Source organism: Eriocheir sinensis, chromosome 64 (genome assembly GCF_024679095.1).
Source record: "Eriocheir sinensis breed Jianghai 21 chromosome 64, ASM2467909v1, whole genome shotgun sequence".
NCBI lineage: Eukaryota > Metazoa > Arthropoda > Malacostraca > Decapoda > Varunidae > Eriocheir > Eriocheir sinensis.
This window is the reverse complement of record NC_066572.1, coordinates 8,825,132-8,897,220: the sequence shown is the minus strand read 5'-3', so window position 1 is coordinate 8,897,220 and position 72,089 is coordinate 8,825,132. Positions and strand designations below refer to the sequence as shown.

The 72,089-nt window shown below is 45.3% G+C and overlaps 1 protein-coding gene across 3 annotated transcripts; it reads right to left on the bottom strand.

The window, feature by feature from the left end:
• Window positions 1-26,669: 26,669 nt before the first annotated feature.
• On the bottom strand, window positions 26,670-29,002 carry LOC126987383 (zinc finger protein 239-like). 3 transcript variants are annotated; one of them, XM_050844367.1, is made up of 2 exons: window positions 28,131-28,948; window positions 26,670-27,464 (listed from the first exon to the last, which is right to left on the bottom strand). In XM_050844367.1, exons 1-2 carry the CDS (start codon window positions 28,350-28,352, stop codon window positions 26,670-26,672), a joined length of 1,017 nt encoding a protein of 338 aa, XP_050700324.1. In that variant the 5' UTR covers window positions 28,353-28,948. The 3 variants fall into 3 exon arrangements, 2 of the variants coding, with proteins under 2 accessions (XP_050700324.1, XP_050700325.1); XM_050844368.1 differs by having other exon boundaries at window positions 26,670-27,380; window positions 28,131-28,946; XR_007740850.1 differs by lacking the exon at window positions 26,670-27,464 and adding an exon at window positions 27,544-27,716 and having other exon boundaries at window positions 28,131-29,002.
• Window positions 29,003-72,089: the final 43,087 nt, after the last annotated feature.

Sequence of the window (72,089 nt, the reverse complement as noted above, 5' to 3'; positions counted from 1 at the left end):
GACTCCTACCTTACAGCACGCGTTCACAATTACAGCCGCAGATCTGCCTCCAGTGTGCATGGTGCGCCAGGTGCGGTACTCAAGCCTCCATGACGTGGCGGCCATTTGCACCAGCTGACTCGCTGCTCTACATGTATAGCACGCACGTGCCTATTTTTTTTTTTTTTTTTATTCGTGGTTTTCAATGCCCTGCCTTAATTTATTAGGTTATTATTATTTTCCGTATATTTTGCTTAATATTCAGGGTAGACATATTTAGGGACAGCCACTGAAAAGCTGAAAAAAAAATTGCCAGGCCACCTTTTGTTGGGAACCTGGTGGGGTACGTCTTCATACATGACACCCCCCCCGGGCCCCCCCCCGCCCCCCTCCTTTAGCTACCCCACTGATTATCCATTAAACGAGCCGGGATGGCACCCCCTTCAAGCTGTCACCCGGGGCGGACCGCCCCCCCCCTTAGTACGCCACTGTGTGTGTGTGTGTGTGTGTGTGTGTGTGTGTAGAGGGAGAGATGTATCTCACCATGATGCTGTGATTTGTCTGTTTCATAGTATAGAGGGAGAGATGTATGTCACCATGATGCTGTGATTTGTCTGTTTCATAGTATAGAGGGAGAGATGTATCTCACCATGATGCTGTGATTTGTCTGTTTCATAGTATAGAGGGAGAGATGTATGTCACCATGATGCTGTGATTTGTCTGTTTCATAGTATAGAGGGAGAGATGTATCACACCATGATGCTGTGATTTGTCTGTTGTATAGTATAGAGGGAGAGATGTATCACACCATGATGCTGTGATTTGTCTGTTTCATAGTATAGAGGGAGAGATGTATCACACCATGATGCTGTGATTTGTCTGTTGTATAGTATAGAGGGAGAGATGTATGTCACCATGATGCTGTGATTTGTCTGTTGTATAGTATAGAGGAGATGTATCACACCATGATGCTGTGATTTGTCTGTTGTATAGTATAGAGGAGAGATGTATCTCACCATGATGCTGTGATTTGTCTGTTGTATAGTATAGAGGAGAGATGTATCACACCATGATGCTGTGATTTGTCTGTTGTATAGTATAGAGAGAGATGTATCACACCATGATGCTGTGATTTGTCTGTTGTATAGTATAGAGGAGATGTATCTCACCATGATGCTGTGATTTGCCTGTTGTATAGTATAGAGGAGAGATGTATCTCACCATGATGCTGTGATTTGTCTGTTGTATAGTATAGAGAGAGATGTATCACACCATGATGCTGTGATTTGTCTGTTGTATAGTATAGAGGAGATGTATCTCACCATGATGCTGTGATTTGTCTGTTGTATAGTATAGAGGGAGAGATGTATCTCACCATGATGCTGTGATTTGTCTGTTGTATAGTATAGAGGAGATGTATCTCACCATGATGCTGTGATTTGCTTTTGATTTCTTATGGAAAGAATATATTTTGCATCATATAATGATTATCGTCTTATTTATAGCACTTATATGACACATTCTAGCAGTAAATTAGCTCACACTTTGCCAATCTTAAATCTTGCCAGTGTAAGACATATCAAGGTCAAACAGCACCATGTCAAGCAAAGTTGAAAGGTTGAGTGCTTGATATGAAGCAACAAAATTACATTTTGTATTTGAGTTGCATTTTTCATGTCGATCCTTAGGTCTGACAATCTTTGGGTTCACGGATGTTATAATTTGCATTCATTTATTTTTCATGGATGCTTGCAATATGTGTCCAGTCATATAACCACCATTATTGAATGTGGTCAAAGTTACTATGCAACATAGATCATTTTTTGGCCTCATTATTTAATAAGATACTATTGTATTATCAAAGATCTAAAATGATCCAAAGAAAATGGATGACAAATTATAGCATCTGTTAGAACCCTAACACTTGAAAATCCAGAATACTGGCATAATATGATTTGATAATCCCATTTCAGTGTTGTGTTTGCAGTTATTTGTTGTCTGGATTTCATTGTGATTTTAACTGTTCTCAATACAACCCGCTTTGGGCTGTGATTTTCCTTTTGCCTTCTTGAAGCTTCATGTCATTGACTGTGTATGTCATTAGAAAACAACGTTATGGAGGAACAGCGTCTGTTACTTCATAAGGTCTTCTTCTGATGACATACACAGTCAATGAGATGAAGCTTTGAGAAGGCAAAAAGAAAATCACAGCTGCAAAGCGTGGTAATGGAAACAGTTGGTCCATGTTGGCCTGCAACCGGCTCAGAATTGGGCCGGCATTGGTATTAATAGAAGGCTGCATAGGCCCAGTATTGGCTGCAGTATGGTTACGGAATGCCAATATAGATCTGTTTCTGGCCCGCAGCGTAACCGATTCAGGCCCGGGGTGCAAACATATATCGGCAAGTAAATGGCCCGCTGTTGGGCCCATTACTACGTGATGGCTTACCGATTCAAAACCAATTTGGTTTATGATGACTTGCCAGCACTGGCAAGATGCAGGCCCGGCATAACCATGTTTGCTGGGTCCTTCCTGTCCCAAGTGTAGCCCGTCCACACCCTGGCCCTCCCTTCCTTCCTGTCCCAAGTGTAGCCGTCCACACCCTGGCCCTCCCTCCTTCCTGTCCCAAGTGTAGCCTGTCCACACCTGGCCCTCCCTCCTTCCTGTCCCAAGTGTAGCCGTCCACACCCTGGCCCTCCTCCTTCCTGTCCCAAGTACAGCCTGTCCACACCCTGGCCCTCCCTCCTTCCTGTCCCAAGTACAGCCCGTCCACACCTGGCCCTCCTCCTTCCTGTCCCATGTACAGCCCGTCCACACCCTGGCCCTACCCTCCTTCCTGTCCCAAGTACAGCCCGTCCACACCCTGGCCCTCCCCTCCTTCCTGTCCCAAGTACAGCCCGTCCACACCCTGGCCCTCCCCTCCTTCCTGTCCCAAGTACAGCCCGTCCACACCCTGGCCCTCCCCTCCTTCCTGTCCCAAGTACAGCCCGTCCACACCCTGGCCCTCCCCTCCTTCCTGTCCCAAGTGTAGCCCGTCCACACCCTGGCCCTCCCCTCCTTCCTGTCCCAAGTGAAGCCCGTCCACACCCTGGCCCTCCCCTCCTTCCTGTCCCAAGTGTAGCCCGTCCACACCCTGGCCCTCCACTCCTTCCTGTCCCAAGTGAAGGCCGTCCACACCCTGGTGCTCCGCTCCTTCCTGTCCCAAGTGTAGCCCGTCCACACCCTGGCCCTCCCCTCCTTCCTGTCCCAAGTGGAGCCCGTCCACACCCTGGCCCTCCCCTCCTTCCTGTCCCAAGTACAGCCCGTCCACACCCTGGCCCTCCGCTCCTTCCTGTCCCAATTTCAGCCCGTCCAAACCCTGGCCCTCCCGTCCTTCCTGTACCAAGTGTAGCCCGTCCACACCCTGGCCCTCCACTACTTCCTGTCCCAAGTGTAGGCCGTCCACACCCTGGCCCTCCCCTCCTTCCTGTCCCAAGTACAGCCCGTCCACACCCTGGCCCTCCACTCCTTCCTGTCCCAAGTGTAGCCCGTCCACACCCTGGCCCTCCGCTCCTTCCTGTCCCAAGTGAAGCCCATCCACACCTGGCCCTCCCTCCTTCCTGTCCCAAGTACAGCCTGTCCACACCTTGGCCCTCCCCTCCTTCCTGTCCCAAGTACAGCCCGTCCACACCCTGGCCCTCCGCTCCTTCCTGTCCTAATTACAGCCCATCCACACCCTGGCCCTCCGCTCCTTCCTGTCCCAAGTGGGTAAAATTCTAGTGTTTGCCCATACTCCCCCCATAAAAGCCTGGGGACCTGGTGGGAAATCGGGGTTTAGGGTGGGGGACACGAAATCTGTCGCATTCTGTGTATTTTTTAGTGGGGGATAAAACCCTAGATCTAGGGAAATTCCTAAATTTAGGAATTTTTCCTCCCACCACTAAAATAAGCGTATGCGACGAATTTAGTGTTTCTCATACGAAAACCATGCACTCAGTGGATCCCCAAGCTTGCTTTGGGAGAGAAGCGTCGTGAACCCACCAAACGATGCTCACCTCACCATCTGGCGTGGCACCGGCGGCCATCTGTGCTCACATAAACCGCCTCCACCACACTCATGCCCTCTCTCTAGTAGGTTGTCACCTCATCGCAAGGTTTCTGTCCTCCAAGTAGAGTCCGTGGCACCAAACACAGTGTATCTTCATTGTTTATCACTGACACAAGTAAAACCACCGGCTAGCCGGGATCCATCCAACACCGCGCCTTTAACACTACTGCGGCTTGTGCAGGAAGTGCAGGCTCTCGAACCTCTTGCCCGAGCTGTTCGAACACGTGAATCCTTACTGATCGGATTTTGAATCTGCTTCACGGGCTCGTATTCCCAGTATACAAGGTGATTGTGGATATTGACTCCGCGCCTCCAGAATACGATAATACGCCTCCATATATCATAGTAAAAAAAAAAGTACTTAAAAGTAAAGAAGCCGAATTAATCCCCTTCCCCCAACGATCTTCGGGGACCTGCGTGAACTCGGGGTATTTTTGTGGGGGATCATATTTAAACTACTCCAATCGAACTTTACGACCTGCTAACAAGGGGGCTTCGCCCCCCTCGACCCCCCTGCTAACCAAGGGGGGGCTGCGCCCCCCCCTGGACCCCCGCCTCTTAAAGGTGCGTGTTCTGAAAAAAAAATAACCACGCGTGGTGGACCTGGTCTCACATGCATGGGCTAATGGCTAACAAAGCGTACCATCGCTAACTAAGCGTACCATCGGTAATAGTGTTAGGTAAAGGTGCGTGTTCTAAAAAAAAATAACCACGCGTGGTGGACCTGGTCTCACATGCGTGGGCTAATGGCTAACTAAGCGTCCCATCGCTAACTAAGCGTACCATCGGTAATAGTATTAGGTAAAGGTGCGTGTTCTAAAAAAAAATAACCACGCGTGGTGGACCTGGTCTCACATGCGTGGGCTAATGGCTAACTAAGCGTCCCATCGCTAACCTAGCGTACCTTCGGAAATAGTATTAGGTAAAGGTGCGTGTTCCCAAAAAAAATAATAAAAAAATAACCACGCGTGGTGGACCTGGTCTCACCTAGCGTATCATTGCTAACCGGATCGTTGGCAACGCTGCTCATATTGCAATGACGTCGCCATGTAAACACGTATCATTGCTAACCGGATTGTTGGCAACGCTGCTCATGTTGCAATGACGTCGCCATGTAAACACATCGTCCGTATGTATAATATGCCCTTAAGTACAATATGGAGGTGCGGAGTGATTTTCAATAATTACCTTGCGTAGTTTCTGTACGTTGTAAAAAAAACCCAGAATGTATGAAATTTCCCTACATCTTAGTAATTGTAAGGAATTTCCCTACATCTTAGTAATTGTAAGGAATTTCCCTACATCTTAGTAATTGTAAGGAATTTCCCTACATCTAGGGTATTTTTCAACCCCTCATAACTCAAAAACTATGCATTTGCAATGCATTTCATGTTTACCACAGCATTCCCCGAAGTCTCAATGGCCCCCTAGCCAATTTTGGTTGCGAGGGGTGAGTATGGGCAAACACTAGAATAATACCCCCAAGTGTAGCCCGTCCACACCCTGGCCCTCCCCTCCTTCCTGTCTCAATTACAGCCCGTCCACACCCTGGCCCTCCCCTCCTTCCTGTCCCAGGTACAGCCCGTCCACACCCTGGCCCTCCCCTCCTTCCTGTCCCAAGTGTAGCCCGTCCACACCCTGGCCCTCCCCTCCTTCCTGTCCCAAGTGTAGCCCGTCCACACCCTGGCCCTCCCTCCTTCCTGTCCCAAGTGTACCCGTCCACACCCCTGGCCCTCCCTCCTTCCTGTCCCAGGTACAGCCTGTCCACACCCTGGCCCTCCCTCCTTCCTGTCCCAAGTACAGCCCGTCCACACCCTGGCCCTCCCCTCCTTCCTGTCCCAAGTGTAGCCCGTCCACACCCTGGCCCTCCCCTCCTTCCTGTCCCAAGTGTAGCCCGTCCACACCCTGGCCCTCCCCTCCTTCCTGTCCCAAGTGTAGCCGGTCCACACCCTGGCCCTCCCCTCCTTCCTGTCCCAAGTACAGCCCGTCCACACCCTGGCCCTCCCCTCCTTCCTGTCCCAAGTTCAGCCCGTCCACACCCTCGCCCTCCCCTCCTTCCTGTCCCAAGTCGAGCCCGTCCACACCTGGCCCTCCTCCTTCCTGTCCCAAGTGTAGCCTGTCCACATCCTGGCCTCCCTCCTTCCTGTCCCAAGTACAGCCTGTCCACACCTGGCCCTCCTCCTTCCTGTCCCAAGTACAGCCTGTCCACATCCTGGCACTCCCTCCTTCCTGTCCCAAGTACAGCCCGTCCACACCCTGGCCCTCCCCTCCTTCCTGTCCCAAGTGTAGCCCGTCCACACCCTGGCCCTCCCCGCCTTCCTGTCCCAAGTGTAGCCCGTCCACACCCTGGCCCTCCACCACCCGCACACTCACCCGGGGGGGCTGCACGCCGAGGGCTCCTCCTCCTCCACGAGAAACACTGCCAGGGCACTTCAGGGCACGCGGCGGACCTCGACCTTGATCTTGATGTCACAGGGGACTTGTTTGCTTCCTCCTCCTCTTCTTCTCCTTCCTTTATAGCTTCTTGGCTCCTTCTTGATTGTTTCACTTTTCTGTCTCCCTATATTCAGACTTTCCTATTTTATCCTTTCCGATTGACCTATTTTCCCATTTCTTTATTTTATTTCCCTGTTTTCTTCTTTTCCCTTCTCCTCTTGTTTATCTGCAACAATAAACTATCAATCAATCAAATCTCCTCTTTGCACATCTTCTTAGGTCCTTCTTGATTCTTTATTTTTTCTGTGTACCTAGATTCAGATTTTCCTGTTTTCCTCTTCTGATTTAGTACATATTTTTTCCCATTTTTCTTTTATTTCCGTATTTTCTTCTTCTTTTGTGATGATCTGCTTCTTTTTTCTCTTCTTCACACTATATTCAGGCTTTCCTATTTTCCGATTTGCCTATTTTCCCTATTTTTTCTTCTTTTCTTTCTAATTGGAGACTTTTTATGCCCTAAGTTGCTGTCTTTTTATGCATTTTATTTATGGTCTTTTATTTCTTGTATTTTCTTTTCCTTACGCTTAGTTTTATCCTTGGAGGAATAATACATGGAGTGGCCCTCAGCGGGTCGCTCTCTTGGAGGAAGATTCTTCCTCCTCTTGAGCAGGCATTGCCTAACTTTGTAATAACTACCGATGAAGTCCTTAAAGCTCTCCAGTCCCTTAAAACAAATACAAGCCCCGGACCTGACAACGTATATCCTATACTGCTTAACCCTAGAATGGAAACCGTTTGCCGTTTGGCACAAAAATTAAGGGGTTTTTGAAACTCGCGCTCACTGTGGTTAACCTTGGCCGAATTTTTCAACTCATTCACGGGCATGTATTAGTGCGTCGGGTGCCCTGTTGAGGAGAGGGTATCACAGTCCTCTGCTCCTTCTCACTTCTCTGGTATGAGTGCCCCGTGTGCCATTCGGCACAGCGTTTCCAGTAACGTTATTTTTGTTGTCAAATGAAGTTTTGGAAGTGGCCATTTTGACCCAGGTGTGACGACATGTAGGAATTTTTTTGGGGGGTGAGTATACATTAGCCTTTGTACTTCACAAAAACGCTATATACAGAAGTTTTTTTTTTATTCGGTGATGCGTGATAACGTCCATGTTACGAGACAGATCGTTCAGTGAGTATGACTTGGCAGCATTTCTTTGGTGTGAGGACGTGCTTTCATCACGTTGCCAGCAGGAGAATCGCCATTTTCCTTTGTCATTCGGTACATGGTTTCCTGGCGCCGTATGTTCAACCGGTCGTATCTCACCATTTGGTCCTAATTCCTCCATTGTGGTCGCAAGTGCTGCTCCGTACGTGCGATGTTCAAACAAAGACTACATATAAAAGAAAGACAGGAAAGCTGAACGAAACTCTGTGAGCAGCTGGCGTCGGCTCGCTAGATGGCCTTGGTGTAATACGACAGCATCTCCTCCGAGGCAAACCCACTCCTAGATCTCGGGCGCTTTCCAATACACTCCTTGGCAGCTCGAAGAGTCACATTTGAAGGTATCCCACAGTTCTACAGGGTTCTCAAGGGAGCCGAGCACATTGTACTGATTTGAGACTGTCACTGCATAGTCTTGAGCACATGCCAAGTCTTTCAGCCTTCTTGACCTGACATGAAGCTTGTGTGTTGCAACAACAAGCCTGTGGTCAGTTGCAAAGAACTCAGTACTCCGGTAAACCCTGCAGTTCTGAAGGATCCTCCAACGAGTACTTACGAGGATGTGGTCAATCTCCTTAGCTACACCTACGGCATCGCTGTACCAAATCCAGCGGTGCAGCTCTGGGCCCGTATCCTCGAGAGCTATTAACTTTTACTCTTAAAGTTACTATCAAAGTTAATAGTGTTGTGCTGGAAGCTTCCCCCGGCGACCATAAGCCTCTAGAAGGCTCCCGGAGGAACGAGCAAAGGGGCGGGGAGCAAGGCGAGCCGTCCGCGCCCCACGGGGCGCGGCCAGGCGCCAGGCGGGAAGTGTTGCCAACTCGCATATATTTTTGCTACATGTTCTTGTATGATCTGAAATATACTGTAATATTCTAGACTGTACTGTTCTGGATATATATAGGAGAAGAGGGCGAGAGAGGGCCAGTCCCAGTCATAGTAAGCTAGTGGAAAGTGAAGAGTCCGAGTGAAGTGTACTACTAAAGAAGAATATTAAACTACAGAAGCTGTGCAAAGTGTTTACATATCTCCCTCCCACGGAGTCTCCTGACGGCGACACGGAACCCAAGTAACACGTCCGGCATAACACTGGTGTCAGGAGTGTAGGCATTTCTTTTTCGCCATGGAGACTCGTTCCCAAGCTGCCCAGAGGGACGACATGTTGACTGAACTTTTGGAAGCCTTGAGACTACAGGGGGAGAAACAAGAAAGAGCACTCCAAGAACTCAAAGAACAACAAGAAAGAGCACAGCAACAACAAGAAGGAACACTCCAAGAACTCAAAGAACAACAAGAAAGAGCACAGCAACAACAAGAAGGAACACTCCAAGAACTCAAAGAACAACAAGAAAGAGCACACCAAGAACTCAAAGAACAACAAGAAAGAGCACAGCAACAACAAGAAAGAGCACAGCAACAACAAGAAGGAACACTCCAAGAACTCAAAGAACAGCTAGAAGATCGCTTCACAGGATTACAGCTACAGCTTAAAGCAGTACAAGATGGAAGTGAGTCAGTGCGAAGAGAAATGACTGATGTAACCACGAACTTGGGACAACGCCTGATAGAAGTGGAGAAAGAACACACAAATCTTCAACAAGAGATGGAGGTGGTACGGGAGACGACACACAAAGAAATATTAGAAGTGCAGGGAAAGGTGAACCGTACTGAACAGGCAGTTTGTGACGTAAGTGACAGAGTGAAGGCCCTTGAAGACTGCTTGGCTGGAAACGGACAGCCAGTGCCTGCAGGGGCTAGTTGTACCCAAGATACTTCTCCTACGCAAGTCCGGGGTAGTTTGAGCCCTGTTTCGCCTGAGTTTATCCCCGCAAGAAGTTCCGCCAGCCCCATGGGTCTGCTGGGTTCGCCTGTTAGAAAGAAGCCTCAGGAGTTTGATGGCAAGGTCTCCTGGGAGGCTTACCGCGCTCAGTTTGAGCTGTTGGCAGCTCGGAACGGATGGGATGACCAAGAGTGCGCGGTACAGCTGGCCACTAGCCTGAAAAGGGCGGTGCTGGAGGTCCTTGCTCAGCTCGACAATGCGACAAAGGGCAGCTACAGCGGGCTGGCACAGGCGCTGGAGCAACGATATGGGACCAAGCACCAGAACGAGCTCTTCAGGGTTAGGTTCAGAACCCGCAACAGGAGGCGCGGCGAGTCTCTTCAGGAACTCGCTCAGGACCTTGAGAGCATGGCGCACAAGGCATACCCAGGTGCCACCCCTGACCTGCTGACGGTTTTGCTGCGTGATCAATTCATCGATGCCCTGGACAGCCCTCAGCTGAAGATACAAGTGAACCAAGCTAAGCCAACATCAATGCAGGAAGCTCTGGCACGTGCCATGGAGTTTGAGTCCTTTGTTAGGTCTAGCTTGTCAAGCTTCAGGGATGACTCGACTTCTGGCTTTAGGGCACGAAAGGGCGCTGTCAGCGACACAGACAGGTTCCAAGGAACGTGCTGGTACTTCGATTAGGTTGGGCACAAGGAGAACGAATGCTATAAGAGGAAGAAGGAATATGAAGGTGCCGCTAAGAAGAAGCCCAGGGAAGGACCCAAGTGCTGGACCTGTGGAGAAAAGGGGCACTGGAAGAATGAGTGTCGGAAAAATGTGCCCCCAACGAGGGACCACCACTGGGAAACTAAGAAGGACTGGTTCACGGGGCAACGACCAGTCTGTCCTGTACATGCCCCGAAGATATCAGTGTGCAGGAGAACCACCATGACAAGCTGCCAAGTGGAGGGCAAGGTTGACGGAGTGTTGTGGCCTGTGGTCGTCGACACAGGCTCGGAACGCACATTGGTGCGGCCTGACGTGGTGAGTCATCGTCGGCTTCCTAAGACGCCGCATCGACTGTGCGGAGTCACAGGACACTACGCAGAGCTCAGAGGCCCAGTGGACGTGAAGTTTGAGCTCGGAGGAAAGGAAGAGTTCCTCTCTGTGTACGTGGCCGACATGGATGACCCCTGCATCCTAGGTATGGATTATCTTGTCTCCCACAGGTGCGAGCTGGACTTCCGCGCTAAGCAGCTGACTGTAAGAGGAAGGAGGGTGCCACTGACGACTGTGAACAAGGAAGACCTGCCAGTGACGGTCAAGCGCACCACCATTATTCCTCCGAGGTCGGAGATGCTGTTACCCTGTCAAATTACGGGTGCCCCCCCGGCTAGCCTGTGTGTGGTAGAGAGTGGAAGTCGATGCCCGGTAGAAAACGGGGTGATTGTAGGCAGTACTTTGGTAGACCCTGCTGCAGCGGAAGTGCCTGTCGTCGTGGCCAATGTCTCCTTCAGCCCAAAGAAAATAAAACAAGGGACCATGGTGGGGTTGAGCCAAGAGATCGACCAGAAACCAAGAACCTGTGTCTGCAGGAGAACCCTGACGAAGCCCCAGGAGGAGCTGCCTGACTACCTGTGCGACCTGTTTGACAGGAGCTCCAAGTGTCTAGAGGAACCCCAAGTGGAACAGCTCAGGGAGCTTCTCGTGAGAAATGCAGATGTGTTTTCCACGGGAGACCAGGACTTGGAGTGTACGGACCTGGTAGAGCACCACATCGACACAGGTAGCCACCGCCCAGTGAAGCAAGCTCCTCGAAGGATGGCACCAGCCCGTCGCAAGGAGATGGATGAGGTAATGGATGATCTCCGGCAACAAGGGTTAATCGAGCGGTCCAGCAGCCCGTGGGCGTCTGCTGTATTGCTCGTCAGGAAAAAGGACGGTTCCCTCAGGTGCTGCGTGGACTACCGAGCCCTCAACGATCTCACCATCAAGGATTCATACCCACTCCCACGGATCGACGACACGCTCGACGCCTTGGTGGGCTCCAAGTGGTTTTCAACACTGGATATGAAGTCTGGGTATCACCAAGTCAAAATGGCGGAACAGGACAAAGAGAAAACAGCCTTCTCCTACGGTCAAGGCCTGTGGCAGTTTAAGGTCATGCCCTTTGGCCTGTGCAACGCGCCGGCCACGTTTGAGCGGCTGATGGAGAGGGTGCTGGAGGGACTTCACTGGAAGACGGCACTCATCTACCTCGACGACGTGATTGTCTTTGGCCAGACCTTCGAGCAGGAGATGGAAAGGCTATCAGAGGTTTTCGCCCGGTTTAGAGTTGCACACCTTAAGCTCAGCCCGAAGAAATGCTGTCTGTTCCAAAAGGAGGTCCAATACTTGGGACACATCGTGAGCGAGTCTGGAGTACGCACTGATCCTGAGAAGGTGGCTGCGGTAAGGGACTGGCCGACACCCACCAACGTGAAGGAGCTGCGGAGCTTCCTCGGGTTGTGCTCATACTACCGCAGGTTTGTGAAAGGCTTCGCTACGATTGCTGCACCACTGCACCTCCTGACGAAGAAGGGGCGCAAGTTTGAGTGGACAGCGGAAACTCAGGTTGCCTTTGAGAAGCTCAAGGAGGCCCTCATCAGCTCGCCCTTACTCACCTACCCAGACCCCTCTAAGCCTTTTATACTGGATTGTGATGCCAGTGATGAGGGGATTGGTGGAGTGCTATCTCAGGCATGTGCCGACATGGAACGGGTTGTGGCCTACTTCAGCAAGAAGCTCACCCCAGCCGAGAAAAACTATTGCGTGACCCGGAAAGAACTCCTGGCAGTAGTCAAGAGCCTTGACTTTTTCCATGCTTACCTGTACGGTGCAACTTTCACCATCCGCACGGATCACGCTGCAGTGCGGTGGCTGAAGTCACTGAAAAACCCTGAGGGCCAGCTTGCTCGCTGGATAGGTAAACTAGAGCAGCATCACTACACTATTGTGCACCGACCTGGACTAACACACGGTAACGCGGACAGCTTGAGCCGGCGCCCATGCCTACCGGAGTGTCAACATTGCCTCCAGAGGGAAAGCGTCCAGAATATGTGCCGCCGCACTACAGTGGAACAGACAGCGGAGGTGCCATGGGAAGACTTGGGAAAACTGCAGCGGGAGGACCGAGATCTGAGACCAATTATGGAGTGGCTGAGTCAGTCGTCAACGCGACGTGGGTGGGAAGTAATCTCGAGAGAAAGCCCTACCACCAAGAATTACTGGACTCAGTGGGACACTCTTCGGATAGACGACGGGGTGTTGCAGCGACGCTGGGTCTCTCATGATGGTCTTGACCACTACTGGTCCACGGTGTTACCTGTGAATTCCCGGTAAGGCGTCTTGAAAGAAATGCACGACAGCATCACCAGCGGACACCTAGGGGTAAAGAAGACACTGAGTCGCCTGCGCCAAAGGTTCTACTGGGTTGGCATGAGGAAGGACGTGGAAGAATGGTGTCACGCGTGTGAGGTGTGCTGTGCAAAGAAGGGCCCCAAGAAGCGTCACCGTGCCCCACTGCAACTATACCAGGTTGGAGCCCCCATGGAACGGGTGGCAGTGGATAGCAGGACCCTTGCCTCTGACGACGAACGGAAATAGGTACATCTGTGTCACAATGGATTACTTCACCAAGTGGCCGGAAGCCTACGCCATCCCTGACCAGGAAGCCACTACCATCGCCAAGGTTTTGGTGGAGGAGTTCTTCTGTCGCTTCGGTGTGCCTAACGAGCTCCATTCCGACCAGGGAAGGAATTTTGAGTCAACAGTCCTTGCTGAGTGCTGCAAGCTTCTGGGTATCAAGAAGACCCGGACCACCCTCTGCACCCACAGTCAGATGGAATGGTGGAGAGGTTTAATTGGACGCTGGGCCAGGAGTTGGCCAAGCAGTGCAACAATGATCAGTTTTCATGGGATCAGAAGCTGCCTGCGCTTCTCATGGCCTACAGGTCTGCCGCCCACGAGACTACGGGGTATTCACCGGCAAAGCTGATGTTTGGACGTGAGCTGCGATTGCCGGTGGACCTACTGACAGGAAGGCCTCCTGGGGAAAGCCTTCCAAGGGACGCCTCCAGTTTTGCCCGTCAACTAGAGGAACGGCTGGAAGAGGTGCACCATCAAGTCCGAGGTGCCTTGAAGTTCTCCGGGGAGGCCATGAAGCGCGGTTACAATATGAGGGCAAGCCACGTTGACTTCAAGGAAGGAGACCGAGTCTGGCTTTACAACCCGCAGAGGAAGAAAGGACAGTCTCCGAAGTTACAGAGCCCCTGGGAAGGCCCTTACACTGTGCTAGAACGCCTCTCCGACGTGACTTACCGAATCCGGAGAACGGAAAGACCAAGCCGAAAGTTGTCCACGTCAACCGCCTATGGAGGTACCACGGTCCGGGAAACTACACCTGGAACAACTACAGACACCCAGCAGCCGACGAAAACGCAAGGGACGTCCAGGACCGAGAGGAGGTCGACGACGACGTAGGCCTCCTGGCCCTTTCAGCCGAGGGAGATAACCTCCCGGCTTCGGCAGATGTTCCAGGGACACCCCAAGAAGCGGACGACGACGAGGCGCACCAGGAGACAGACGCGCAGGAGGCAACGAACAGAAGACAGAGACAACGCAGGCGTCCACAGCGATACGACGATTATTATGTTTTTGATTAATTCTCTTATGTTTGTACATAGTTAAGTGTGTGATCGGGACGATCACAATTAAGAGGGGGGGATAGTGTTGTGCTGGAAGCTTCCCCCGGCGACCATAGGCCTCTAGAAGGCTCCCGGAGAAACGAGCAAAGGGGCGGGGAGCAAGGCGAGCCGTCCGCGCCCCACGGGGCGCGGCCAGGCGCCAGGCGGGAAGTGTTGCCAACTCGCATATATTTTTGCTACATGTTCTTGTATGATCTGAAATATACTGTAATATTCTAGACTGTACTGTTCTGGAGATATATAGGAGAAGAGGGCGAGAGAGGGCCAGTCCCAGTCATAGTAAGCTAGTGGAAAGTGAAGAGTCCGAGTGAAGTGTACTACTAAAGAAGAATATTAAACTACAGAAGCTGTGCAAAGTGTTTACATATCTCCCTCCCACGGAGTCTCCTGACGGCGACACGGAACCCAAGTAACACTTATCGCATGAATTTGTCAGACGATCAGGATCGTTTCCGCCTGCAAATTTCCGCCTTTGTTTACATTTCCAAGACCAAGACCTAGACTTTCAAGATCAAGGTGCTGAGTAGATGTGTGTGAGAGCGGTCCGAGGTTTTTGAAGATTTTTCCGGCTACGTGCTCTGTTTTTGGTAAGAACCATATTTAATAGTTACTGAAGAGATGGGTGTGGACGACTGTGGTGTGTGTGGCAAGGAAGTGACCGACAGTGGTGTATGTTGCGAGAGGTGTGAGGTGTGGTCTCACCAGCCATGTGTAAACATGAAGACCTCGCGGCTTCTGGAACACACCCTGATCGTGTTCCTTTGCACGGTGTGCCTGGACACCAGCAGGAAAGAATGGCGGAGTGAAAAGCACGACAAGACGGTTCAGACGGAACCCAGCGTGGAGGAAAAGGCTGTTCAGACAACGGTCGTGCAAGCCGCCCCAGCGAGTGAGGCTGCCCCCAAGATCGGCGTGGCGGTCCAGACGGAAGCAAGCGTGGAGGGAAAAGCTGACCAGACAACGGTCGTGCAAGCCGCCCCAGCGAGTGAGCCTGCCCCCAAGATCGGCGTGGAGGACAGGGCAGTCCAGGCTGCCCTGTCTCCCAGGGCCGGACTTGAGCGGCGGGACCTAGAGGACAGGAGTATCCAGACCGAAGAAGCCCGGAGGAAGAAGACAGTGAAGATGGAAGTGAAGAAGACTCCAATCCGCATTATAGGCGACAGCATGGTTAAGAATGTCCACATGCATGTGAAGTGCAAGTTGGAAGGAAGTGGCATCACCAGCATGAGTGGTGCACAGATACCGAACATCAGAAAGAAAGTACAGGAAGAAGCTGCTGGAATGAAGGATGGCCTCCTGATCATACAGGGCGGTGGGAATGGCCTGCAGTATGTGGGTCAGGAGGACACCATCAAGGAAGTCATAGACTCTGTGAAGGCAGCAGAAGGACGAGGCATGAAAGTGGCAGTAGTGGGCATCATGAGAAGACCGAAGGCAGGACCCGACTATGAGAAGATGCGACGGACGACTAACAGGAAGATCCAGGAAGAGGTGATGAAGCTGAAGATGGAGTGGTTGCAGGAGAAGAAAGGCGACGTCAGCTTCATCGACCTGGACAAGGCACTGGAGAAGGACGCGGTGTTTGCTGTGGACGGTGTCCACCTCAACGAAGAGGGGACGAGACGGATGGGACAGCGGATGTGTGAGTGGGTGAAAATGAAGTCCCTCTGTCCGGTAGAGGCTGTTTGAATGGGCCCGAGTGCCCTAGTGCGGAGAAGTGAAAACACCAACCAGGCGAGTGAATGCATGAAAATTGGATGTTTGAATGTGAGAGGCTGGGGGGTGGGGAAGTATGAGGACATGTGCAAGGAGCTGGATGAATGGAAGTATGATGTGGTAGGTCTGACTGAAACACACCTTAGAGGTAGGGTACAGTCTGAGGAGAGTGAGTATGTGATGTTAGGAAAGGGCCGCGAGAAACAGACGATGATGGGAGGAGGCGTAGCCTTTCTCCACCGAAAGCACTTGAAGATGGAAGAGTTGGATGTAGGAAACAGTGCTGGCAGTGAGGATGTTTTGGCTGTGAGAGTGGAATGCAAGGATAGGAAGGGCAGACCAGAGAGAGTAGTAATGGTTGTTGTGTACATGACTGTGGAGGGTGAAAGGGCAGTTAGGGAGAACAGGGTGAAGTACAACACCATTAGAAAAATTGTAAGGGAGCATGCAGGAGAGAGAGTGATTATTTTAGGTGACATGAACGCACACACGGGTATGCTAGGTGAACGCATGAACAGGAATGGGGAAATGTTAGCCGAGTTTGCAAGTGATATGGATCTGGAGAACCTGAATGAAACTATGGCAGAGGGACGGGTGACCTGGAGTGCGAGAGACCAGGAGTCAGCGATTGACTATATGTTGGTAAATGGAAGAATGCGTGAATGTGTGTCTCACATGTGGATAGATGAAGAGGGAATGATCGATGTTGTGTCTGACCATAATATGTTGACAGTAGAGTGCATGTTGAAGGGTAAGAATGAAATGACAAAAGAGGTCAGAAAAAAGAAGTGGAGGTTAAGAGATGTAGGATGGGAGAATTTCCAGGTAGATCTGAGTGAAAGAAACTGGGAGTTTGATGGTGTGCAGGATGTGGATGCACTGAATGAGAGGCTTGTAGAGAATGTAAGAAAAGCTGCAGTCCGCAGCATTGGGTATGTCAAAATGAATGGTAGAAAGCGTGTGAGCAAACCGTGGTGGAATGCAAGTGTTAGAGAAGCAAGGAAGGAGCGGAAGAGGATGAATAGACTGTGTCGGCGGCTGAAGAGAAAGAGACATGATAGCGAGGAAGCTGAGGGTGCGTATCAGAATGCATGGGAAGGATATGTTAGGCAGCAGCGACTGACGAAACGAACGATTATGAGTGCGAAGGTTGACTGCGAAAGAGGTGTGATTCAGAGCCTGAGAGAGAAGGGGCTTGAGGGTGGCCGTGAATGGTATAGATTCCTAAGAGGTGAGAGGATGAGTGACAGTGGAAATGTAGAAAGACTGAAGGTGGATGGTGTAACAATTACAGATGAAGAGAAAATGAGGGAGGCAGTCAAGGAGTTTTGGGAGAAAATAGGAGGAGTGGGTGAAGAAATGAACGTGAGAGAAGCGGGTGTGACCATGGAGAGGAAAGATGCAACTGAGATGAATGAAAGGATCAGTAGGGAGGAAGTTGAGAGGTGTATTAAGAGACAGAAGGATGGAAAAGCAGCAGGACCAGATGATATCCCGTACGAGCTTTATAAGAATGGTGGTGAGAGTGTTATTGACAGAATGACTGACTTATTTAACCAGGTGTGGGAGGAAGAGAGAGTGCCGAGCAAGTGGAATGAATGTAAGGTGACTTTGATACATAAGGGTGGACACAAGAGTAGACAGGAGCTTAAGAATTACAGACCAATCTCCCTTGTAAACACAGTAGGGAAAGTTTTTTGTGCAGTGCTGAATGAAAGGTTGTGTAAATGGATTGAGAGGAATAGGGTATTAGGTGAGGAACAGAATGGTTTCCGGGTTGACAGGAGAGCTGAAGATAATATGTTTGTGGTGAATGAACTGATTGAAAGGAAAAAGAGAGCAGGAGAAAAGTTGTACTTAGGTTTTCTAGACATAGAGAAAGCTTACGACAGGGTTAATAGGAGTATGTTGTGTAGGGTGCTGGAGCAGATTGGATTGAGTGATAAGTTTGTGAACATAATTAGGAGTATGTATGCAGGCACAAGAGCTAAATACAGGTTAGGGAGCCTAGAGACAGACTGGGTGAAGAGCGAGAGAGGAGTGAGGCAGGGTTGCATTCTGTCACCAACATTATTTAGCCTGTATACAGAGGAGCTGGCAGTTAGGATGAGAAGAATGAATGCGGGAGTGAAAGTTGGAGAGGACAAGTTGTGTGTGTTGTTGTATGCGGACGATGTTGTGATTTTGAGTGACTCTGCGGGAGACTTACAAAGAATGTTAGATGTGGTAGGGGGCTATGGAAGAGATTTTGGTGTTAGATTTAGTAGTGAGAAGAGCAAGATTATGATAGTCAATAGGTCAGAGGATGAGAGAGAAACAACTTGGAGACTGGAAGGGAATGAGTTGGAACAGACCGAAGAATACAAGTACCTAGGGGTGTGGATGGAGGTAAATGGATGCGGCAGGGCCAAGAATGTAAAGATAAGTTTGACAAACCAGTGGGTAGGCCGTTTAGGGAGTGCAGCGAGGATGAGAGCGAGCAAGTATGATGTCATCCGTGAGGTTTGGAAGAGTGTGGCTGTCCCGAGCATTATGTATGGAATGGATGTGATGACATGGAATGAGAGTGAGATACAAAAATTGGAGGTGGGGCAAAATAGGGTAGCAAGAATGGCACTGAATGCACCAAGGTTTGCAGCAGTAGAGGCTCTTAGGGGTGACATGGGATGGAGCACGTTTAGGGAAAGACTAATAAAGGCAACCTTGAGATATAAAGTGAGACTGGAACAAATGGAGGATGCAAGATTAGCAAGAAAAGTATACTTGTGGAATATAAGAGATGGCAAATGGGCGAATAAATGTGGGCGAATGATAGACAGGAATGTTATGCTAAGTAGGTGGGTGTACCGACCCTTTGAGGATAGGCAAAATGTGTTTGAATGGAGAGTAACAAACAGAAATGGAGAGGGGTTTGAGTGGGATGTAAGAAAGTGGAAGAATGTGATAGATATGGCAGTTAAAGATGAGGGATTGAGCAAGTGGAAGAATGAGATGGAAAGAAAGGAAACTCGACTGGTATAGGGAGAAAGAGGCCCCAAAGTGTGAGGTGTGGTATGAGGGAAGCCTGGGAGGTGATCTTCTTTTCCGTGCTAGAGCGCAGTGTCTGGATGTGAATGCAAGGAACTATAGATGGTCTGAGTCCCGCAGCAAAGTGTGCCAGATGTGTGACAGGGGTGTGGACGAGACTGTGCAGCATGTAGTGCTGGAATGCAAGAAGTATGACAGGGAGAGAACGAAGATGATGCATGTGTTTTTGAGCGAGATGGGACGTGATGTAAACGGGAGGACTGGAAGGGAGTGGATGGTGCTGCTGCTGGGGCTCAGTGGAGAGACGAGTGGACGAGTGATTGAGGCAGTGAAAGAGTTCTTGGAGGGCATGTGGCGTGAAAGATATAGGGAATGATATCTTGCCCCGAGAACATAGACTTTCCGCATGTTTTTTTTTGTTTTCTTTTCACAGGAGCTGCCGATACAAAGGCCTGGCTGGGGAGAAATCCCGAGCCACCTGTGACATCAAGATCAAGATCAAGTGGCTTCAACCTGTCTCAAACGCTCTCCTGCAGTGACAGCCTTCCTCATCCTGGTGTCATTTCTGGCAATAAGAGGTGTCACTAACTCCAGAAGTCTGTGGTATTGGCTTTTGTCCAACCTGATCCAATTCTTCAGAGTCTCATGATCCTCTAAACTCAGCTCTTTTAACAGCCTGTGGTACACACTTTCTCTTTCCCGACGAGCCAACCATGAGCGCATCCATGCACGCTTTTTGGCTTGTTTAGCTCGTCTAAGTCTCACAATACACAGTATTAGGTTCAGAGCAGCGTATCTTTGCCGCAGCGTGGACTCCATGTTTGTTTACATTCCTTGGTCTGTGCCGACGGAAAGTTTCAGACGAAACACAGTTTGTGTGTGACAGGCTGCAGCCAAGATATCGACGTTTTTCAGAAAAACGACGGAAAAAGTTGACGGAAAAAGTGCTAGTGTGACACCGCCTTAAGAACGCCTCCGTGCAAAACGTAAACATCCGACATGAATTAAGTATATATTTCAAAAGAAAAATAAAGAAAAGATGTATAAATGTACAACAGAAACATAATAAATGGCAAACACAAGAAAATACTGAGTTTTGTGGCGGATAGAAGCAGCCTCAAAGGCTGTTTTTACTCCGTCACTCGTCAATACCCTTATCTCCCCGCCTGCGTCACGACTTGCTCTGCTGAAATTACCGCACCATAACCACGTCATCTGCCCCAATGATCTACGGGCCGGAGAACCAGCGCAGAAAAGGAGTAAGTTTAATTGGTCGCCAGATGAAACGGTCTTCTTACATCAAATTCAAGAAAAAATACGTATAATCAGAGGGTGTTATGGGAAGAGTATCACCCTGAGGATAAGAAGAGCGTGGACTGAAGTGGCAGAAGCTGTAACAAGGTTAGTAATCACATATTCATGGTTCAATTAGCTTACAAACTAACCTAACCTAATCAATTGGGTATTTTTTGCATAATAACACAACCACTGACCTCCCAAACAGAACATACCTTTTCATTCTGTATCTAAATAGTTTCATTATGACCATTTCTGCCACAACCCCCTCTCCTCAACAACCTAACATAACTAAACCTAACCATGCCAAACCTGCCCTGTCCTACCGAACACATCCTAACTTAACATGCCAAGTTTGTTGGGGGGGAAGAGGGGGTTGGTATAGATAGTTAAGGCATATTTGCCCTGTTTTCAGTCTTTATTTATTTTATTTTTTTATTATTTTTTTATTGGGGGATGCTAGGCATGCCAGACTATGGACACTTTTACAAGTACTTTATGTCAAGACTATATGGGAATGGGTAGGTTTTGTGAGAATGGTAAAGTAAGATTAAAATAGTATATTTATAGCATTGGTCAAACAGATTATGGTGATATAATGTTAGATTGGAATGTACTCAAGATAATGAAATTAAGGTTAATGCTTTTATTTTGTTTTTATTACATATTCACATATTCATGATTCAAGTAACTTGTAAATTAACCTAACCTCGTCAAATGGGTATTTTTGTATACAAACACAACCACAGAGGTTCCAAACAGAACATACTTTTCCTACTGCTCCATGTGAATAGCATCATCATGACCATTTCTGCTGCAACCCCCACCCCCTCAACAATCTAACATAACTAAACCAACTCCTGCTAAACCTGTCCTACCTAACACGTCCTAACCTAACATGGTAGGTCCCCAAGTTTGTTAGGGTGGAAAGGGGGTTAGTATAAGAGAGTCAAGTCATATTTACCTGTTATTTTATTTATTCCTTATTTAGATTTTTTTTTGGGGGGGTGGGTGGGTTGGGCATGCCAGGCTCTCAACACTTTTACAAGTATTTTATGTTAAGACTATATCGGAATAGGTAGATTTGATGAGAATGGTAAAGTAAGATTAAAATATTATTTTGATAGCATTGGTCAAACAGTTTCTGGTGATATAATGTTAGGTTAGAAGTACTCAAAAGAATGGAATTAAGATTAATGCTTTGAATTTTTTTGTATAGCTGTATTGTGTAATATCATCCTACTTAGAGAAAAGCATTTTAGAAAAGTAGGTAATGAAAAGTAGTATTTATGGCCATGTTCATAACAACTAAAAAGTTAATGTCTTATGATGCATGTAAATAAAATATTGGTACTGATTTAGCTTTCCATCACAGCATGTATTAAATGTTATTGGAGAAGTTATGGGAAATAAAAAGCATGCCATAGTGAAACAATTAAGAAACTTGCTTCACATTTATACCCTGACAGTGCCTTCCCTGGGAGTGGACCCCGTATGCAGGATGACTGTGAGAGGCGTTGGTACAACGTACAACAAAAATCAAAGCCTTGCATTGCCAAGTGCAAGAATGAGCAGCGGCAGACTGGTAATTTTTTTTAGTTGTTGTCTTTAAATGTAAAACTTATATTAGTTAGTTTTTTATGTGCTCACAGAATGCAGCTATACTGGCCACAATGCCTTTATTTTAGCTTAAAGTTAATAAGTTCATAGCAGTGAACTGCATATTTGATATAGAAATTTTTTTAATGTTCATCTGTCAATGACTATCAATCTATCTAAATACCTTGGTTGTCTTCCCCCAGTGAAGGGTTTTAGCCAAGACAGGCACACACTTACTCACACACTCACACTCATGTACACCACTCTCTCAGCTGCACAGCCCCTGAGGGAGTAAAAAAGGCCCTCACTGTATGGGGGATTAGCTGCACAGTTCAGACAGGGAACTTCCACACCAAGGCCTCACAGCATACACTGGTTTACCCCTGCCCCTTCATAACAATGACATTTCCCCCAGCACCTGAGTGCCCCACACGTGTGGCACCACAGATACGCAGGCGCCTGCCTATATAACTATGACATTAACTGTGGTAGATAAACTGGTGTATGACATCATAGGCTGCTCGTCTCATGTATTTGAAGGGGTACCAGAGCCATTCAGCATTGACATGATGTGCTAGGGATAGGACAGCAGCAACAGTCAAGCAGCAGTGAAATATTGACTGGCCTGTATGTTTTTGGCAAAAACTTTTATATTCTTATTAAAACAATTTATTAATTACCCTAAAATTCATATTCTTTGTAGATACACACTTTATCAGTATTGCTAGAGACCATCCCAGCACATTGTTCATTACTTGTGGAAAAGATACCATTAGCTGCTCCAGCAACAGCCACTGCTTCAATATCTGCTGGCCCTATGACACCAGCCACTGCTTCATCATCTGCTGGCCCAATGACACCAGCCACTGCTTCATCATCTGCTGGCCCAATGACACCAGCCACTGCTTCATCATCTGCTGGCCCTATGACACCTGCCACTGCTTCATCATCTGCTGGCCCTATGACACCAGCCACTGCTTCATCATCTGCTGGCCCTATGACACCTGCCACTGCTTCATCATCTGCTGGCCCAATGACACCAGCCACTGCTTCATCATCTGCTGGCCCTATGACACCTGCCACTGCTTCATCATCTGCTGGCCCTATGACACCAGCCACTGCTTCATCATCTGCTGGCCCTATGACACCAGCCACTGCTTCATCATCTGCTGGCCCAATGACACCTGCCACTGCTTCATCATCTGCTGGCCCAATGACACCAGCCACTGCTTCATCATCTGCTGGCCCAATGACACCAGCCACTGCTTCATCATCTGCTGGCCCAATGACACCAGCCACTGCTTCATCATCTGCTGGCCCAATGACACCAGCCACTGCTTCATCATCTGCTGGCCCAATGACACCTGCCACTGCTTCATCATCTGCTGGCCCAATAACACCTGCCACTGCTTCATCATCTGCTGGCCCAATGACACCAGCCACTGCTTCATCATCTGCTGGCCCAATAACACCTGCCACTGCTTCATCATCTGCTGGCCCAATAACACCTGCCACTGCTTCATCATCTGCTGGCCCAATGACACCTGCCACTGCTTCATCATCTGCTGGCCCAATAACACCTGCCACTGCTTCATCATCTGCTGGCCCAATGACACCTGCCACTGCTTCATCATCTGCTGGCCCAATAACACCAGCCACTGCTTCATCATCTGCTGGCCCTATGACACCAGCCACTGCTTCATCATCTGCTGGCCCTATGACACCAGCCACTGCTTCATCATCTGCTGGCCCTATGACACCTGCCACTGCTTCATCATCTGCTGGCCCTATGACACCAGCCACTGCTTCATCATCTGCTGGCCCTATGACACCAGCCACTGCTTCATCATCTGCTGTCCATATTACACCAGCCACTGCTTCATCATCTGCTGGCCCTATGACACCAGCCACTGCTTCATCATCTGCTGGCCCTATGACACCTGCCACTGCTTCATCATCTGCTGGCCCAATAACACCAGCCACTGCTTCATCATCTGCTGGCCCAATAACACCTGCCACTGCTTCATCATCTGCTGGCCCAATAACACCAGCCACTGCTTCATCATCTGCTGGCCCAATAACACCAGCCACTGCTTCATCATCTGCTGGCCCTATGACACCTGCCACTGCAAGGGATGACAATGAAGCTGCTCCATCACAGTCACCACCTACTTCATCAAAGTTAAGAGATGCCTTTCATAGGGCAGCAGTATAATTTTTTGATTCTGGGGCTGAATTTTACTGCCTCAAGGCTATGATTTTGTCACTTTTTTTTTTATTACTGATAAGGTTAGGGTGGAAGGGGTGAAAAATAATCTCTGCTGTTTTTCAACAGAAATGGTTAGCAAATTCATTCAAAGCACAAAATTTACCAGAAAAAAAATTGTGTGCTATTGTGAGTGGGTTCACTTGAGATTGGGCTCCAATACGCCTCCGTGGTCTAGTGGTCAGCATGCCTGGCTTCTACGCGGGCCCGGGTTTGAATCCCGGCCTGGGCAGTCGGAGTGCAGCTCACCCAGCTGATCATCCTCCCTCTCGGGCTGGTCGATAAATGACTACCTGGGGAAACTGTGGTAACCCGGATGTCACACTGGCCCTGTGTCCCGGGGTAATGGGCTCCCTCCCACCACAGGCTCAAGGGCCAATGTTACGGAGATGAGCATTAGCTTATAACACCTTTAGGCACCGATCATATTTGCATTTTATGTAGTCTGTGATGCAGGCAGGATATTCATTAGCACCTAATTAGACTCATGCTGCTCTCCAGTGCTCTCTGATGAACTCACAATCAAAGATGTAGTATACCTATATGGTAGCATTGAGTAATCTTAGGTCACTTGGTAAAGTGTTCACCTAAGTCCGACCCAAGCTGACAACATAAACCTAAGCGTGTTTGCAAGCTGAGTGTTTAGAATATTGGCATAATAATAAAAGATGCTGAAAACTGGATTCCACTACTTTATTGAATATATGAATAATTATATACTGAATTTGTAATGGAGCTAAGATAAAAAAAGCTATGTTTTCAGCGGTCATACCATGATCTCATGAAAATAATTAGGTTGACATATATAATTAATTACTACGTATTTTGGTATGATGACCATTGCACGTTAATACCATAGCTTTGCGAGCATTGAGTAATCTTAGGTCACTTGGTAAAGTGTTCACATAAGTCCGACCCAAGCTGACAACATAAACCTAAGCATGTTTGCAAGCTGAGTGCTTAGAATATTGGCATAATAATAAAAGATGCTGAAAACTAGATTCCACTAATAGAGTAATTATATACTGAATTTGTAATGGAGCCAAGATAAAAAGCTATGTTTTTCAGTGGTCATACCATGATCTCATGAAAATAAATAGGTTGACATATATAATTAATTACTACGTATTTTGTTATGATGACTATTGCACATTAATACCATAGCTTTGAATCCAATGATGAATCTCTTCAAGCAAGACACAAATAACAACAGATTGGTCATCAATTCACTCAGTAAACACAATACTCCAGAAAAGTATACACTGAATTCACAATAAAGTTGTTTTTCCACTTGGAACTTTGTAAACAGAAACCAAGTAACCTCGTTTTACTTCACTCATAAGTCATGATGCTCGCGATGTGGTCACCTCGACCTTTCGTTCCTCCTCCCTCACACTGGCAGACGTCTCTAACAAGCTTTCTTACCACCATTATCTCAATATGAATAACCGGCAGCAATAATTATAAATCATATTCTAAATGACATTTTAATGCAATTTTAATGTCATCTTTTTCATTTGCATGTGTGTACCTTTCTGCTACAAATAAAAGTTTTTTTCCCATGTTCTGTTTTCCTTAACTCGAATATTTCACATTTTAATCAATAACAAAGGCATCAAACACTAATTGTATGTTCAAGCTATGTTTATTTTTTTTTCTGTTGACATAAACTACATCGTTTTCCTTTGGTGCCATTATTTTCACATGGGTACAGTCTATCACTCCCACAACACCGGCAAGTTGGTAGAATTCTGCTTGCTTTACACGGATCTCCACCCTATCAAGGGAGACTGGATAAACCTCCGACTACCTACAGGGGCACTGAGGGCGGCCAGAGTTTCCACAATCACCCTGCTTACACTACTCTGGCTTACCCCAAACTCATCACTTGAACACTGCAGCATTTTTCCTGTAGCCAAGTATCTTTAAGTCAAAATCACTTTCAACCCCGGGGTGAGGGAATGCTCCCTTTGAACTGGATCTTGTAGCTCTCTTCTCACCAAATCAGTCACATACTCCATTCCTGCACGGTCTAATATGTATGTCTTGACAAGTTCACCATCGTTATACAGTTCCAAAGCGCCCTATCAAACTCTAAATTGCGGAGGCGGGCTGGACGAGGAAGCCCTGTGGCCATGTTGATATGGGTCTGGGTCTGGGATTCAATATTAACTTTACTATTAAGTGTTTAGAAGTCCTCGCCAGCACTCTCAAGTTAATACCAAAGTTAAGAGTAGGTATTAGGCTAATAGTTGTTGAGGATACACTTTGAGAGTGAAGTTAATACCAAAGTCGAAAGTTAATACCAAGTTTAGTATTAATAGTTGTCGAGGATACGGGCCCAGACCTTTCACAGGACCCACCAACCACATGAAGCCTGGGGTGGAAAGTGAATAACAGATCATGCCGTCACAGTCACCATTTGTTCCAACAGATGAATATTTTCTGTTCTCTGTGCTACACACAGCCCTGTAACACCACCACAACAAACACTTGCACTCACACACACAGCAGAACTGAATCAGCACAGCACCTCAGGAGAAGTGGACCTTCATGTGCCTGACAATCTCACCCTTAGTCATGAAACGTTTCCCACAAACATCGCACTTGAACCCTTTATGACCAGAGTGTCTGAAGACGTGCCTGTTCAATATACTCTTCAGTTTGAACCTTTTCCCACAAACTTCACACTCATGACTTCTTGCATCAGTGTGTGTAACAAGGTGTAATTTGAGGGTACCCTTCTGACTGAAACATTTCCCACAAACTTCACACTCATGATTTCTTTCACCAGTGTGTGTAAGAGTGTGTACTTTGAGGTTACTCTTGTGACTGAAACATTTCCCACAAACTTCACACTCATGATTTCTTTCACCAGTGTGTGTAAGAGTGTGTAATTTGAGGGTACCCTTCTGACTGAAACATTTCCCACAAACTTCACACTCATGATTTTTTTCACCAGTGTGTGTAAGAGTGTGTTTCTTGAGGGTACCCTTCTCAGTGAAACATTTTCCACAGATTTCACACTCATGATTTCTTTCACCAGTGTGTGTAAGAGTGTGTAATTTGAGGTTACCCTTCTGACTGAAACATTTCCCACATACTTCACACTCATGATTTCTTTCACCAGTGTGTGTAAGAGTGTGTAATTTGAGGGTACCCTTCAGGCTGAAACATTTCCCACAAACTTCACACTCATGATTTCTTGCACCAGTGTGTGTAAGGGTGTGTGTGTTGAGGTGACCCTTCTGACTGAAACATTTCCCACAAACTTCACACTCATAATTTCTTGCACTGGTGTGTGTAAGGGTGTGTGTGTTGAGGGTACCCTTCTGACTGAAACATTTCCCACAAACTTCACACTCATGGTTTCTTGCACATGTGTGTGTAAGTGTGTGTTAGTTGAGGTTACCCTTCTGACTGAAACATTTCCCACATACTTCACACTCATGATTTCTTTCACCAGTGTGTGTAAGGGTGTGTTTCTTGAGGTTACTCTTCTGACTGAAACATTTCCCACAAACTTCACACTCATGATTTCTTGCACCAGTGTGTGTAAGGGTGTGTGTGTTGAGGTGACCCTTATGATTGAAACATTTCCCACAAACTTCACACTCATGATTTCTTTCACCAGTGTGTGTAAGAGTGTGTAATTTGAGGTTACCCTTCTGACTGAAACATTTTCCACAAACTTCACACTCATGATTTCTTTCACCAGTGTGTGTAAGTGTGTGTAGTTTGAGGGTACCTTCAGGCTGAAACATTTCCCAAACTTCACACTCATGATTTCTTTCACCAGTGTGTGTAAGAGTGTGTAATTTGAGGGTACCCTTCTGACTGAAACATTTCCCACAAACTTCACACTCATGATTTCTTTCACCAGTGTGTGTAAGAGTGTGTAATTTGAGGGTACCCTTCTGACTGAAACATTTCCCACAAACTTCACACTCATGATTTCTTGCACTGGTGTGTGTAAGGGTGTGTGTTGAGGTGACCTTCTGATTGAAACATTTCCCACAAACTTCACACTCATGGTTTCTTGCACCAGTGTGTGTAAGGGTGTGATGTTTGGGGTTACTCCTATTACTAAACCTTTTGCCACACTCCCGACTTTCATGAGGTCTTACACCAGAGTGTGTGGGTGTATTTGTTGAGGTCATCCTTCCCTGCATGTCTTTTCTCACACTCTTGGCTTTGGTCAGTAAACTTGCTCTCATTCTCAGATCTTCTCACACTTCTGAAATTCAAACTTCCCCCTTTGTGGATGAAGAGGCCAGCAGTTGTTGTTGTTGTTGGTGGTTGTGTTGGTGGTGTTTTTTATCACTCCTGAACCTCACACCAGTAGCAGTCTGCTCCTGCTGATCCCAGCCACTCCAGCTGCTGTCCCGCCTTGCAGCCTCCACTGCAACACTACTCTGGATGTGAGGAGTTGGCTGGCCTTGAGGAACCTCAGAGATGCTGGAGAAGGCGGCGAGGTTGCTTCAAAGCCACACTCAGTGACCAATTGAGCAGGCAAGGCGAGGGATGCACCAAGGAGTCCTGAAGTCAGCGGCAGCAGGGACGGAACAAGTACTGACCACAGCAACTGTCTCGATGCCTCACTTCAACACTAACACCAGTGGTGGACATTGGGACACAAAGTCATGTGCTGAAAAAAAAAAAAAAAAAGAACATAAGAACATAAGAACGTAAGGAGTCTGCAAGAGGCCGGTTGGCCTATACAAGGCAGCTCCTGTACACTCAACCCCACCTTACCTCACCATCCATGGCTTTATCTAACCTCTTCTTGAATGTATCTATGGTATTGGCACCCACAACATGGCTCCCAAGCCTGTTCCATTCATCCACCACTCTATTGGTGAGCCAATTCTTGCCTATGTCTTTGTTGAATCTGAATTTGTCTAACTTAAAACCATTGCCACGCGTCCTACCTGGCTCTTTCACTCTCCAAATTTTATTGACATCCCCTTTATTAAATCCCTTCATCCATTTATAAACTTCGATCAAGTCTCCTCGCAACCTTCGCCTTTCTAGAGAGTGTACATTTAACTGCTTCAGCCTGTCTTCATAAGGCAAGTTTCTCACCCCCTGAATCATCTTTGTCATCCTCCTCTGTACAGATTCTAGCATCTTGATATCCATTCTATAATAGGGAGACCAGAACTGAACTGCATAATCGAGATGAGGTCTAACTAGTGCTAAGTAAAGTTTGAGGATGACTTCAGCGCTCCTATTGCTCACGCTCCTTGAGATGAAACCTAGTACTCTGTTTGCCCGATTTTTAGCCTGAATGCATTGAGCCCTAGGACGGGGAAACTGAAGTTGGTGGGAGGGATCAGGGCGGTGGTGGGTGCACCGAAGGCAAGCCACAGGCCACCGGGTCAGGCAAATAGTGCGTGTACTGATAATAAACTAATGCAATAATATATTCATTGATAAATGTGTCTTTTGAACTAGCCTAAATAAATCTGAAGCGATATTCGTAACAATACTAAGACAGAACTACACGTAAATGGACAATATCCAGCGACCAAAGCTGCAAGCTTGATAGTTTTAAGGCCTGTTAACACATTAATCGCGTTTGGCAACTCAGCGCTCTTGCCTGCTCCGCGGAACTTTCACGGCGCCCACCACGCCAGTGTCCGTTGGACTTTTGCAGAGAGAGGAGTTATGTATCATTATGAGAGGATAGCCTGTAGTATAGTGTAAAAATCCACGGTACAAATATATACCAAATCACAGACCACTAATATTTTTTCCCTCTACTGCGTATTGGTGCACCAATGTACCAGGCATAGGTTGGCGCATATATGTACCAGTTCGCGAAGCACTGACGATATAGTCTTGTTCTGCTATTTGGTGTAGTTTTTATGATTATTATACGAGTTTGTGTCGATACAATATCTTACATTCTGATGAGTTGTACATAAAAAAACTATTAATAATCTTTTTTCCCTCCTTTTCAACAGAAATGAACCCGACCGTCTTTTAAGGAGGGCGATCGGATACCTCATCTGGTGATTCAGATGATTCAGGTTTTTTGTCAGTTCAGATGACCCAGATGATGAGCTCTCCGAGGAAAGTGACGAGTTAGAAACAGATGAAGAGCAGGATGGGGAACATTATTTTCTTCTGTTATGAGCAAAATTTTAATTTATCAGGAATTTTTTTTTTTTTACGTTATTTGCGGAGTGGTATTTCCCTCTACAGTTCAGTAAAATACACTATAATAAATCAACCATTGGGATAATCTAATATTCCAAGTACTAGTAAGTAGTGATCTGGAGCATTATTTTTTTGTTATGAAAGCAAGATTTTAATTTATTAGGATTTTTTTTTTTTACGTTGTTTGATATGAGGGGCATTTGCCTCTACAGTTGATTACTGTTACATAATGAAATGCTTATATTTGGAAGCAAAATGTCACCAAGCTTTAAATGTATTTTGGATGCCTTTACATAGCTATATATTTATTACCTTATCATTTTCAACTTATTACCTGGTACCATTGCAACACATCTGCAGTCATAATAAATACAAATTTACAAATTGTTTATATACTCATGTTTGTAAAGTTTATAGAAAGGGCTATTCGGGCCACAGATGTACCAATATACAACAAGTGAAACATCTGCTCAGCACACTGGCGGCCCAGTAAGTGAACAAGGTATAAACAATCATATGTGAACATTTCATGACAATCAAATGAATACAAATGGCAAGACACATGAAATGGAAAAAAAAAGCTTAAGGAGCCAACATCTTGAAACTTTGTTTGTTACACTTCAAAAAATTTCAAAAAATCGACAAAACGTCTGACAGTCATGTGTAAGGTATCAATATAATCTACAACTAAACGGCAATTTTCTCATTTTGAACATTTTTAAAAAAAAAAAAAAAACGGGAAAAAGTGGAGAAAATTATTAGTGAAAATGAATTTCAATTTTTTTAAGCCAGAACAAATAATGAAAAAAATTACAAAATGATAAATGTAGATCTATACACAAAGTTTCTATGGTATGTTTTTTTCAACTAAAGTCTGTGAAACAAAAATAAGATTTTATGCTTTGTTTGAGTCTCCTCTACACATTCACCCAAATTTCACAAAATTAAGTACTCTGATGTACGTTCCGGCACTTCTCGGCCTTCCATAGCCGAAGCCTACGGGTTAATAAGGCAGTGAGGCCGCTGATTGGGTGAGCCTCGGCGATGACGTCATTGGACTCCCAGCGAATCACAAGCGTGTTTTCAGAGCTCAGCCAATCGTGGCTTCATCTGTGGCTTTAAAATGACCCGTTCTCCTGTCCTTTCTTTTTCCAAGGTACGTATTTTGAGATAACAAGGAGTAAAGGAGGAAAAAGTGAGCTCTCAGGGCAGCATGACCCAATTATAATGGCACCACTATAAACAGTTGCCTGCGCCATGACAGGCTCAGGGCCGACCATTAGGCTCAGATGGATAGTTTACCGGCGCCATAAGCCACATAAAAAATATAAAAATCTCCACGGATCGGAACAAATAAGCGCTTTTCAGTGTTTTCAATACCTTGAGTTTCGCGACCCTCGAGTTTAGCGCTACACCTTCGGAACAAAGCGAGCACGAAACTGGAGAGGTACTGTAGTCATAACATAAATACTGGCCTAAGGCAAACCTTCTCTTTCATCGTACTTTTATTTATCCTGAAATGTACACATTTCCATTTTTGTGGGTAATAAATAGCCATAGGAAGAGTGGTGGCTCCTGGCCCAAGCCCGACGTGGTGTCCCAAGTGTTTATACCCTGGCTCCCTCCCCTCCTTCCTCTCATCCCAATTACAGCCCGGCTCCACACCCTGGCCTCCCGCCTCCTTCCTCCCTGTCCCAAGTGTACCCTGCTACCACACCCCTGGCCCTCCCTCCTTCCTGTCCTACCACAGCCCGTCCACACCCTGGCCCCTCCTCCTTCCCTTGTCCCAATTACAGCCCTGTCCACACCCCTGGCCCTCCGCCCTTCCTCCTCTGTCCCAAGTGACTGTCCACACCCCTGGCCTCCTCCTTCCTGTCTCAATTACAGCCTGTCCACACCTGGCCTCTGCTCCTCTTTTTTGCAACATGGGCTTATTGGCCAGTATCGGCTACTGTCGGGTTGTGTTTAGTAGCGGTTGAGTGATCGTTGCAGTAAACCGCTTGTTAGCGTGTGTCGGCCTTCCACATCAGTAAATGCATCTAACCAATTAATACTAAACCAAATTGGCCCGATACAGTTTGGCTCTGTATATTTGCCTCTTCAACTGGCGAGCTAATGTATACACTGCATTTAGCAAACATACAAAAATGGATTATCCGTTCGATCGATAACAGGCAGCGATCGTTCAAGATCAAGATAAAGTTCAACTATTCACTCTTAAATATTGTTTACGTTTGGTAAACGGCTCATCCAAGAAGCCATTCCGTCATCGGAACAATTTGCATCACTCTACACACAAGTGGTGAGTTATCTTTGATAGATCTTTGAAAGATGAAGCCTCAAAGTGGACATTAGCCCAAAAGCTAAGAGAAAATGTTGTCAGTATCCAGCATATGTCAACCCAACACGCCCAACGATCTATATCCTCGTCAATGTCAATCTTGCACACACTACTACTGACTCTGGGCAGATGCAGATGATGATGTGGATATTGTCATGAAGGAAGCAGGACAGATTGTGATTTCAGTGTTAATAATAGATGATCAGCAAAAGAAAGCAAACTGAAATCTGTTCTTCACTTAGTAATGAAGTGTCGTAACTGTGTACCCCTAAGTGAGCCGTGGTTACAGGTAGACAAGTGTAATAGGAAACATAGGGCGGCTACTCACCAGTAGGTATGTTGTGTGCCACAGTATGTGCCACAGCTGGCCACTCCTGTCCAGGCACACAAAGAGGCCTCCGTAAGATATATAGTTAAGTTACTTGGCTGTTGGTGTGTTGGCCGGGCCACTCAGACTATGTTGCTGGTGTAGTATGATGGAAGTCGGGCGTGGATGGTGTGGTGACGCGAGCAGCTAGAGCGGTGTGTTTGTCACTTATGGTGGCTCAGTGGATAACTAAACTGTGTGGGCGGGTATCGGGCGCCCCCTTCCTCAATCTTTTACTAACACGCAGGAAACCCATCTCATACCGAACCCGCTTTCACCCTTTAATAACTTATGGTAGCTTTGACTAACCACTCATTGCCAATTCCCTTCTTACCATTATTATATAAGGTTAATATAGGTAAGGCAACTCATCATACCTATATGATTATGCACGATGAGAAGTTATGATATGAAGTAAGTATTTGATAGTGACTGTGAAATCACAATTCCATCCAAAAAGTACTCTCCAGTTGTGTCAGAAATGCACAAAGCCAGTTGCTGCTATGCAATGGGCTGTTGATAATCAAATAACTCACACAGCTATTAATTCATTGTTAACCATTCTGTAAATTAAATTATGGATGCGGCCCTTTCCTTCAGAGGCTCTATGACACTGCTCAAAACTCCAGTCAACCAAACATCACTTATTACAATAAAAAAATGTGGAGGCCAGTATTACCATTTTGGTTTGCTCATAAAACTATTGATAAATATGAAACAAGACATACATCTAAAGAAGAGTCCATTCAGCTACTTGTACACAATGGTTTGTCTTTTGTAATAAACTGTGATGGCATACCATTACATCGGAGCTCTAGAGCACAATTTTGGACAATACTGATTAATTTTCAGTGTGAAGTTAACTTAAACCCAACTGTTCTCTGTGAAGTTGTGTACGAATATTTATGGCATGTCAAAACCTAATGATGTTGATGAATTTTTGAAAGATTTTCATTGATGAATTGAAACTTGTATCTAATGGGTATAAGCTTGGTGGAGCATCTTATCCCAGTCCACACAGCCTCCTTTTTTATTTGTGATGCCCCAGCACGACAAATCTTTAAAAGAATCATTATCTCACAATGGTTACTCAGGATGTGAGAGGTACAACAGGTGGGGGAATATGGAGGCTGGAACTGTGGTATTTCCAGAATTGAATTCCTCTACCACGATCAGATGAAAAATTCTTCTTGCTCAAAGTGATGCCAGGTAATCACCACTGCAGGAGGTATATCCCTCTGGTAAAGCTGAATATGAATAAATTGTTTAGGCGTCAAAATTTGTATTGGATCCTATGCACTTAGTGTATTTGGATGTTATGAGAAAACTTCTCAATCTTTGGGCTCAAAGGACCTTAATGTAAGGATAGCTCTCAAGAAAAACTTCTTTCTAATATCTAAAAACCTGGTCAATGTAGCAAAATTCATGCCTGCGGAATTCAACCGTAGAAACCAAGGTCGCTAGATGAGCTTGATAGATCTTCAAAGCAAAATGAGTCAAGAAGTTTCGCTATATACAGTATTCCTGTGGTTTTGAAGATGTACCACTGACACTTCATCAACATATACAATTTCATGTTGCTGTTCAGTGTAGCCGTCTCTTGTCCAGAAAGAGTATTCAAATTTGTTGAGTATGCAAAAGACTATTTACTCAAGTTCACTGAGCACTTTATCCAGGATATATGGGAAAAGATATGTTGCTTTACAAAGTTCATACAATTTGTGGCATCTAACGATGATGTCGTGAAACATGGTACTTTGATAGTTTTTCGCATTTGAATTTGAAAACTTTTTGGAGATTATAAAATCTCTTGAGGAGAAACCTTAACTTCCTTTTTATCTCAAGTTATCAAATAGGATTTCAGAAAGAAATATAAGTATGGATGTGGAAGAACATATCTATCCTGTCCTGAAAAAGATTCACGCACAAGCGTCCCCTTTAGTTGATGCAGAAATGGTATGCCAGCAGTACAAGGAATTATACTCTGAAAAAATACTGTTTTAAAGTCACACCTGCTGATCAAGGAGTAATGATTAACAATGAAATTGATGCATTCAAAATATTATTTCAAATAAATGTGGAGCCTAATAATATAAGTATAATATATCAAGTATATCAGGTTAAGGAAATTGTTTTTCATTACCCATTATCATCTGCAAATTTAGGAATTTACAAAGTTAAAACACTGCAAAAAGATTTGAAGATATCTTTCTTACATGGCAATCCAAAGAAAATATTTGCATGATACCAATTATCACAAAATTCATTTGCTGCTTTTCTCCACTTGTTCACAGCCTTCAGCCACAGTGATTCAATCAATCAGCATGACTTCCAAAGAGTTTTGTGTAGTTGTGTTTGCTGGAAACACAAGAGGTGGATGTTGTTCCATGGATTTGGCTTTCAAAAATGAAAGAAATGTAGATGGCCTCCATACAGAGATTCCAGGAAAACTCAAAAGGCTATCAAGGACCAAGTCATGCCTGGGGAAAGTTGGCCTTACCTATCCAGTGTGAGTACTTGGCTTAGGGTGAGTATTTTTCTTCCTGTTGAGGTATTATTGCCCTATGTAGGCCTCATACTGTCCCTTGATTTTATGCGGTATACATTCAATTGCCAGACAAGTTGGGATTGCAGTTAGTTAATCTTTTTGAAGTTGTAACTTTTTATTAGATGTTAATCAAAGGTGTTGAAATTATTATTGAGGGAGGTGATGAGAAGGGTTCAGAGTAGGGGAACAAGAACAGTGGCCATTAGATTTTTATAGAATTAATAATATAGTTAATATTACATCATATTATTTTTTTGACAGGAGTGCTGCTCATGAAGCCAATTTTCAGCAGATGAGAAGCAGAGATTGGTCAACACTATGAAATATTCCGCTGCCCAGCCATCAAGTAGAGGTAGAGCACAAAGGTTGAAATCCCAGTCAAATGATTCAGCACATTCCATCACAAGATGGTGTTTTATCAGACATAGAGCATTAGATTCATCAGGTGTTTGATCACACACATGTCAGAGTATGGTTTAAGTATTTGTATACTAGTTCTTTTACTGGAAAGTAATGAAGGAATTTCATTCATGCAGGTATTACAAAAGATCTCCAAGGAAAAGATTACTGGATTTGTTATTTCAGTTTCTGTTTGAATCCCTTAACTTTGCAGTAAATGTTTCATGCAGTTAATTGTGGCCCATCATCATCATCATTATTATTATTATTACGTTCATTAGTTGTTGTTTTTTTTCAGTTCAGTTTTTACTCTAAGGCTGGAGTTGAAGAGTTAGTTAATTTATTTTGAATATTCTGTTTCTGTTTTATTTATTTTCACAGATACGGTGATTTTGTTATAAATGAAGAAATAGTTGAGGAAAGGCACTCGTGAAATAATGCTATCCCATGTGGAGTTGAATGAGAGATTTTTTTTCAGAGTACAGTGCACAAGGGACCATACTGGCTATCCAGTGCAACTGTAAGACAAGTAGTTTGACTTAATCCTGTTCCTCTTTTTCTATTTCGGGAAAAAATATTGGCTGTCGTTTGGAGCCAAATGTCCAAACGTGGTACCTCATGATAAAAAATGTATTTACCCTTTGCTGGTAAGGTTTTCAAAGTTTGCATCTGTGTGGTGTGTGTGACCACTGAGGGCGAATAGGGTTGAATGCCTTGAGAGTTTAGAGTTTGTTTGTGGTGCTTTGTTTATTTTCCATGGCAATTGATTTAACTTGCCGTTAAATAACAGTTAGCTTAAGAACTTATATCTGTTTTGATTTCTGGTCTTAGACAGTGATTTATGTGACGCCTCCAGCCAGAGAGAGGCGCTTGTAAATCACTCATCTAAGACCAGAAATCAAATATTATAATAATTATTTCAATGGTGTTAAATCATTCTTGCTGCTGACAGCAAATAAAGCCCAGGGCAAAAAAATACAAAATCAAGCTACTATTTTATTCATGTTGCCCGCTTTGCGAGACCGCGCCTGCTGACTTTCAACCACTACAACGAGGGGCTTCAGCCCCTCAAGACCCTGCTAACCAAGGCTGCCCCTGACCCCCTTCTGGGCGTTGCGGTGCGGTTCTAAAAAAACAACCACGCGTAGACTCATACGCGGCTATCATCGTCGTAAAATAAAGCGTATTATCGCCAACCAAGCCGTGATTATCGGAAATAGTATTATAGGTAAAAAGCGTGGTTCACACCAAAAATAATAATAACGCGATGGTGGACCTGGTCTCACATAGCGTATCATTAACCGATAGTTGGCAACGCTGTTTTATATTGCAATGGCGTCGCCATGTAAACACATCGCCCTGTGAGTGTATATTATGCCCTTAAGTACAATATGGGAGGGAAAAAGTGAGTGATTTTCAATACCACTTATGGTTTCAGATTGCTAAACTCCGAATGCGAAATTTCCCTACATCTTAGTAATTGTAAGGAATTTCCTCACATCTAGGGTATTTTTCAACCTTCATAGTCTCCAAAAACTATGCATTTGCAACGTATTTCAGTGTTTACCACTGCATTCCCTGAAGTCTCAATGAAGCCCCTCTAGCTAATTTCCTGGCTGCGTAGGGTGAGTATAAACACTGAATAATACTTCCCCAAGTGTAGCCTGGCCCACACCCCTGTTGTTCCTCCCTCCTTCCTGTCCCAGTGTAGCCGGTCCACACCCTGGCTCCCTCCCTCCTTCCTTCCCTTGTCCCAAGTGTGTAGCCCGTCCACACCCCTGCCCTCCCTCCTTCCTGTCCTGGGTGTAGTCAGGGTCCACACCCCTGGCCCTCGGCCCTTCCTGTCTTGGCACAGCCCATTCACACCCTGGCCCCCCTCCTTCCCTGTCCCAAGTGTAATGTCCACACCCCACCCTCCCCCTCCTTCCTGTCCAAAGTGGCACGGCCCACCCTGGCCCTCCCTCCTTCCTGTCCTAAGTATACAGCCCAAGGCCCACACCCTGGCCCTCCCTCCTTCCTGTCCCAAGTGTAGCCCGGCTCCACACCCTCCCTCCTTCCTGTCCCAAGGTGTAGCCTGTCCACACCCCTGGCCCTCCCCTCCTTCCTTGTCCCAAGTGTAGCCCTGTCCACACTCCCTGGCTCCCTCCTTCTTCCTGTCCCATAGCCTTGCCCACACCCCTGCCCTCCCTCCTTCCTGTCCTAAGTAGCCCCTGCCCACACACCCCTGGCCCTCCACCTCTTCTTCCTTGTCCCAGTGTAGCCTGTCCACACCCCTGGCCCTCCCTCCTTCCTGTCCCAGTGTAGCCCTGGGTCCACACCCTGGTTCCCCTCCCCTCCTTCCTGTCCCAGTGTAGCCTGTCCACACCCTGGCCCTCCCCTCCTGTCCCATGCAGCCTCGTCCACACCTCCTGGCCTCCCTCCTTCCCTGTCCCAAGTGTAGCATCCACACCCTGGCCCTCCTTCCTGTCCTAAGTGTAGCCTGTCCACACCCTGGCCCTCCTGCTCCTTCCTGTCCCAAGTGTAGCCCGTCCACACCCTGGTCTCTCCCTCCTTCCTTGTCCCAAGTGTAGCCCTGTCCCACACCCTGGCCCTCCCCTCCTTCCTTTCTGTCCCAAGTGTGCTCCGTCCACACCCTCCTGGCCCTCCCCCTCCTTCCTGTCCCAAGTGTAGCCTGTCCGTCCTGGCCCTCCTCCTCCTGTCCCAAGGGGGGCCTGTCCACACCCCTGGCCCTCCCTCCTTCCCTGTCCCAAGTGTAGCCTGTCCACACCCCTGGCCCCTCCCTCCCTTCCGTCCCAAGTGTAGCCTGTCCATACCCCCTGGCCCACCACCTGCACCTACCCTCCGGGGCCTGCACGCCGAGGGGCTCCTCCTCCTCCACGAGAAACACCGCCAGGGCACTTCAGGGCACGCGGCGGACCTCGACCTTGATCCTCCCTTGATGTCACAGGGACTTGTTTGCTTCCTCCTCCTCTTCTTTCTTCTCCTTCCTTATAGCTTCCCTTGTATTCTTCTGATTGTTTCACTTTCGTCTCCTCATATTCAGACTTTTCCTATTTTATCCTTCTGATTGGACCTATTTTCCCATTTCCTTTTTATTTTATTTCCTGTTTTCTTTCCTTCTCCTCTTGTTTATCTGTGCAACACAAACTATTGTTATGCCGGACGTGTTACGTGGGTTCCAAATGCCGTCAGGAGACTCCGTGGAGGAGAGATATAAACACTTTGGGTATGGTAGCTTCTAGTTTAATACCTCTTTAGTAGTACATCACTCGGACTCTTCACTTACCTTTTAATTAGCTTAATAAGTGACTGGACTGGCCCTCGTCTCTTCTCCTATATATATCCAGAACAGTACAGTTCAGAATATTACATATACAGGAATTATGTAGTAAAATATGAGTTAAAATACCTCCCTGCCTGGAGCCTGGCCGCGCCTCGTGGGCGTGATTGCCTGCCTTGTTTCGCCCCTTGCTCTGTTTCCCTCCGGGAGCTTTCTAGAGGCCTGATGGTCGCCGGGGAAGCTTCCAGCACAACACTATCTCTTTAATTGTGATCGTCCCATCACACACTGACCATGTACAAACATAAGAGAAATTCAATCAAAACATAATAATCGTCGTGAATGCTGTGGACGCCTGGTGTTGTCTCTGTCTTCTGTTCGTTGCTCCTGCGCGTCTGTCTCCTGGTGCCTGTCGTCGTCCGGGCTTCTGGAAGGTGTCCTGAACATCTGCCGAAGCCGGAGGTTATCTCCCCTCGGCTGAAAGGGGCCAGGAGGCCTACGTCGTTGTCGACCTCCTCCTCGTCCTGGACGTTCCTTGCGTTTTCGTTTATTGCTGCGTCTGTAGGTTGTTCCAGGTGAAGCTTCCCGGACCGTGGTACTCCCATAGGTGCCGATGGATAACCCTTTGGCTTGGTTCTTTCCGTTCTGGATTCGGTAAGTCACGTTTAGGCAAGGTTCTAGCACAGTGTAAGGGCTTCTTCCCAGGGCCTCAACTTCTGAGACTTGGCCCTTTCCTGCGGTTGTAAGCCAGACTCGGTCTCCCCGAAGTCAACGTGGCTTGCCCTCACATAACCGCGCTTCATGGCTCCCCGGAGAACTTCGCGCCCGGACTTGATATGCACCTTCCAGCCGTTCCTCTAGCTGACGGGCAAAACTGGAGGCGTCCTTGAAGGCTTTCCCCAGGCGGCCTTCCTGTCAGTAGGTCCACCGGCAATCGCAGCCACGTCCAAACATCAGCTTGCCGGTGAATACCCCAAACTTCGTGGGCGGTGCAGACCCGTAGGCCATGAGAGAAGCGCAGGCAGCTTCTGATCCCATGAAGACCGATCATTGCTGCATGCCGCCCCTGGCCCACGTCCAATTAAAACCTCTCCACCATTCCATCTGACTGTGGGCGCAGAGGCGGTCCGGGGTCTTCTTGATACCTGTGTTGCGCACCAGCAAGGACTGTTGATCAAATTCTTCCCCGGTCGGAATGGAGCTCATAGGGCACACTGAAGCGAGGAAGAACCTCCACCGGGTAAAAACCTTTGGCGATGGTAGTGGCTTCCTTGGTCAGGATGGCGTAGGGCTTCCGCCACTTGGTGAAGTAGCAATCCATTAGACACAGATGTACCTATTTCCGTTCGTCGTCAAGAGGCAAGGTCCTGCTATATCCACTGCCACCGTTCCATGGGGCTCCAACCCGGTAGAAGTTGCAGTGGGGCACGGCACGCTTCTTGGGCCCTTTCTTTGCATTGGTGCGCACACCTCAATATGCGTGATAATCGATTCTTCCACGTCCTTCCTCATGCGCCAACCCTGTAGAACCTTTGGCGCAGGCGACTCAGTGTCTTCTTTACCCTAGTGTCCGCTGGTATGCTGCCCGCATTTTCAAGACGCCTTCCTGGACTTCAGCAGGTAACACCGTGACCAGTAGGTCAAGACCACATCATGAGAGACCCAGTTCGCTGCAACACCCGTCGTCTATCCGAAGAGTGTCCCACTGAGTCCAGTGGTAATTCTTGGTAGGGCTTTCTCTCGAGATTACTTCCCACCCAGGTTGCGTTGACGATCAATTCCAGCCACCCGTATAATTGGTCTCAGATCTCGGTCCTCCCGCTGCAGTTTTCTCCCAAGTCTTCCCATGGCACCTCCGCTGTCTGTTCCACTGCAGTGCGGCGGCACATATTCTGGACGCTCTCCTATGCGCAATGTTGATACCCGGTAGGCGCAGCCGTCGCTTGTCCGCGTTACCGTGTAAGTATTCAGATCGGTGCAACAATAGTAGTGATGCTGCTCTTAGTTTACCTATCCAGCGAGCAAGCTGGCCTCAGGGTTTTTCTTTGCAGTGACTTCAAAATAATTTGCAATGCAAAGGTGATCCGTGCGGATGGTGAAAGTTGCAACGTAGTAAGCATGGAAAAAGTCACCTTGACTCATTGCCAGGAGTTCTTTCCGGTCACGCAATAGTTTTTCTCGGCTGGGTGGAGTTTTGCTGAAGGTAGGGCCAACCTGTTCCATGTCGGCACATGCTCTGGATAGCATCACCAATCCCTTAACACGGTCATATCACAATCCAGTATAAGGCAAAGGCTTAGAGGGGTCTGGGTAGGTGGTGAGCATGGGCGAGCTGGATGAGGGCCTCCTTGAGCTTCTCAGTAACCTGGAGTTTCCTGCTGTCCACTCAAACTTGCGCCTTCTTCAGGAGGTGCAGTGGTGCAGCAATCGTAAAGGAAGCAAGCCTTCTACAACCTGGTGGGTAGTATGAGCACAACCTGAGGAAGCCCAGCCCTTTCTACGTTGGTAGGGTGTCGGCCAGTCTCACTGCAAGCCAATTCCTTCTCAGGATTCAGTGCGTACCCAGCCTGCTTCACGATGTGTCCCAAGTATTGACCCTCCTTTTGGACATGGTGACAGTATTTCTTCGGGCTGAGCTTTTAAGGTGTGCAGGTCAAACCAAGGAAAACCTCTGATAGCTTCTTTTCCATCTCCTTGCTCGAAGGTCTGGCCACAAGACAATCACGTCATCGAGGTAGATGGAGTGCTGCTCCTTCCAGTGGAAGTCCCTCCAGTGACCCTCTCTCTCCATCAGCCAAGCTCAAACGTGGCTGGAGTGTTGCACAGGCCAAAGGGCATGACCTTAAACATGCCAGCAGGCCTGACCGTAGGAGAGAAGGCTATTGTTTTCTTTGTCCTGTTCCGCCATTTTGACTTCCCGGAGATACCCAGACTTCATATCCAGTGTTGAAAACCACTTGAGCTCACCAAGGGCGTCGAGCGTGTCGCTGTCGATCCAAGCTGGGAGGTATGGAATCCTTGATGGTGAGATCGTTGAGGGCTCGGTAGTCCACGCAGCACCTGAGGGAACCGTCCTTTTCCTGACGAGCATGCCAGCAGACGTGCCCACGGGCTGCTGGACCGCTCGATTAACCCTTGTTGCCGGAGAGATCATCCATTACCTCATCCATCTCCTGCGACGGGCTGGTGCCATCCTTCTCGAGGAGAGCTTGCTTCTCACATCATGGTATACACTGTAGTTGATGTGGTGCTTCCTACTTCAGGAAATCAAAACACCCCAAGTCCAGGTCTCCGTGGAAAACACATCTGCATTTCTCACGAGAAGCTCCTGAGCTGTTCCACTGGGGTTCCTCTAGAGCACTTGGGAGCTCTCCTGTCAAACAGGGCTGCACAGGTAGTCAGTGGGGCAGCAGCCCTCCTGGGGCTTCTGGGTCTAGGGTCTCTCCTGCAGACACAGGTTCTTGGTTTCATCATGATCTCTGGCACAACCCCACCATGGGTCCTCCTTGTTTTATTTTCTTTGTGGGCTGAAGTGAGACATTGGCCACGACCGACAGACACACTTCCGCTGCAGCAGGGTTCACCAGTACTGCCTACAACTTCACCCTGTTTCTAATGGGCATCACATCGACTTCACTCTAATTTCCCCACCACACACAGGCTAGCTGGGGGGGCAATCGTAATTTCCAGACAGGGTAACAGCATCTCCGGACCTCGAGTGGAATAATGGTGTGCTTGACCGTCACTGCGGTGTCTTCCTGAAGTTCACAGTCGTCAGTGGCACCCTTCCTTCCTTCTTACAGTCAGCCGCTTAGCGCGGAAGTCCAGCCTGCACCCCTGTGGAGACAAGATAATCCATACTTCAGGATGTAGGGGTCATCAATGTCGGCCACGTACACATGAGAGGAAACCTTCCTTTCCTCCGAGCTCAAACTTCACGTCCACTGGGCCTTCTGAGCTCTGTGTAGTGTCCTGTGACTAAGCACAGTCGATGTGGCGGTCTTAGGAAGCCGACGATGACTACTCACGCCAGGCCGCACCATCAGTGCGTTCCGAGCCTGTGCAGTCGACGACCACAGGCCACAAACACCCAGTCAACCTTGCCCTCCACTTGGCAGCTTCGTCGCGGTCATGGTGGTCCTCTACACTGATATCTTCGGGCATGGTACAGGGACAGACTGGTCGTTGCCTCCGTGTGAACCAGTCCTTCTTAGTTTCCTGGAGTGGTGGTCCCTCAGCTTGGGGGCAACATTTTTTCTCTGACACTCATTCTTCCAGTGCCCCCTTTTCTTCCTTGACAGGTCCAGCACTTGGGTCCTTCCCCGGGCTTCTTCTTCAGCGGCACCTTCATATTCTTCTTCTCTTATATAGCATTCGTTCTCCTTAGCTCAACCCCTTCTCGCAGTACCAGCACTTTCCTTGAACCTCCGTCTAGAAGTCGCCGACAGCGCCCTTTCGTGCCCCAAAGCCAGAAGTCGAGTCGTCCCCGAAGCTTGACAAGCTTAGACTTCAACAAAGGACTCAAACTCCATGGCACGTGCCAGAGCTTCCTGCATTGATGTTGGCTTAGCTTGGTTCATTTGTATCTTCTCAGCTGAGGGCTGTCCATAGGCATCGATGAATTGATCACGCAGCAAAACCGTCAGCAGGTCAGGGTGGCACTTGGCATGCCTTGTGCGCCATGCTCTCAAGGTCCTGAGCGAGTCTTCGAAGAGACCTGCCGCGCCTCCACAGCGGTGGGTTCTGAACCCAACCCTGAAGAGCCTGTTCTGGTGCTTGGGTCCATATCGTTGCTCCAGCGCCTGTTGCCAGCCTGCTGTAGCTGCCCTTTGTCGCATTGTCGAGCTGAGCAAGGACCTCCAGCGCCGCCTCCTTTCAGGCTAGTGGCCAGCTGTACCGCGCACTCTTGGTCATCCCATCCGTTCCGAGCTGCCAACAGCTCAAACTGAGCGCGGTAAGCCCCAGGAGACCTTGCCATCAAACTCCTGAGGTTTCTTTCCAACAGGCGAACCCAGCAGACCCATGGGGCTGGCAGGAACTTCTTGCGGGATAAACTCAGGCGAAACAGGGCTCAAACTTCACTCTTGGGACTCTGCGTAGGAGAAGCTATCTTGGGGTACAACTAGCTCCCCAGGCACTGGCTGGTCTGTTTCCAGCCAAGCAGTCTTCAAGGGCTCACTCTTCAATTTCTGGTCACTTCCTTGGCTGTCACAAATCGCCTGTTCAGTACGGTTCACCTTTCCCTGCACTTCCTTAATTTCTTTGTGTAATGTCTCCCGTACCACCTCCATCTCTTGTTGAAGATTTGTGTTCTTTCTCCACTTCTATCAGGCGTTGTCCCAAGTTCGTGAATTAACTGTCATTCCTCTTCTGCACTGACTCACTTCCATCTTGTACTGCTTGGCTTGCAGCTGTAATCCTGTGGAAGCGATCTTCTAGCTGTTCTTTGAGTTCTTGGAGTGTTCCTTCTTGTTGTTGCTGTGCTCTTTCTTGTTGTTGCTGTGCTCTGGTGTGTTTCTTGTTGTTCTTGAGTTCTTGGTGTTCCTTTCTGTTAAGCTCTTTCTTGTTGTTCTTGAGTTCTTGGAGGCTCTTTTCTTGTTTACTCCCCTGTAGTCCTCAGGCGGCTCCAAAAGTTCAGTCAACATGTCGTCCTCTGGGCAGCTTGGGAACGAGTCTCCATGGCGAAAACAATGTGCTACACTCCTGACACAGTGTTATGCCGACGTGTTACGTGGGTTCCGTGTCGCCGATGGGGAGACTCTGTGGGAGGAGATATGTAAACACTTTGCACAGCTTCTGTAGTTTAATATTCTTCTTTAGTAGTACACTTCACTCGGACTCTTCACTTACCACTAGCTTACTATGACTGGGACTGGCCCTCTCGCCCTCTTTCTCCTATATATCCAGAACAGTACAGTCTAGAATATTACAGTATATTTCAGATCATACAAGAACATGTAGCAAAAAATATATGGCGAGTTGGCAACACTTCCTGCCTGGCGCCTGGCCGCGCCCGTAGTGGGCGCGGACGGCAACGCCTTTGCTCTCCGCCTTTGCTCGTTTCTCCGGGAGCCTTCTAGAGGCCTATGGTCGCCGGGGGAAGCTCCAGCAACAACACTATCAATCAATCAAATCTCCTCTTGCACATCTTCTTAGGTCCTTCTTGATTCTTTATTTTTCTGTGTACCTAGATTCAGATTTTCCTGTTTTCCTCTCTTCTGATTTAGTACATATTTTTTCCCATTTTTCTTTTATTTCCTTAATTTCTTCTTCTTTTGTGAAGATCTGCTTCTTTTTTATCTTATTCACACTATATTCAGGTTTTCATATTTTCCGATTTGCCTATTTTCCTATTTTTCTTCTTTTCTTTCTAATTGGAGACTTTTTATGCCCTAAGTTGTTGTCTTTTTATGCATTTTATTTATGGTCTTTATTTCTAGTATTTTCTTTTCCTTACGCTTAGTTTTATCCTTGGAGGAATAATACATGGAGTGGCCCTCAGCGGGTCGCTCTCTTGGAGGAAGATTCTTCCTCCTCTTGAGCAGGCATTGCCTAACTTTGTAATAACTACCGATGAAGTCCTTAAAGCTCTCCAGTCCCTTAAAACAAATACAAGCCCCGGACCTGACAACGTATATCCTATACTGCTTAACCCTAGAATGGAAACCGTTTGCCGTTTGGCACAAAAATTAAGGGGTTTTTGAAACTCGCGCTCACTGTGGTTAACCTTGGCCGAATTTTTCAACTCATTCACGGGCATGTATTAGTGCGTCGGGTGCCCTGTTGAGGAGAGGGTATCACAGTCCTCTGCTCCTTCTCACTTCTCTGGTATGAGTGCCCCGTGTGCCATTCGGCACAGCGTTTCCAGTAACGTTATTTTTGTTGTCAAATAAAGTTTTGGAAGTACCCATTTTGCCCTCTTTCGGATTCTATCCCTCTCTCTGTTCCTAAGGCTTTTCGTCTCATCAGCTCTCCTCCTCCTACCGATAGCCCTCTGGAGCCATTCCTGATGACCCCAGTTGCACGGCCGACAACACCTGGGGAGGAACGATACAACAAGTCCTCGCAGGACAAGATGCGTTGTCGAACGGACCTTTGGGATCCTCAAGTCAAGGTGCAGGTGCCTACATAAGTCAGGAGGAAGTTTGCAGTATGACCCCAAGAAGACTATGAAGATTGCGACTTCTTGTATGCTCCTGTACAACTACTGAGTGGATCGCTGCAGAAGAAGTACCAGTTCAGCCTGTGAGAAACAACAGACAGATTCCTGGTCAAGTTGTCAGGCAGGAAATTATTAGAAACTTCTTTTCCTGAGTACAGGTAGGCATATATGTAGACCTTGCAGTTAGTAATAGATTACTTTCAAATGTAAATGTGCACAACTCACAGTCGGAGGCATAAGAACAAAACAACGTGGTGATCCAGAGGACTTGACTCCACATCAAGACGTTGAGAGTTTTCAACCATTGACAAGTGGCGGAGGGTTACCAACATGCTGCCTAACAGATCTTCAAGAGGGGCACCACCTCCACACCACACATTCTTATCACCTAGTTTGATACCCTACTTGTCCATCTCACATGGCCCATGTATCTCAGCATTCTGCACTCTTGGCTCCATGTCATCCTCTTCAACTTGTTGCTTCGAATAGCATAACTGGCCTCACATACATAGAAGTGTTCAATATACCTAGGCTATAATATTATATTTAAGGACTCCTATACGAGGTATCGCCCCAGACAGAGGTGTCGAAGTAATTCTGTCAGATGGAAGGATGTCTGACTGCTGTCAGGACCCAAGCCAGCATGCCCTGGGGGTTGTGTGCGGGAGGAGGAAAGAGGGTAAAGGACAAATGGTGTGTGTGTCATTATCAGGGGTAACCACGGTGGAGCGCAAACACTCGGTAGTTGTAGCCAAGGCTTAATTAAGTTGATGAGTGATGTTAGACTGAGTGAGCAGGTTTTTTACCACATATTAGTGGGAACACTTGATAGTGTTGTGCTGGAAGCTTCCCCCGGGGTCTATGGGACTCCGGAATGCTCCGGGAGGAGCGAGTAGAGGGGCGGGGAGCAAGGCCCCGCCCGCGCCCCGCGGCCAGGCGCCGGGCGGGAAGTGTTGCCAACTCGCACATATTTTTGCTACATGTTCTTGTATAATCTAATATATACTGTAACGTTCTAGACTGTACTGTTCGGTATATATAGGAGAAGAGGGCGAGAGGAGTTAGTCCCAGTCATAGTAAGCTAGTGGGCAGTGAAGAGTCAAGAGTGAATTGTACAACTAAGGAAGAATATTAAACTACAGAAGCTGTGCAAGGTGTTTCCATATCTCCCTCCCACGGAGTCTCCTGACGGCGACACGGAACCCAAGTAACACGTCCGGCATAACAATAGGTTTTCTTCGTGTGTTGGTGCTACTTGTTTCTTGTGTTTACATGTTAGTTTATAATTAGACTAAGTTCTAAGTGTTATGAGCGACAATTTAGTCTTGTATGGCTGAATCCTGTCCGTTGACCCTTAGTTCATCATCAGAATCTCTAAACAAATATATTTACCTTAAGTAATAGTGTTAAAGTCACGCTACCCATATTATTTGGCAGATGATAATCCTGTGTGCGATAACGGTGCCTTATTAGACTTGGTAAATGAACTACTAATTTTACTCTCTGGTTTAAGTGATCAACAATTAATTCTACTTTGAGGTATAATTAACCAACATTATTAAGGAGTGCCCATGCCAGGCACGACATTAAGAATATTTTTCTGTTGACCAGCAGACTTACTATAGTCAAACCATTTCCAATAGTCTGTTGAGGCAGTGGCTTCTGCAGGTCCTTTCCTCCTTCTGCTTTGCCACACAGTTCCAGTTACCTATTTCCTCCGTTTCCTGTCCCGTCTTTCACAAACTGGGCACCTGTAATGCACCACTACTTGATTTACATTTCTCAGCCCTGAGCATCTCTTTGTGGCACCACTTATCACCCCCTGTGCACAGGGCAGAGTTAGTAGCCATTTCTCTTCCACACCAACTACCTTCCTGTATAGATGATTTCTCAGTAATTACTTATTTGTTGTGCTGTATCAGCTGTTACGTGCTACATCAAGCTGTAATACTCAAACTGCAGGTTAATCCAATAAAAAAGTGAATGACTAAGTCATGTGTTATTATTCCCAAGCTCCATTGGCAATGGCGAGTACACATTATATAACTGAAGCATATTACACATTCATTGAACACAATTAAAACTAACTACCCTAATCAAATTAAATGTAACCTAACCTCATCTGACCTAATTAAACTAAATATAAGGTAACCTAACATAACCTGGCCTTTATGCCTGCTCCCAAAATGAAATAAATGGAAATAAATATGATATTAATTTGAAAAATATATCTGAGGAACAAAAGAGGAAAATGACAAGAATTGAACTATGAAACAAGAATTGTTGGCTTCAAGATGACCTCAACTGACTAAGAATGACAAGATCTACGCAATGTGACAGGTCAGAATTGAGTCTTGAAAATGATTTCTGATGATTAAGAATGACATGATCTACTGAATGACAACAATTGTCTGCTTTGAAAATGACCTCAGCTGAAATAATATTGCACGCATTTAACCTTTTACATCCCTCTCCAACATCCTATTCCATTCAGTCAAAACTGTTACCATAATCAACTTTTCTCTCTTATATACATACATCACTCAATTAGCATGTTATCAATCATATAGTCACCACTCTTTCAAACATACATTAATGTCACACCTTGGGACTAACAACTTGCCACCATCTGGAAGAGGATGTCCTCCCCCTCCCCGGCACCACCACACTGCACTCAACCCTCCCACCACTATCATTCCAACCTCCCACTGATGTGTTAGATCCCTGAACCCCTACCTACTGTTCTTTACAATGTGTTTATAATGTGTACATTTTAGCTTAGCTGCTGGTAAGACCAAATACACTATATTATTACTATTAACACACACACTTGACCAATAAGCCCAGGCCACAACAGCCAGCCCAGCACAGTCACCAAAAAGATCAGACCTTTCACAGGACCCACCAACCACATGAAGCCTGGGGTGGAAAGTGAATAACAGATCATGCCGTCACAGTCACCATTTGTTCCAACAGATGAATATTTTTTGTTCTCTGTGCTACACACAGCCCTGTAACACCACCACAACAAACACTTGCACTCACACACACAGCAGAACTGAATCAGCACAGCACCTCAGGAGAAGTGGACCTTCATGTGCCTGACAATCTCACTCTTAGTCATGAAACGTTTCCCACAAACATCGCACTTGAACCCTTTATGACCAGAGTGTCTGAAGACGTGCATGTCCAATATACTCTTCAGTTTGAACCTTTTCCCACAAACTTCACACTCATGACTTCTTGCATCAGTGTGTAACAAGGTGTAATTTGAGGGTACCCTTCTGACTGAAACATGTCCCACAAACTTCACACTCATGACTTCTTGCATCAGTGTGTGTAACAAGGTGTAATTTGAGGTGACCCTTCTGACTGAAACATTTCCCACAAACTTCACACTCATGATTTCTTTCACCAGTGTGTGTAAGAGTGTGTAATTTGAGGGTATCCTTCCGACTGAAACATTTTCCACAAACTTCACACTTATAATTTCTTTCACCAGTGTGTGTAAGAGTGTGTAATTTGAGGGTACCCTTCTGACTGAAACATTTCCCACAAACTTCACACTCATGATTTCTTTCACCAGTGTGTGTAAGAGTGTGTAATTTGAGGTTACCCTTGTGACTGAAACATTTCCCACAAACTTCACACTCATGATTTCTTTCACCAGTGTGAGTAAGAGTGTGTAATTTGAGGGTACCCTTCTGACTGAAACATTTCCCACAAACTTCACACTCATGGTTTCTTGCACCAGTGTGTGTAAGGGTGTGTGTGTTGAGGTGACCCTTCTGATTGAAACATTTCCCACAAACTTCACACTCATGGTTTCTTGCACCAGTGTGTGTAAGGGTGCGATGTTTGGGGTTACTCCTATTACTAAACCTTTTGCCACACTCCTGACTTTCATGAGGTCTTACACCAGAGTGTGTGGGTGTATTTGTTGAGGTCATCCTTCCCTGCATGTCTTTTCTCACACTCTTGGCTTTGGTCAGTAAACTTGCTCTCATTCTCAGATCTTCTCACACTTCTGAAATTCAAACTTCCCCCTTTGTGGATGAAGAGGCCAGCAGTTGTTGTTGTTGGTGGTGGTTGTGTTGGTGGTGTTTTTTATCACTCCTGAACCTCACACCAGTAGCAGTCTGCTCCTGCTGATCCCAGCCACTCCAGCTGCTGTCCCGCCTTGCAGCCTCCACTGCAACACTACTCTGGATGTGAGGAGTTGGCTGGCCTTGAGGAACCTCAGAGATGCTGGAGAAGGCGGCGAGGTTGCTTCAAAGGCACACTCAGTGACCAATTGAGCAGGCAAGGCGAGGGATGCACCAAGGAGTCCTGAAGTCAGCGGCAGCAGGGACGGAACAGTTACTGACCACAGCAACTGTCTCGATGCCTCACTTCAGCACTAACACCAGTGGTGGACATTGGGACACAAAGTCATGTGCTGAAAAAAAGAAAAGAAAAAAAAAAGAACATAAGAACGTAAGGAGTCTGCAAGAGGCCGGTTGGCCTATACAAGGCAGCTCCTGTACACTCAACCCCACCTTACCTCACCACCCATGGCTTTATCTAACCTCTTCTTGAATGTATCTATGGTATTGGCGCCCACAACATGGCTCCCAAGCCTGTTCCATTCGTCCACCACTCTATTGGTGAGCCAATTCTTGCCTATGTCTTTGTTGAATCTGAATTTGTCTAACTTAAAACCATTGCCACGCGTCCTACCTTTTTTTTTTTTTTTTTTTTTTTTTTTTTTTTTTTTTTTTTACAGCAAAGGAGACAGCTCAAGGGCACAAAAAAGTAAACATTAATAAAAAAAGCCCGCTACTCGCTGCTCCTAAAAAGAATCCAAAGAGGTGGCCGAAAGATAGGTCAGTTTCGGGAGGAGAGGTGTCCTGATACCCTCCTCTTGAAAGAGTTCAAGTCGTAGGCAGGAGGAAATACAGATGAAGGAAGATTGTTCCAGAGTTTACCAGCGTGAGGGATGAAAGAGTGAAGATGCTGGTTAACTCTTGCATAAGGGGTTTGGACAGTATAGGGATGAGCATGAGTAGAAAGTCGAGTGCAGCAGGGCCGCGGGAGGGGGGGAGGCATGCAGTTAGCAAGTTCAGAAGAGCAGTCAGCGTGGAAATATCGATAGAAGATAGAAAGAGAGGCAACATTGCGGCGGAATTTAAGAGGTAGAAGACTATCAGTATGAGGAGGAGAGCTGATGAGACGAAGAGCCTTTGCCTCCACTCTGTCCAGAAGAGCTGTGTGAGTGGAGCCCCCCCACACATGAGATGCATACTCCATACGAGGGCGGACAAGGCCCCTGTATATGGACAGCAACTGTGCAGGGGAGAAGAACTGGCGGAGACGGTACAGAACGCCCAGCCTCGAGGAAGCTGATTTAGTAAGAGATGAGATATGAAGTTTCCAGTTGAGATTTTAGTTAAGGATAGACCGAGAATGTTTAGTGTTGAGGAAGGTGATAGCTGGGTGTTGTCAAAGAATAGGGATAGTTGTTTGGAAGATTGTGTCGAGTGGATAGGTGGAGAAACTGTGTTTTGAGGAGTTGAAGGACACCAGGTTATTATTGCCCCTATCGGAAATAATAGTAAGGTCTGAGGCTATGCGTTCTGCAGCCTCCAGCCTTGAGTCGTTAAGTTCCTGAAGGGTGGGTCTTCTATTAAAAGAAGTTGAATAATGCAGAGTGGAATCATCGGCGTAGGAATGGATAGGACAGTTCGTTTTGGAAAGAAGATCATCAATGAACAACAGAAAAGAGTGGGAGATAGGACAGAACCCTGTGGGACACCACTGTTAATAGATTTAGGAAGAACAGTGACCGTCTACCACGGCAGAAATAGAACGGTCAGAAAGGAAACTGGAGATAAAGGTACAGAGAGAAGGATAGAAACCGTAGGAGGGTAGTTTAGAGAGCAGATTTGTGCCAGACCCTATCAAAAGCTTTTGATATGTCCAGCGCAATAGCAAAAGTTTCACCGAAACGGCTAAGAGAGGATGACCAAGAGTCAGTTAAGAAGGCTAGGAGATCACCAGTAGAACGCCCCTTGCGGAACCCATACTGGCGATCAGATAGAAGGTCAGAAGTGGAAAGGTGCTTTTGAATCTTCCGGTTAAGGATTGATTCAAAAGCTTTAGATAGACAAGAAAGTAAAGCAATAGGACGGTAGTTTGAGGGATTGGAACGGTCACCCTTCTTAGGCACAGGCTGTATGAAGGCATACTTCCAGCAGGAAGGAAAGGTAGATGTTGACAGGCAGAGGCGAAAGAGTTTGACTAGGCAGGGTGACAGCACGGAGGCACAGTTTCTAAGGACAATAGGAGGCACTCCATCAGGTCCATAAGCCTTCTGAGGATTGAGGCCAGAGAGGGCATAGAAAACATCATTTTGAAGAATCTTTATAACAGGCATAAAGGAGTCAGAGGGGGGATGAGTAGGAGGAATATGCCCAGAATCGTCCAGAGTGGAGTTTTTAGAAAAAGTTTGAGAGAAGAGTTCAGCCTTAGAGATAGATGAGACGGCAGTGTTGCCGTCAGGACTGAGGAGTGGAGGGAAAGATGAAGAAGTGAAGTTGGAGGAGATGTTTTAGGCTAGATGCCAGAAGTCACGGGAAGAGTTAGAGAAAGCAAGGTTTTGACATTTTCTATTAATGAAAGAATTTTTGGTTAGTTGGAGAATAGATTTGGCACGATTTCGGGCAGAAATGTAAAGTTCATAATTAGCATTAGTTTGAAGGCTCTGGTATCTTTTGTGAGCTACCTCTCTATCATTGACAGCACGAGAACAAGCGTGATTAAACCAAGGCTTTTTAGCGTGAGGAGTAGAGAAAGAACGAGGAATGTATGCCTCCATTCCAGAGACAATCACCTCTGTGATGCGCTGAGCACACACAGAGGGGTCTCTATCCTGGAAGCAATAATCATTCCACGGGAAATCGGAAAAGTACATCCTCAGGTCGTCCCACCGAGCTGAAGCAAAATGCCAGAAGCATCGCCTCTTCGGTGGGTCCAGAGGGTGTACAGGAGCGATAGGACAGGATGCAGAAATAAGATTGTGATCGGAGGAGCCCAACGGAGAGAACAGTTTGACAGAATAAGCAGAAGGGTTTGAGGTAAGGAAGAGGTCTAGAATGTTGGGCCGATCTCCAAGACGGTCAGGAATACGTGTAGGGTGCTGGACCAACTGCTCTAGGTCGTTGAGGATAGCAAAGTTGTAGGCTTGTTCACCAGGATGGTCAGTGAAAGAGGATGAAAGCCAAAGCTGGTGGTGAACATTGAAATCTCCTAGGATGGAGATTTCAGCGAAGGGAGAGTGGGTCAAGATGTGCTCCACTTTAGAATTCAAATAGTCAAAGAATTTTACATAGTTGGTAGAGTTAGGTGAGAGATAAACAGCACAGATGTATTTAGTAATAGAATGACAGTGAAGTCTTAACCAGATGGTGGAAAATTCAGAAGAGTCAAGGTCGTGGGCACGAGAGCAAGTGATGTCGTTGCGCACGTAGGCGCAACATCCAGCTTTGGATTGAAATTTAGGATAGAGATAGTAGGAGGGAACAGAGTAGAGATTGCTGTCAGTAGCCTCAGAAACCTGTGTTTCGGTAAGGAAGAGAAGGTGAGGTTTAGAGGAGATGATGTTCCACAGAATGAAAATTAGAGCGAAGACCGCGAATGTTGCAGAAATTGATTGGCTCTTTCACTCTCAAAATTTTATTGACATCCCCTTTTTTAAATCCCTTCATCCATTTATAAACTTCGATCAAGTCTCCTCGCAACCTTCGCATATATCGAGCGTGTACATTTAACTGCTTCAGCCTGTCTTCATAAGGCAAGTTTCTCACCCCCTGAATCATCTTTGTCATCCTCCTCTGTACAGATTCTAGCATCTTGATATCCATTCTATAATAGGGGGACCAGAACTGAACTGCATAATCAAGATGAGGTCTAACTAGTGCTAAGTAAAGTTTGAGGATGACTTCAGCGCTCCTATTGCTCACGCTCATTGAGATGAACCCTAGTACTCTGTGTGCCCGATTTGTAGCCTGAATGCATTGAGCCCTAGGACGGAAACTGAAGTTGGTGGGAGGGATCAGGGCGGTGGTGGGTGCACCGAAGGCAAGCCACAGGCCACCGGGTCAGGTAAATAGTGCGTGTACTGATAATAAGCTAATGGAATAATATATTCATTGATAAATATGTCTTTTGAACTAACCCAAATAAATCTGAAGCGATATTCGTAACAATACTAAGACAGAACTACACGTAAATGGACAATATCCAGCGACCAAAGCTGCAAGCTTGATAGTTTTAAGGTCTGTTAACACATTAATCGCGTTTGGCAACTCAGCGCTCTTGCCTGCTCCGCGGAATTTTAATGGCGCCCACCACGCCAGTGTCCGTTGGACTTTTGCAGAGAGAGGAGTTATATATCATTATGAGAGGATAGCCTGTAGTATAGTGTAAAAATCCACGGTACAAATATAAACCAAATCGCGGACCACTAATATTTTTCCCCTCTGCCGCGTATTGGTGCACCAATGTACCAGGCATGGGTTGGCGCATATATGTACCAGTTCGCGACGCACTGACGATATAGTCTTGTTCTGCTATTTGGTTTAGTTTTTATGATTATTATACGAGTTTGTGTGGATACAATATCTTACATTTTGATGAGCTGTACATAAAAAAACTATTAATAATGTTTTTTCCCTCCTTTTCAACAGAAATTAACCCGACCGTCTTTTAAGGAGGGCGATCGGATACCTCATCTGGTGATTCAGATGATTCAGGTTTTTTGTCAGTTCAGATGACCCAGATGATGAGCTCTCCGAGGAAAGTGACGAGTTAGAAACAGATGAAGAGCAGGATGGGGAACATTATTTTCTTCTCTGTTATGAGCAAAATTTTAATTTATCAGGAATTTTTTTTTTTTTACGTTATTTGCGGAGTGGTATTTCCCTCTACAGTTCAGTAAAATACACTATAATAAATCAACCATTGGGATAATCTAATATTCCAAGTACTAGTAAGTAGTGATCTGGAGCATTATTTTTTCTGTTATGAAAGCAAGATTTTCATTTATTAGGATTTTTTTTTTACGTTGTTTGATATGAGGGGCATTTGCCTCTACAGTTGATTACTGTTACATAATGAAATGCTTATATTTGGAAGCAAAATGTCACCAAACTTTAAATGTATTTTGGATGCCTTTACATAGCTATATATTTATTACCTTATCATTTTCAACTTATTACCTGGTACCATTGCAACACATCTGCAGTCATAATAAATACAAATTTACCCACAAATTGTTTATATACTCATGTTTGTAAAAGTTTATAGAAAGGGCTATTCGGGCCACAGATGTACCAATATACAACAAGTGAAACATCTGCTCAGCACACTGGCGGCCCAGTAAGTGAACAAGGTATAAACAATCATATGTGAACATTTCATGACAATCAAATGAATACAAATGGCAAGACACATGAAATGGGAAAAAAAATCTTAAGGAGCCAAAATCTTGAAAATTTGTGTTTAACACACACAAAAAAAAAAATCACAAAATCGACAAAATGTCTGACAGTTTTTTGTAAGGTATCAATATAATCTACAACTAAACAGCAATTTTTCTCATTTTGTACATTTTTTTAAATGTAAAAAGAAAACGGGAGAGAAAGTGGAGAAAATTATTAGTGAAAATGAATTTCATTTTTTTTAAGCCAGAACAAAAAATTTAAAAAATTACAAAATGATAAATGTAGATCTATACACAAAGTTTCTATGGTATATTTTTTTCAACTAAAGTCTGTGAAACAAAAATAAGATTTTATGCTTTGTTTGAGTCTCTACACATTCACCCAAATTTCACAAAATTCACAGAATGTCATACACTTACACCAACAAACAACATACTAAAATTTCAAAGCCATAGGACATACTGTGTGCCTAGGAGGGACCCCCCCGGCGCCCTCCTTAACCCGAGAACGCGGGCAGACCCTTTTTTAGGCTTTCACGAGTCGTGGCTGTGGTACGGTGGACCCTAAAAAGGGCTCGCCATAAAACGCCTAATTCGAGCTAATTGTAGGCGGTGGTGGCATAGCGCAACCCTACGGTCTACAGGAAACGGAGGAAATAGGTAACTGGAACTGTGTGGCAAAGCAGAAGGGAGGAAAGGACCTGCAGAAGCCACTGCCTCAACAGACTATTGGAAATGGTTGGACTATAGTAAGTCTGCTGGTCAACAGAAAAACATTCTTAATGTCGTGCCTGGCATGGGCACTCCTTAATAATGTTGGTTAATTATACCTCAAAGTAGAACTAATTGTTGATCACTTAAACCAGAGAGTAAAATTAGTAGTTCATTTACCAAGTCTAATAAGGCACCGTTATCGCACACAGGATTATCATCTGCCAAATAATATGGGTAGCGTGACTTTAACAATATTACTTAAGGTAAATATATTTGTTTAGAGATTCTGATGATGAACTAAGGGTCAAGGCCGGGACAGGATTCAGCCATACAAGACTAAATTGTCGCTCATAACACTTAGAACTTAGTCTAATTATAAACTAACATGTAAACACAAGAAACAAGTAGCACCAACACACGAAGAAAACCTATTGTTATGCCGGACGTGTTACTTGGGTTCCGTGTCGCCGTCAGGAGACTCCGTGGGAGGGAGATATGGAAACACCTTGCACAGCTTCTGTAGTTTAATATTCTTCCTTAGTTGTACAATTCACTATTGACTCTTCACTGCCCACTAGCTTACTATGACTGGGACTAACTCCTCTCGCCCTCTTCTCCTATATAATATTATACCGAACAGTACAGTCTAGAACGTTACAGTATATATTAGATTATACAAGAACATGTAGCAAAAATATGTGCGAGTTGGCAACACTTCCCGCCTGGCGCCTGGCCGCGGGGCGCGGGCGGGGCCTTGCTCCCCGCCCCTCTACTCGCTCCTCCCGGAGCCTTCCGGAGTCCCATAGACCCCGGGGGAAGCTTCCAGCACAACACTATCAAGTGTTCCCACTAACATGTGGCAAAAAACCTGCTCACTCAGTCTAACATCACTCATCAACTTAATTAAGCCTTGGCTACAACTACCGAGTGTTTGCGCTCCACCGTGGTTACCCCTGATAATGACACACACACCATTTGTCCTTACCCTTCCTCCTCCCGCACACAACCCCAGGGCATGCTGGCTTGGGTCCTGACAGCAGTCAGCCAGCCTACCATCAGACAGACTTACTTGACACCTCTGTCTGGGTCGATAACTCGTATAGTAGTGCTTAAATATAATTTTATAGGCTAGGTATTTTGTTGACTTCTATGTATGCGAGGACAGTTATGCTATTCGAAGCAACAAGTTGAAGAGGATGACATGGAGCCAAGAGTGCAGAATGCTGAGATACATGGGCCATGTGAGATGGACAAGTAGGGTATCAAACTAGGTGATAAGAATGTGTGGTGTGGAGGTGGTGCCCCTCTTGAAGATCTGTTAGGCAGCATGTTGGTAACCCTCCGCCACTTGTCAATGGTTGAAAACTCTCAACGTCTTGATGTGGGAGTCAAGTCCTCTGGATCACCACGTTGTTTTGTTCTTATGCCTCCGACTGTGAGTTGTGCACATTTACATTTGAAAGTAATCTATTACTAACTGCAAGGTCTACATATATGCCTACCTGTACTCAGGAAAAGAAGTTTCTAATAATTTCCTGCCTGACATCTTGACCAGGAATCTGTTTGTTGTTTCTCACAGGCTGAACTGGTACTTCTTCTGCAGCGATCCACTCAGTAGTTGTACAGGAGCATACAAGAAGTCGCAATCTTCATAGTCTTCTTGGGGTCATACTGCAAACTTCCTCCTGACTTATGTAGGCACCTGCACCTTGACTTGAGGATCCCAAAGGTCCGTTCGACAACGCATCTTGTCCTGCGAGGACTTGTTGTATCGTTCCTCCCAGGTGTTGTCAGGCTTTTTTTTTTTACAACAGAGGAGGCAGCTCAAGGGCACAAAAAATGAAAACCATAATAAAAAAGCCCGCTACTCGCTGCTCCCAAAAAAAGCATTAAAAGAGGTGGCCGAAAGAAAGATCAATTTCGGGAGGAGAGGTGTCCTGGATACCCTCCTCTTGAAAGAGTTCAAGTCGTAGGCAGGAGGAAATACAGATGAAGGAAGGTTGTTCCAGAGTTTACCAGCGTGAGGGATGACAGAGTGAAGATGCTGGTTAACTCTTGCATAAGGGGTTTGGACAGTGTAGGGATGAGCATGAACAGAAAGTCGTGTGCAGCGTGGCCGCGGGAGGGGGGGAGGCATGCAGTTAGCAAGTTCAGAAGAGCAGTCAGCGTGGAAATATCGATAGAAGATAGAAAGAGAAGCAACATCGCGGCGGAATTTAAGAGGTAGAAGGCTATAAGTAGGAGGAGGAGAGCTGATGAGACGAAGAGCCTTAGGAACAGAGAGAGGGATAGAATCCGAAAGAGGGCAAAATGGGTACTTCCAAAACTTTATTTGACAACAAAAATAACGTTACTGGAAATGCTGTGCCGAATGGCACACGGGGCACTCATACCAGAGAAGTGAGAAGGAGCAGAGGACTGTGATACCCTCTCCTCAACAGGGCACCCGACGCACTAATACATGCCCGTGAATGAGTTGAAAAATTCGGCCAAGGTTAACCACAGTGAGCGCGAGTTTCAAAAACCCCTTAATTTTTGTGCCAAACGGCAAACGGTTTCCATTCTAGGGTTAAGCAGTATAGGATATACGTTGTCAGGTCCGGGGCTTGTATTTGTTTTAAGGGACTGGAGAGCTTTAAGGACTTCATCGGTAGTTATTACAAAGTTAGGCAATGCCTGCTCAAGAGGAGGAAGAATCTTCCTCCAAGAGAGCGACCCGCTGAGGCCACTCCATGTATTATTCCTCCAAGGATAAAACTAAGCGTAAGGAAAAGAAAATACAAGAAATAAAAGACCATAAATAAAATGCATAAAAAGACAACAACTTAGGGCATAAAAAGTCTCCAATTAGAAAGAAAAGAAGAAAAAATAGGGAAAATAGGCAAATCGGAAAATAGGAAAACCTGAATAAAGTGTGAAGAAGAGAAAAAAGAAGAAGATCATCACACAATAAGAAGAAAATACGGAAATAAAAGAAAAATGGGAAAAATATGTACTAAATCAGAAGAGGAAAACAGGAAAATCTGAATCTAGGTACACAGAAAAAATAAAGAATCAAGAAGGACCTAAGAAGATGTGCAAAGAGGAGATTTGATTGATTGATAGTTTATTGTTGCAGATAAACAAGAGGAGAACGGAAAAGAAGAAAACAGGGAAATAAAATAAAGAAATGGGAAAATAGGTCAATCGGAAAGGATAAAATCGGAAAGTCTGAATATAGGGAGACAGAAAAGTGAAACAATCAAGGAGCCAAGAAGCTATAAAGGAAGGAGAAGAAGAAGAGGAGGAGGAAGCAAACAAGTCCCCCAGACATCAAGATCAAGGTCGAGGTCCGCCGCGTGCCCTGAAGTGCCCTGGCAGTGTTTCTCGTGGAGGAGGAGGAGCCCCTCGGCGTGCAGGCCCCCAGGGTGAGTGTGCGGGTGGTGGAGGGCCAGGGTGTGGACGGGCTACACTTGGGACAGGAAGGAGGGGAGGGCCAGGGTGTGGACGGGCTACACTTGGGACAGGAAGGAGGGGAGGGCCAGGGTGTGGACGGGCTACACTTGGGACAGGAAGGAGGGGAGGGCCAGGGTGTGGACAGGCTACACTTGGGACAGGAAGGAGGGAGGGCCAGGGTGTGGACGGGCTACACTTGGGACAGGAAGGAGGGGAGGCCAGGGTGTGGACAGGCTACACTTGGGACAGGAAGGAGGGAGGGCCAGGGTGTGGACAGGCTACACTTGGGACAGGAGGGAGGGAGGGCCAGGGTGTGGACGGGCTACACTTGGGACAGGAAGGAGGGAGGGCCAGGGTGTGGACAGGCTACACTTGGGACAGGAAGGAGGGAGGGCCAGGGTGTGGACGGGCTACACTTGGGACAGGAAGGAGGGAGGGCCAGGGTGTGGACGGCTACACTTGGGACAGGGGAAGGAGGGAGGGCCAGGGTGTGGACGGGCTACACTTGGGACAGGAAGGAGGGAGGGCCAGGGTGTGGACGGGCTACACTTGGGACAGGAAGGACGGGAGGGCCAGGGTGTGGACGGGCTACACTTGGGACAGGAAGGAGGGGAGGGCCAGGGTGTGGACGGCCACACTTGGGGACAGGAAGGAGGGAGGGCCAGGGTGTGGACGGGCTACACTTTGGACAGGAAGGAGGGAGGGCCAGGGTGTGGACGGCCACACTTTGGACAGGAAGGAGGGAGGGCCAGGTGTGGACGGGCCACAATTGGGACAGGAAGGAGGGAGGGCCAGGGTGTGGACGGCTACACTTGGGACAGGAAGGAGGGAGGGCCAGGGTGTGGACGGGCCACACTTGGGACAGGAAGGAGGGAGGCCAGGGTGTGGACGGGCTACACTTTGGACAGGAAGGAGGGAGGGCCAGGGTGTGGACGGTCTTAACTTGGGACAGGAAGGAGGGGAGGGCCAGGGTGTGGACGGGCTGTACTTGGGACAGGAAGGAGTGGAGGGCCAGGGTGTGGACGGGCTACACTTTGGACAGGAAGGAGGGGAGGGCCAGGGTGTGGACGGGCTGTACTTGGGACAGGAAGGAGGGAAGGTCCAGGGTGTGGACGGGCTGTACTTGGGACAGGAAGGAGGGGAGGGCCAGGGTGTGGACGGGCTGTACTTGGGACAGGAAGGAGGGGAGGGCCAGGGTGTGGACGGGCTACACTTGGGACAGGAAGGAGGGGAGGGCCAGGGTGTGGACGGGCTACACTTGGGACAGGAAGGAGGGGAGGGCCATGGTGTGGACGGGCTACACTTGGGACAGGAAGGAGGGGAGGGCCAGGGTGTGGACGGGCTACACTTGGGACAGGAAGGAAGGGAGGGCCAGGGTGTGGACGGGCTACACTTGGGACAGGAAGGACCCAGCAAACATGGTTATGCCGGGCCTGCATCTTGCCAGTGCTGGCAAGTCATCATAAACCAAATTGGTTTTGAATCGGTAAGCCATCACGTAGTAATGGGCCCAACAGCGGGCCATTTACTTGCCGATATATGTTTGCACCCCGGGCCTGAATCGGTTACGCTGCGGGCCAGAAACAGATCTATATTGGCATTCCGTAACCATACTGCAGCCAATACTGGGCCTATGCAGCCTTCTATTAATACCAATGCCGGCCCAATTCTGAGCCGGTTGCAGGCCAACATGGACCAACTTATTATTACCACCCCGCTTTGCAGCTGTGATTTTCCTTTTGCCTTCTCAAAGCTTCATCTCATTGACTGTGTATGTCATCAGAAGAAGACCTTATGAAGTAACAGACGCTGTTCCTCCATAACGTTGTTTTCTAATGACATACACAGTCAATGAGATGAAGCTTCAAGAAGGCAAAAGGAAAATCACAGCTCCAAAGCGGGGTGGTATTGAGAACAGTTAAAATCACAATTAAATCCAGACAACAAATAACTGCAAACACAACACTGAAATGGGATTATCAAATCATATTATGCCAGTATTCTGGATTTTCAAGTGTTAGGGTTCTAACAGATGCTATAATTTGTCATCCATTTTCTTTGGATCATTTTAGATCTTTGATAATACAATAGTATCTTATTAAATAATGAGGCCAAAAAATGATCTATGTTGCATAGTAACTTTGACCACATTCAATAATGGTGGTTATATGACTGGACACATATTGCAAGCATCCATGAAAAATAAATGAATGCAAATTATAACATCCGTGAACCCAAAGATTGTCAGACCTAAGGATCGACATGAAAAAATGCAACTCAAATACAAAAATGTAATTTTGCTGCTTCATATCAAGCACTCAACCTTTCAACTTTGCTTGACATGGTGCTGTTTGACCTTGATATGTCTTACACTGGCAAGATTTAAGATTGGCAAAGTGTGAGCTAATTTACTGCTAGAATGTGTCATATAAGTGCTATAAATAAGACGATAATCATTATATGATGCAAAATATATTCTTTCCATAAGAAATCAAAAGCAAATCACAGCATCATGGTGAGATACATCTCTCCCTCTATACTATACAACAGACAAATCACAGCATCATGGTGAGATACATCTCTCCCTCTATACTATACAACAGACAAATCACAGCATCATGGTGAGATGCATCTCCCTCTATACTATACAACAGACAAATCACAGCATCATGGTGAGATACATCTCTCCCTCTATACTATACAACAGACAAATCACAGCATCATGGTAAGATACATCTCCTTCTATACTATACAACAGACAAATCACAGCATCATGGTGAGATACATCTCCTCTATACTATACAACAGACAAATCACAGCATCATGGTGAGATACATCTCCCTCTATACTATACAACAGACAAATCACAGCATCATGGTGAGATACATCTCTCACACACACACACACACACACACACACACACACAAACACACACACACACACACAGGATATAAGAGAAGATTGATAGAAGACCTTAGTGACGAAGGACGTTAGAGTGGTGAAAGAGGGCATGAAACTTAGAAAAAGACGACTTATTCCAAGAAAAGGAACAAAAGAAACACAGTTTCCCTTAGAAGTATAACAGCTTGAAATGAACTTCATGGTTGTATTATTACCAAACAATACATGAATTTAAGACAAAGTTGGATAGAAAAATTAGACAGGATGACAGCATGAGGCTAAGTATGGCTCTTTTTCATACAACTAGGTAAACACCACCTAAACACACACATGGGAATCTCTTACAAATTCCACATCCTTTTTATAAGCGTGGAGTGATGCACTGTACTCCTGAAAAATATCTCCCTCAACTCATGCAGGAAAACATTATTATTTTGATACTTTTCCTCAACTATTTCTTCATTTATGAAAGAAATTGTCATTATATGAAAAATTAATAAAACAGGAAACAGAATGAACCTATTATCACCATCCTTTTCATAGCTCAAGGGACCATTATTTCTCATGACTCAGAGGGCCAGTAGGTTTGTTTGGACTGATCTCTTTCTATTCGGACAGGGAAGGAATGGAGGGCCAGGTTGTGGACGTGCTACACTTGGGACAGAAGTTAGGGATGGATTTCTGGCTGTTAAAAACATACTGTTACCCTAGTTTGCTGTAGGATTTACAGGGCTGTGAGAGTGTGGCGTCTGTAACCACTTATCTTAAGACCAGCAGTGTGGGGCTACACTTGGGCAGCAAGTTAACCAATAGGCCAAGACAAAATAAAGCCTGGGACAAAATACAAACCTCCAGCTTAATATATTTTGTCTGTTTGGGACAGGGACTGTGAGGCACATTCTGGACAGGCTACAGTGGTCACACATAGGAACACAGAGGTGGACACCTACACTTACAGCAAGGGTAAATACACATCAGCAGGTACCATGGACATTTTACAGACAGCCAGTATTATTTTTCCTGAAAAGAAAAGAGGAACAGTTAAGTCCAAACACTTAGTCGAGTCGCCGCTGGATAGCCATGGTCCCTGACGATACTCCTGACAAAAATCTCCTTCAACTCATGGGATAGCATTATTTATGGTACCTTTCCTCAACTATTTCTTCATTTCTGGGACAAAAGACATTATCTGTGAAAAATAAATAAAACAGGAAACAGAATATTCAAAATAAATTAACTAACTCTTCAGGACTCCAATATTAGGGAGGCCAGTAAAACTGAACTGAAAAAACAACAACTAATGAACAATAATAATAATAATAATAATAATAATAATAATAATAATAATAATAATAATAATAATGGATGATGAATACAGTATTAACTGCATGAAACATTGCAAGAAGTTAAGGATTCAAACAGAAACTTGAAAAGGAACAAATCCAGTAATCCCTTGGAGAATCTTTGTAATGCATGAGATGAAATTCCTTCCATTACTTTCCCAGTAAAAAGAACCAGTATACAAATACTTAAACCATACTCTGACATGGCTATTGTGATCAATCACCTAATTAAGATCTATTATCTATGTCTGACAAAAACACCATCAGGGGTGTGATGAATGAACTTGACATTGAAGGAGATTTCAACCTTTGTGCTCTACCTCCACAACGATCGCTGAACAACGAGATATTTCGCAATTGTTTGACAACAATCTCCTTCTCATCTGTAGAAATTGTGGCTTCAGGGCAGCACTCTGTCAAAAAATAATGTGATGTAAATATATTAACTATACATTATTAATTCAAAATCTAATGGCCAGGCCTGAAAGCTACAACGCTGTTCCCTACTCTAGACCTTCTCATCTCACCTCCTCATTAGTCACCCTGTCATCCCAGTCAGGTGTTACTTAAATAGGAAAGGTTACAGTGGCGTAGCTTAAATTGGGTGGTGAAAGCCAATAACCCCAGGTGCCTAACCACTGGCCAAGGGCAAGAAGCCACGGCAAGGGGAACGGTGTTCCACCATGATGGGACGAGGAAGCATGCAGGAACATTATGAATAATTTCTACTCATGACTTACTCTCGAACTCAAGTACACAAATATTTTTCCTCTGCTTGAAAGAAAGTATAAGATTTATCAAACTATCTCTCTGATGCCTCACTCCATTCAGGAACGTCTAACAAAGAGGTAACAAGCAGAGAAGAGCTTCCAATTTTCTTTATTCACCTGGAGGATAGTTTCTTTGAATTGTTTATGGAAGAAAATAATATATTCAATGTTTATGATAATAACATAGCAGTCCTTCTAATACCAATCAAGTATTATTTAGCATTTCTTGTTGGACTGTCTCTAATTACATGATTCATATATACTTGAAATTGTACTACCACACCAGTTGACAAAGCTTTGTTGACTTGAATCCTATCTTGGTGAAATTCTCCTTTGTTTTCCAACACTTGCCCTCCCAATTGAATTTCTGTTGCAGCCGATTTCGGACATGACAGTATCCAAAATTGACTTTACACAACTCTCAAATGTTTTTCCCAAAACCTTCAGCCGTTATCTAAAAGTAAAACATATAACTTAGATAATAATATGTTCTTTGTTATTTTTATCATGCATTTGAAGTATTTTCCTAACATACAGTTCGCTTGATTTAACTACGACTAGAGTGTGATCAACTAGTTTTGCAAACTCAAACAAAGAACCTGACTGCGTCTTTCACAGCAGTTAGAGCTAAAATATGTAAAACATTATTCCAGTTTATTTTGTTCATTCATTGTTACACAACCTTTGGTAATCATTACCAAGGGGCCTCTAGATGCATAAACACAATCAAAAATAAATAAAAGGGATCACTTAAGTAAACTTAAAACAAGGGACAAAGGAAAAAGGAAAACTTGAAATGGTTTCTTAATTTAATGACAAAAGAAATATATTAATACAACAAATGAAAGTGAAATATTTACAAGTTCCAAAAGATAAGTCCAGTTACTACTTTAAGATAAATAACACAACAGTAAAGTACTTAAATAAATAAAATCACAAATATGAAGACACAAATAAATCCTACAACACCTAACCTGCAGACACACACACACACTAAGTTACCGGGAAATTTACATTATGTTGTACTTACACAAGACTAGAGAGGAGAGGTAGGGGAAGGTAGGGACCAAGGAAAATGTAATGATGAAGTGAATTGAAGGAAAGAGAATGAATTTTTATAAAATTAAAAAGAGGTAGGGAAAGAAACACAAAGGGTGGAATAAAACCTTTATTACACATAATTTATCATGAGATTTGTGTGTGCAAAAACAATACATAATTTAAGACAAAGTTGGATGAAAAAGATATAGACAGGATGACAGCATGAGGCTAAGTATGGCTCTTTTCCTTACAACTAAGTAAACACACACACAAACACACATGGGAATCTCGCCCTAAATTCCGCATCCTTTTTATAGCGTAATTGATGCACTGTACTCCCTGAAAAATATCTCCCTCAACTCATGCAGGAAAACATTATTTTGATACTTTTCCTCAACTATTTCTTCATTTGCCAAGAAAATTGTCATTATCTGTGAAAAATTAATAAAACAGGAAACAGAATGAACCTAATGTCCTGTATCCTTTTCATAGCTCAAAGGGACCATATTGGCTCTCTGGCGGTGACTCAGAGACAAGTACTGTTTGGACTTAACTCGGATCCTCTTTTCTATTTCAGGAAAAAATAATACTGGCTGTCGTTTGGAGCCAAATGTCCAAACGTGGTACCTGCTAGTAGAAAAAATGTATTTACCCTTTGCTGGTAAGGTTTTAAGGTTTGCATCTGTGTGTGGTGTGTGTGACCACTGAGGGGCGAGAATGTGCGGGGCCGCAGTCTCCTGAGCAGCCCAAACAGACAAAATATTAGCTTGGAGGTTTTGTATTTTTTGCCCAGGGCTTTATTTTGCTCTCCACAGCTTAAGAATGATTTAACACTGTTAAATAATTGTTAGCTTAAGAACCTATAGCTATTTTGACTTCTGGTCTTAAGATAGAGTGATTTACAGACGCCCTCTCCAGCGAGAGGCGTCTGTATTTAACAGCAAGTTAAATCATTTTGCTGAAATAAAACCCTGAAGCTGCTGGATAGCCAATACAGGCCATTTACTAATACTCCTGAAAAAAAAATCTCCTTCAACTCATGCAGGATAGCATTATTTATGGTACCTTTCCTCAACTATTTCTTCATTTTGCCAACAAAAATCACCATTATCTGTGAAAAATAAATAAAACAGGAAACAGAATATTCAAAAATAAATTAACTAACTCTTCAACTCCAATATTAGGGAAGTAAAAACTGAACTGAAAAAAACAACAATTAATGAACAATAATAATGATAATAATAATAATAATAATAATAATAATAATAATAATAATAATAATGATGATGATGATGATGATGATGAATACAGTATTAACTGCATGAAACATTGCAAGAAGTTAAGGGGATTCAAACAGAAACTGAAAATAACAAATCCAGTAATCTTTTCCTTGGAGAATCTTTTGTAATGCATGAGATGAAATTCCTTCCATTACTTTCCCAGTAAAAAAGAACCGTATACAAATACTTAAACCATACTCTGACATGGCTATTGTGATCAATCACCTAATTAAGATCTAGCTATCTATGTCTGACAAAACACCATCTTGTGATGAATGTGCTGAATCATTTGACTGGGATTTCAACCTTTGTGCTCTACCTCCACAACGATCGCTGGAACAACGGAGATATTTCATAATTGTTTGACCAATCTCCTTCTCATCTGTAGAAAATTGTGGCTTCATGAGCAGCACTCCTGTCAAAAAATAATGTGATGTAAATATATTAACTATACATTATTAATTCTGTAAAATCTAATGGCCACTGAAAGGCTGCTGTTCCCCTACTCTAGACCTTCTCATCACCTCCTCATTAGTCACCCTGTCATCCCAGTCAGGTGTTACTTAAATAGGGAAGGTTACAGTGGCGTAGCTACGGGTGGGTGGGAAGCCAATAACCCCCAGGTGCCTAACCACTGGCCAGTGGGCACAGCTGCCATACGGCAAGGGAACAGTGTTCCACCATGTAGGACGGAGGAAGCATGCAGGAACATTATGAATAATTTCTACTCATGACTTACTCTCGAACTCAAGTACAATAAATATTTGTCCTCTGCTTGAAAGAAAGTATAAGATTTATCAAACTATCTCTCTGATGCCTCACTCCATTCAGGAACGTCTAACAAAGAGGTGGCCACAGCAGAAGAGCTTCCAATTTTTCTTTATTCACCTGGAGGATAGTTTCTTTGAATTGTTTATGGGAAGAAAACAATATATTCAATGTTTATGATAACCAACATAGCAGTCTTCTAATACCAACATCAAGTATTATTTAGCATTTCTTAAGTTGGACTGTTCTAATTACATGATTCATATATACTTGAAATTGTACTCACCACACACCAGTTGACAAAGCTTTGTTGACTTGAATCCTATCTTGGTGAAATTCTCCTTTGTTTTCCAACACTTCTTGCCCTCCCAATTGAATTTCTGTTGCAGTCGATTTGACATGACAGTATCCAAAATTGACTTTACTGCAACTCTCAATGTAGTTCCTCCCAAAACCTTCAGCCGTTGTACCTAAAACATATAACTTAGATAATAATATGTTCTTTGTTATTTTTTATCATGCATTTGAAGTATTTTCCCAACATACAGTTCGCTTGATTTAACTACGACTAGAGTGTGATCAACTAGTTTTGCAAACTCAAACTAAAAGAACCTGACTGCGTCTTTCACACACAGTTAGGCTAAAATATGTAAAACATTATTCCAGTTTATTTTGTTATCATTCATTGTTACACAACCTTTGGTAATCATTACCAAGGGGCCTCTAGATGCATAAACACAATCAAAAAATAAATAAAAGGGATCACTTAAGTAAACTTAAAACAAGGGACAAGAAAGGAAAAAAAGGAAAACTTGAAATGGTTTCTTAATTTAATAACAAAAGAAATTATATTAATACAACAAAAATGAAAGTGAAATATTTACAAGTTCCAAAAGATAAGTCCAGTTACTACTTTAAGATAAAATAAGCACAACAGTAAAGTACGGTAAATAAATAAAATCACAAATATGAAGACACAAATAAATCCTACAACATAACACCTAACCCGCAGACACACACACACACTAAGTTACCGGGGAAATTCACATTATGTTGTACTTACACAAGACTAGAGAGGAGCGGTAGGGGAAGGGAGGGACCAAGGCACCTGGAATGCTGAAGTGAAGGCAAGAGAAGGACTTTTTATACAATTCAAAAGAGGGAGGGAAAGAAACACAAAGGGGTGGAACAAAACCTTATTTTACACATAATTTAGGGCAGGGATTGGTCACAATTAGTGGGCGGAGAAGTGAGTGGACACGATGACAGGGTATGGGCAGTGTATGGAGGTCATTGTAGGTCACACCCAAACATGGATAGTTTTCTGTGAGTGGCTCAGGAGAAGGGTATGGGAGGAGTTAAGGAAAAAAGCAAAACAAACAAACATTTTTTCTATGAACGGGTGAGGGAGGAGACGGGGATGGACGGAGCAGCTGCAGGACACGTGTTGTTGACATGATGCCGTAGGGCTAAAGGGGCACAACAAGACACAAGTTGAGACATAAATAGACGGAAACAAGATACTGGACACACAATGATATAGTTGTAGGACATACATACACACAGACAGACACAAGTAAATATCATAAAAATAGCATGGATCTACTACGTAACATCATTCAAAAAAGTGTTAATAAAATTATTAATTTTACTTACCATAAGCTCTTTAAATTCTTGATCAGATGTCAGTCTTCCTTCAAGAGCATCAAATCCCTGAAGTGTTTCAATTGGTAGTACATCATCAACAGCAGTAAGTCATATTCCTGTGATGATGATGATACGACTGCATTGTCAACAGCTGGTGTAGCATATCCTTCTGCGTTGCCATTAGTTGTTGAAGCAGTTTAGTTTGATCTTCCATGCGTGTCTCACATCTTGCTAAAGCAAGTAGAATAGTCTTCAATTCTCAAAGAAAAGTTGCCATAGAAATTTCAGATTCAGATTTCTAAGTCACTAGAACAAGCAGAATAGTATGTAGAATAGTATGTAATGAAATATCACACAGTGATTTTGTTGTTAGTCAGCCTTTAACTCCAGACCATACCTTACCATGGTGGCTTAGTCCACATTGGTAAGCCCATGTATCTTGTGTAAAGTGCATGTTAAGGTTACTGTAGCGTTAGAATGGCTATAGATATAAGTGTAATCTGTAACCAGTGTGACCTATGTCTATCAGGTGCCTTAGGATATACTTGTGTACATGCCAGACTGTAATGTTAACATTACTGTAGTGCTGGAATGGCCGTGTGTAGATTTGATTTGTGACCAGTGTGATAAATTCAACTATGTCCATCAGTTCCTGGAATAGATTTGCATGCAATCATTCTGGTCTACAGGTACTCTGATTAGAGTGTATAGGTTCAGTAAGTCTTTTAAACAATGATGTCATGTATGAAGCTTGAAAAATTCCAGTTTCACTACTATTTCACGAGAATTTTTTCATGAGGTATACTAATTGAATATCTAAATTACTTATATGAAACATGATAAACAATGTATACAAATTAAGCTTTTATCAATATTGCAAAAAGTTAAAAGATAAATGTAAGATATTACAGTTACACCCAAAATGTTTATGCAAAGTTAGCAGCATCACTTACGGTGAGAATGCGTGTCTCTATCAACCTTAGGGATGCAAAAGCATTACTTCTTTGAAGAGATGGGAAACCAGAAACACGAGGGGTTCTGGAATTGTGCTTGGCTGCATAGTTGATGTATCTCCAGATGAGTCAGAGCAGTCTGTGTCTTCATAAAGTGTTTTACGCTTCAATCTGTAATGATAAATCCTGAATAATAATTTCAACACCTTTGAATTAACATCCTATCAAAGGTGCAACTTCAAAGATTAACTAACTGCAATCCCCAACTTGTCTGTGATTGAATGTGTACCATAGGAAATCAGGGGACAGTATGAGCCTACATGAGGCCAAATAATACCTCAACAGGAAGAAAAATACTCACCCTAAAAGCCAAGTACTCACACTGGATAGGTAGGCCAACTTTCCCCAGGCATGACTTGGTCCTTGATAGCCTTTTGAGTTTTCTGGGAGTCTCTGTATGGAGGCCATCTACATTTTCTTTCATTTTTTGAAAGCCAAATGCTTGGAGCAACATCCACCTCTTGTGTTTCAACAAACACAACTACACAAAACTCTTTGGAAGTCATGCTGATTGATTGAATCACTGTGGCTGAAGGCTGTGAACAAGTGGAAAAGCAGCAAATGAATTTTGTGATAATTGTTTCAGCAAATATTTTCTTTGGATTGGCATGTAAGAAGATATCTTCAAATCTTTTTGCAGTGTTTTAACTTTGTAAATTTCTAAATTTGCAGATGATAATGGGTAATGAAAAACAATTTCCTTAACCTGATATACTTGATATATTATACTTATATTATTAGGCTCACATTTATTTGAAATAATATTTTGAATGCATCCAATTTCATTGTTAATCATTACTCCTTGATCAGCAGGTGTGACTTTAAAACAGTATTTTTCCAAGTATAATTCCTTGTACTGCTGGCATACCATTTCATCAACTAAAGGGCCTTGTGCGTGAATCTTTTTCAGGACAGGATAGATATGTTCTTCCACATCCATACTTATATTTCTTTCTGAAATCCTATTGATAACTTGAGATAAAGGGAAGTTGGGTTTCCTCAAGAGATTTTTTATGACTCCCAAAAAGTTTTCAAATTCAAATGCCGAAAAACTATCAAGAGTACCATGTTTTGCGACATCATCAGGTAGATGCCACAAATTACGAACATTGTAAACAGCATATCTTTTCCCATATATCTGGATAAAGTGCTCAGTGAACTTGAGTAAATAGTCTTTTGCATACTCAACAGAATTTGGAATATCTTTTCTGGACAAGAGATTGACTGCACTGAACAGCAACATGAAATTGTTATATATGTTGATGTCAGTGGTATCTTTCAAAACCTCATGATTGAGGC

Bases quoted from the DNA above. Each gene is read 5' to 3' on its own strand.
- LOC126987383 (XM_050844367.1), bottom strand. From the start codon at position 28,352: ATGAGAGCAAGTTTACTGACCAAAGCCAAGAGTGTGAGAAAAGACATG. The intron at 27,465-28,130 runs GTCACCTCAACA...TTCAGTCAGAAG, and splicing joins GGAAATGTTTCAATCAGAAG to GGTACCCTCAACACACACAC.